Here is a 60948-nt window from a genome sequence, read left to right as displayed (position 1 = left end):
GGTGTTCTGGGTGGACCATAGGGAGAATCATCAATTGTAAGAATTGAACCTGAGTTATCCCAATATTCTTTTCCTATAAAAAGAATTTATTTGTCACTTGAGCTACACCATTAGATTACCATTAGAGATATATTTAATAATTTAAACATATCTATTCGTATATATTTATTATTGAACTTTCAAATATTGCTACTTAGCAGAATTTTTTAATTCATATAAAAAAAAAGTGACACATAAAATGTGATCAAATTAAAATTTTGAAATATAGAACAAACATGCATGGCTCAATAAACGTCGTCCTTTTAAGAGGACCGGTTAAATTTCGAAAGTTAAAGGATCATAGATGGTTAACTTGGACCAAGAATGGTTAAATTTGAAAGTCGAAGAATTACATATGGTCAATTTAAAAGTTTAAGATTAAACGTGGCAAAACCATTATATTCGGAGTATGCCATATGACATTAACTCTTTTGTTCTCATACCTCAAATTTTAGAATATTAAGCTAACTTGTAAAATGAATATCAATTAATTATCTAAAAAAATGTAGCCAACAAAATTATTGACACTTTATTAGATTTTTTTTTTTTAAAAAAAAAGTATAAGCACGATTAAAATAAATGCACATTCATTTTTATATATATTTTGTTTTATGTGAAATTATATAAAGTATCTATTGACATTGATACCCATCATATATGTACAATTATGTAGTTTATACATGATTGCATAAAAGCATCATTAAAAATCATTATGGATAATATAATATCAAACTAACATAAGCAGCATTGATATTGAGTAGCTTGTAAATTTATGCGATAATTTTAATCCCTCGAACATAATTTTTCTAGCTCCGCCCTGGATTCACTCCAATATAAACGTGATATATAAAAGTTGAAATACACCTATAAACATATAAAAGCTAAATAGATAATCGTAATAAAAGTCTTGACATATAGTAATGTGGATTTATTTAGAACAATAATATGAATATGAATATTGGGAAAATAAAGGAAGGGGTAAAAGAGTAAAAGCAGAAGATCGAGATGCTGCAATCTTCTTCTACCTGAATCTAACTGAAAAGCTGAGTAGTGAGCGTAACAGCATAAACCCGAAGAAGCGTGCAGTCCAAGCGAAAGAGTCGCCTGAACCCCCACCCACTCCACCGGCCCGCCCACACTTTGCCGGCCAACGCAGATTACCCCCTAAACCTAAATATCCCTTCTTTCTCTCATTAATACTAACCTCCACGCCCCATCCCTCCCTCCAATATACGCCCGCACGTATGTACTATGCCCATTTCTATGGCTCTACGCTTAGGACTCACAGGTTGCTTGTATAGGAAAAAGATCAAAATTTGAGGATTCCTTTTTGGCCTAGGGTTTAATTTATTGTCCGGGAACTTGCTACTTTTAAGCGTGAGTGAGTTTGAAGGTGGTGTGGTTGAGTGAATGGGCGGCGATGAGGAAGTCTTTTAAAGATTCACTCAAAGCGCTGGAAGCTGATATTCAGCATGCCAATACTTTGTATGCATCCTTCTTTTCTGCGCCGAAATTTGATTTGTTTATTGTTTTCTTCCTCTGGGTTTATGCGCTAAATTCTTAGGCCTCGATGTTTTCTCTTTTGATTTTCTTTTTGTTTTGTTTTGTTTTGTTTTTCCATAACAGCATTAGTAGTTCTTTGGAAGTATCATGAATAAGTGATTTTGTTGAGATGCAGGGCTTCTGATTATCCAAGGGCATATGGAGGTGCTTGCCTTCAAATGAGGCTGTCATACAGCCCCTGTGCACATATCTTTCTGTTTCTTGTTCAGTGGGCAGATTACAACCTTGCTGGTGCTCTGGGATTGCTCAGGATCCTTATATACAAGGTAATTAATTGTGCCACTCTATGTATTTAATCATTTCCCATAATTTTTCGCCCCGGACCCACATCCCGGCCAGACAGGATAGGATTGTGTAGCCCGTTGAGAAGACCAGTGTTTGGTGCTCACAAGAGCCATGACATGAGAATGAAACTCTCATATTCATGTTGGCAGGACTTAATCATGCGTCCTGCCACCCAAGAACCAACTGAGTTACCGGTGTGAATTTATTCTATTGCTTGTGTTTGTGGTCTTGAAATTTGATTGTTGATTGCAGGCTTATGAGAATGGTAAGACAAGTATGTATGTTCATGAAAGAAAAGCCAGCATAAGAGAGTTTTATGGTGAGTAGACTAGGATTGCCAACACATTCTCTTGTCAATTTCTTTGTGTTTTGTGTACAACTGAATTCACTTATATCCTTAATTGTGCAAGTTGTTTTGTGGGATTTCATTTGAAAATCGAAGTGAGTTTTGAATTTTGTTTGTTTGGATGTTGGCTTCGATCTGATGACATTGAACAGGGGTGATATTCCCTTCTCTCTTGCAACTTCAGAGGGGAATTACTGATGTGGAAGAGCGGAAACAAAGAGAGACATGTGAGAGTAAATACAGCAAGAGAGATGAGACGAACAAGGGAAAGTTTTCCGAAATCGAATTGGAGAGGGAGGAGGAATGTGGGATTTGCTTGGAGTTGGAGTCCAAGGTTGTTTTGCCTGACTGCAGCCATGCTTTATGCATGAAGTGTTATAGAGACTGGTAAGTATTCATACTGCATTATCATCCAATAACTTAGAAATGCCAAGAACTCGTCGATCTTAAAACCCACAATAGTAACGGTTTATTGCTGAATTGGTTGATTTGGTTATAGCTATTTATTGCTTAGACTAATAAGTATCTTTACACAATACAAGTGAAACATCTCATAGTTTACACAATCTGCTGCAAACGGATCCGAATGCCATCAAGATTCTCGGTGTTTAAAGATGTCTAGTTCCTTAAAATCCCAATGACATGATTGTTTGACTACTTCTTGTTGTCTAGCCTTTCCCCGGGGACTCAGAACTAAACGACAATTTCAATTCTAGTATCTCTGTAAAAGTTAGACTACTAGATGATACTATACATGCATTGTTGCTGTGATTCTTCAAGATTACATAGATTTCTGCAGCATTGTTTATGTTCATTCCAAGTATTCGCGTCTACCATATGCATATATATGATATCGCCTTTTTTTTTTGCTGTTTTAGGCGTACTCGATCGCAGTCATGCCCTTTCTGTCGAGATAGTCTGAAAAGAGTGAATTCTGGGGACCTTTGGATCTACACCAACACTAGCGAAGTCATAGATTTGGGCGCCATAGCAACGGAGAACTTGAAGAGACTTCTGTTATTCATTGAAAAGTTGCCTCTCCTGCTCCCAAATTCAACACTTGTGTCCTACTATCCCCATTATCGGTGAATGCCTACGATGATTCTTTTTAGTTTTTTTTTTTTTTCATTAATTTTGTTCTTCCCCTTGATTCTTCATTTCATCAAAGTTGTTAGCTGATGGATGTGTTGGGTGGTTGGCGGTAAAGATTCAGAAATGAGCAGAAGGTGTGAGCATTGTACGGACTACGGAGTATTTCTTTATCTGTTTTAGTTATAGTTATTAGATATAGGAAGGAGGGAGTAAGGTAGAAACAGTCCAAACAGATTTCTACGGACTATTTTTTGATACTCCGTATGACATTTGAAGATGCCATTCGCAGGTTGAGGATAAGAGCATCTCTATTTGTAGTAAGAGCAACTTCATTAGTAGCAAATTTTATGTGGTTTTTATCGGTACAACTAAGAAAAAAAATTTAAGAAATACATACAGATTAACGCACTAGGCTGGGCGTGGGCGTGAGATGTGCGTCAAACGTGCAGAAATGTCGTAACTTTGCATTCCTTTTTGTCTCCTCAGAGGCTCACAAAAAATTATAATTTGTAGTAGAAAAAATTACTTAAAAACTACTCTCGTTTGTCAAAAAATCAAACCTAAATTTTTATTTCTACAAGAAATCACCCAAAATTTTCTAATGAAGTTGCTCTAAAGCAAATTAAAAAAATACATATAGATTAACGCGCCAAGCTGAGCGTGAGATATGCGTCAAATGTGCATAAATGCCGTAGCTTAGCATTCCTTTTTGTTGTGTTTTTTTTTTCCCTCATTTCTCCCTATTTTTTCCTTATTGGTTAAAAAGTCTAAAGAGATTTTGGTAAATATTTATTAGCTGATTGGGTTAGTGAGTTTGATTAGTTGATAGCGGTTTAAGCAATAAACTGTTACAAAAAGTTAATTAATTAAACACTCATATTAACCGTTCAACCAAGTCAAACAAGCCTAATTAATTGATAAACTAATTATGTTACCAAATAGGGCGTAACAAAAAACCTAGACGGATGGATTTGCTTTTAGCGGATGTTCACCTATAGTCATGGCTATCTCCACATTCTTTCTCAGAGTAGGCATAATTTTTTTAAAAAATTATCTTTGTGATAAATTTTTTTTAGCTAAATCATCTCAAAATCTCAAATATCAGTTGGCATGCCAAATGCCCCAATCATCAATTATTAAAAATAAGAGAGAGAGTAAGTTTACTACACATTTTTACTTGCTTGATAATTTAGTTGTACACTTTTTAAATTTAGTGATAAAGACATAGAGTTATATAAAGGTGCTAAATTTAATGACTTGTTTGATACTTATTTTATAATTTAAAAATGATGTTGGGTAGAAATCTTGGGAGGTGTTTGGTTGGTAAATTAAAATCGGAGTCATATATTTGATAATTGACACGAGCTCTAGTAAAAGTATACTTTTATTTAATAATAGATGAGAATCAAAACTGGAATTAAAATATATATACGTGTGTGTGTGTGAAAGAGACTTGAAGAAATGGAAGCAGAATTTTTTCTTTTATCATTTTTTATTTGTAAAAGTAATATTTCATAAGAAAATGATTTTTTAAAATTCATTAATGATTTGAATCTCATTTTAAGATGCAAAAAATAGTAAAACAAATAAGATAATTGAATTTAATTATGATAGTATAGTTTTAAAAAAGCCCATGAATGATTTTTTTTTTTTTTTTTGGGAAAAAAAAAAAAAAAAAAAAACAATGAATGAAAAGCTCCTTTGGTGTAATAGTAAAGCAAATAAGTGAGGAAATGTATTATTATGGAGTTGCAATCAGCCAATAGGAAGAAAGAGTGATCTATCCTCTGTAGATATTCAAATCCGAATGCAATCAACTATCAGCCATTAATGTCATCCTACGTGTCCTTCACAGCTCTCAGGTTGTCCACTTAGATCATCCCTTTCCCACAACCAGATAAGATACTAGATAAGGCAGATGCTCCCACAACCGTTAGATGGATTCACTCCCAAAATCCAACGGCCGTGGATCTTCACCATAGGTGATCCACACAACCTTCAAAAAATCAGTAGAAAAAGTACCCATTCTCCATCTCTATAGCCCAGTGAACTAAAACTTCATTCCAAACATCTTATTCTCATCGCATCCATGGCCACCGCCACGTCCACATTCATCGGAACCCGCCTCCCGGAGATCCACTCCGGCCCGGCGAGATTCCAGGCCCGGTTCGGGTTCAAGAAGGCTCCTCCCAAGAAAGCGCCATCCAAGTCCACCTTCACATCAGACAGGCCCTTGTGGTACCCGGGAGCCAAGGCGCCGGAATATCTCGACGGCTCCCTCGTCGGCGACTATGGGTTCGACCCGTTCGGGCTGGGAAAGCCCGCCGAGTACTTGCAGTTCGAGTTGGACTCGTTGGACCAGAATCTGGCTAAGAACCTCGCCGGAGACATCATTGGGACAAGGACTGAAGCCGCCGACGTGAAGTCCACGCCGTTCCAGCCCTACAGTGAAGTCTTCGGGCTACAGAGGTTCAGAGAGTGTGAGCTGATCCATGGCCGGTGGGCCATGTTGGCCACTCTCGGCGCCTTGACCGTCGAGTGGCTCACCGGCGTTACATGGCAAGACGCCGGAAAGGTACGTACACCTCGTCATTCCTTACAGTTTTCCTTTCCATCTCTCCATAATTGAAGCATGTGCCCCATATCAATTAAAAGTTTAAATTGATAGTTGGATTGGCGGAACCCAACACGTTGCTTATGGGGTAGCGCTGAGATTTGAATCATGACATTTGGTCTGGTTCTAATATCAAATTAAAGTATATGCTCCATCTCAATTAAAATCTAAGCTGATAGTTAGATTGCACATTAATAGCTACATAGATGACTAACAACTTCTAATTATTAAATCCAACAAACTACTTAATAAAAAGAGATTATTGTCCATGAATTTAGTATTAAACTGGAAATGCACGCAGGTTGAACTGATCGAAGGATCATCGTATCTGGGACAACCACTTCCGTTCTCCATTACAACGTTGATCTGGATCGAGGTTCTGGTGATCGGGTACATCGAGTTCCAAAGAAACGCAGAGCTTGACCCGGAGAAGAGGCTGTACCCGGGAGGAAGTTTCTTCGACCCGTTGGGTCTGGCTGCTGACCCGGAGAAGAAGGCTACCCTGCAACTTGCAGAGATCAAGCACGCCAGGCTCGCCATGGTTGCTTTCTTGGGTTTTGCCGTCCAAGCTGCCGCCACCGGCAAAGGTCCGCTTAACAACTGGGCGACCCACTTGAGTGACCCGCTCCACACCACTATTTTTGACACCTTCGGTTTCTTCTCTTAAGCCTCCTCGATCTCTCATTATCATCATCATCATCTTGTATTATCCCTCCACTTACTTATTGACAATATGATTATGCCTATATGAATATTTGTTATCTTTGCTCTCCATGCTCTATAATTGTAGCATTTGACTATCTAAGGGCACTAATTGTAATATCAACAGATGATTATAAGGGCAAATCCATAAATCTTATTTAGTGGGGGCGAAATATTAAAAATAAATACATTAGGATCCGAATTGCAAACAACTCCATATAGAAATAGGTGGCCTTACAATCTAATTAAGTCAAATTAACATTTACTTAAATTTTGATATATTTAATGTATATAAGGACATATACACACAATATATATCTATATGAGGATGGGATAGGGGAAGGGGGAGTGGTATGGATCCGCCACTGGATGATTACTACTATCATTAGTTATTATTATCACCATATATAGGAATCTATCTTAATTAGAAGGAATCCATATACATGAGCAGTTTAGGGGGTGTTTAGTTCCAACATGGAAATTAGAATGAGAATGGGAATCAAATATTTGGTAATCGGTTTTGGTGAAAGTATTTTGCATTTTTAATAGTAGGGTGGAATTGAAATGATTACTAATATTGTTGTTTGGTTATGTATGATGCTATAATGGGGATAAATGTTTTAAAAGTACAAGTACAAAAAATCAAGACAATTTATTCTAATATAAAGATACACAAAGCACCAATATGAAAAAAAAAAAAAAATTTAAAAGCACGGTTCCAAACTTAAAATTCAAATTACTAATTAGGATGGGAATAAATGAAATAAAAGTGAAGTACATAATGATAATAATGGTTATAAATGAAATTATAACAATTTCCATTTCTGCTTTAAAAGTTAGTAGATAATGATAATAATGGTTATGTTTACTTCGTGTGCTTCATTAATTAAGTTGAGAAATTATGTTGAGCAGATACTAGAGTCAGAACATTAAGAAAAAAAACTCAACTTTTTTTTTTTTGAAAACTTAACTCAATTTTTTAATTCGCTATAAAACCTGAATAGACATACATAGCAAGTTAGCAACCATCCCATTTCACTAACCACTAGCAGAGAAATATATTAGACAAGACATTAACCCCTTATTTCATGGATCCCTTGCTCAATATATTCTCAAATGAAAATTCTATGACCTTCGCCTCTTCGTACAACAAATTTACTATTTTATTATCAAAGTTGCTTCTATAAACTACGGCTACACTTAGTATTGGGACAAACTGTATCTTATGCACCCAGGTGTTTACAGCATAACACAAATGACAAACCATACATTTTGTACATATCTATATAATAGTGTGTACATTTTGACTCTATCTAGAATATTGAGGATAAGGATATTCCATTTGGAGCTCAATTAATACTAAATATATAGAAAACTTATAAAACGATAAAGGTGAAAAAAAAAAGATGAAAAACTTTGTAAGATTGTATAAATGAACTTTAATTTTGATTGAAAAGATTAAAGAATGATTAATTAAATTATAGCTTCATGCATAAAGGAAGAAAGCTTTTTTTTTTTTTTTTTTTTTTTTTTTGGATATGTAAAAGTGAAGAGTATGGTTTTCTTAACTCAAAACTTTTAAGATGTGTTAAAAATAGAGTTTGTTAGGTTTGAGAGTGGGAGGGGATGGCTTCTCATAATATTTATTATCCATGGGAGAAGAGGTATATATATCTCACTTATAATATTGGGAGTTGTTTTGCCCCTAAAAATGGCATCCTTTAATAACTATTGATCTCAAATTATGTGGTTGAAATTTTTTTATCTAATATTTTTTTTAATGTAATTTAAACATATTTGTTGGTGGAGGACAAAAACGGTCATGTCACAATAATGCTAGGACCAACGAGATTGTTTAAAAAAAAAAAGAATAAGAGTAAACGGAGATCAAAATGCTAGAACTGAATAGATCAAAATGCCTTATATTTAACACTATTTAAATGGTTTTTGTTGACGGAAAACTAAAATAGTCATGCCACAATAATACTAGGACTAAACGAAAATATTTTTAAAAAATAACTAAAATGAACTGATATATATATATATATATATATATATATATATATATATATATATATATATATATAAATCTAAGATAAAAAATAAAATTTCATATTCAATTGAGTTACCATGATTTACATCCTCCCATATGCTCTGTCGGGCCGGAGGGTGGGGGCCCTTAAGGTTGAGGTTCAACCTTTTGGAAAGATATAAAAAATGAAATTAACTCTTGAATAAAATTATTATATTGTTTTTAAACGTGTATAAAAATTGAAGTAAATATAATCATTTTATTTCAAAAAGAAAAAAAGAAAAAAAAGAAGTAGATATATCTGTTAGGGCATTAGGGGTCTACGCTCTTATTATTATTAGGTTTGTAAATGTAGATGTGTATAAAAATTTATGCCATTATCCAAATTCATGTGCTAATATAGTACCGTAATATTAACATAACTGTAATAAATAACGGAGTATTTAATTATTTATTGATTATTGATGAATAGCCAATAAACATAAAAATGTCAAAATCACAGAAATTCACACAAAAAGAAATTTCCTTTTTGGAATTCATCTTCTTTTTTTTTTTTTTCCTGGATTTTTGAAATGTAATTCGTAATTCATATCGAGATTGCGTTCTCTGCTTTGTTATAAATTCGAGAGGACAACATGCCTGAATTGCCGATTAATCCTTTTTGCCTCTTCGCTCAACTGGTTGTAAGGTGAGGTGATCATCTATCTTTCCTTCTCCTTCACACTTTTCATTCTGCAACTCATTTGTTTTACGATCGATGTCGTTCGTTCATGTTCTACATTTGTTGTCCCTATCTGAATTTCGTCAATCTTTTCGTCGTTCGTTTGCGTTTTCGGGTCTTTTAAGGGTTCGTTTGATTGCTTGAAGGAGAAGTAGAAGAGACTATGGGCAGGCTTTTCCTCACCTACTTGGATGGCAAAGTTTATAGTTGCAAGTTCTGTAAGACGCAACTGTCTGTCGCGGAAGACATTATCTCTAAGGTATCTCTGTAACTTTCAATGGTGTGTGCGTGTTTGTGGTGTAACTGTAGGTGTGTGAAATTTGCCAAAGTAATCGCTTTTTGTTTTTAGTTGTACTTTTTTTTTTTTTTTTTTTTTGGGGGGGGGGGGGGGGGGGGGGGGGGAAATGTTGGTGTGTTTTGCTGTCTAGTTGTTGAGCCTTCATGTTTTGTGATCCTTAAATTGTTTAGTTTATGTAATGGTGATTGAAATTCATGTGCTTATGCTATGCTGTTGTGAAATGGAAAATTTCATGTTTCTGTTCAAATGTACAAAATCCTTCTTGAAAAGGTCAGAACTCAGTTAAGAAAGCATTTGCAGAGGTTTTGAGAGGAATTAATGAAGGAAAGGTAATCTTGAACTGTAGGGATAGAGTGATGTGACATGGTAGGAGTGCTTTGATCTGTGGTTGGGCTAACCGAGTATATGCTTCAGTTTGTCCTTTTTAGTCTTTCATCTGTTAGTCACTGGTCTGGCTGTTTTAGGAACCAATTAAGAATGTATAATAACATTGGATACCTGGTATGCTTTAGGGAAGTATAAGACTCAAATTTCAATGTCTGGTTTCTTTACATGCATACTGTGGTGTGTGAATTTGTTGCTTTGTGTGTTGGTTTGTATCTATGCTATGGGTATGTCAAATCTTTTCCTGGAAGTGCTTATTCTTCCGTTTGATTCATATACTTGTATGCCGCTACTTATCTGGTTGTCCCCTCTAATATTTGGGATTTCATCTGCAATATGATAACCCGAATTCATGTGTGTTTCCAGGCTTTCCACTGCAGGCATGGGGAGGCTTATCTCTTTGATAAAGTGTAAGTGTTCTTTGCTTTTCCAGTGCTCAAATTTTATGAGTTAGATTATGGAACTGTTTGTTTGATACTGTCCAAAAGGCGCCTCATTTGTTACCTGTCATCCCACTCTAGGCTTTCAACTTGCCCGGCTTGAATGTTACGTGTTTTCTAGATCATTTTAAGTTGAATACACAGGGATTGACTGAAAATATGATCCTATCGTACTTTTTAAATTTGCCTACTTTTTTCCACCACTTGTTACAAACAAAAGATAAAACATAGTTCCAGTGAAAGAAACAATTTGGCCTGTTGGATAATGACATCTCAATGACTAGTCACATTTACTGTTGTGAAATGCTTTCTTGTGGTAGTGTAAACAACATGTATAAAGAACAACCTCATTTCTGGTTTATCTCACAATTTGGCCTTCTTGGTTTGAGTCAGTCAGCTATGGGCAACCTAGACTGGTTTACCTCCTTGTGGTCCTTTACCGGCTAGGGTTACAAGGCGGGGTTTATACCGCACACACCCTCAGATAGTGGCTACGGGTTTCCATTGTTACCCAAAAAAAAAAACCTCATGTATTTTGCCCTGATGGTCTACTACTAAATGGTATAAATAATGTTGGCTCCTCTCATGCCACAGTGTGAATGTTACTCTTGGTGCGAAAGAAGAGAGGATGATGATAACTGGAATGCACACTGTTGTTGACACATACTGCGTGGCATGTGGCTCACTTGTTGGCTGGAAATATGTATATTCTTCCACATTACACACACACATTGTCTTTTGTTACATATATGACTGAGTTATCCCGCTGCTCTTGACTGATATGCCTGTGTTGATTTCAGGAAACTGCACATGAAAAGTCACAGAAGTACAAGGAAGGGAAGTTCATCCTCGAGAGGTATCAAGATATTGCTCGCTTTTGCAGTTCACCCCACACTTATTACGAAATATGAACTTATGGTTTTTACTTTTCTGCTGCAACAAATTAGCAGGTTCATGATATTGGGTCCGGATGGAAGCAACTATTCTGTGAACCAAGATGTTGAGCTTGATGGGAGCGATGACGATGAAGCATGAGTAACAACTCCCAGGAATCAAATATCTATCTTCTCAGACTCACCCTGCCATTTTCATTCAGACTTTATCTTTCAGTTTAGAACTACAGAACAGATGCATGTAGGCAGACATATTTAAGATTTGCAGGATAGTCTTTATGGCCATTGATTTAGAATTTAAACCAAAACCATTCTCTTTTCAGCTCTTCTCCTGTCGCTTGTTACTTTAATTTCTTTTTTGAATGACAAGGGAAACTGACACTAGCCTTGTGACCCTAGCCAACAAAAGATCACAAAAAGGGAGGTAAAATATCTGAAGTTGCTCATAACTGGCTAACTGGCTCAAACCAAGTCAATAGGTTGTTCATGTTGGGAGTCGAACTTGTAATTCTTTGATTATCAAATTAACAGGGTGATCAATTTGTTGGGGTTGTTATTTTTATTTTGTATGCACTTTCAAGTTCTATTAATGATTTTTAATAGTGTTAAGTAATTATTTTTGAATGAATTATTTATTTGCTCTAAGCATAAAGCATTTGTGTAAACATGCAAAACATACTACTATAGTTTATCATATTGTAGGCCTATAGGGTGGTTTACATGGCGTTGATATTTAATTTAATTTGAAACTTAAAAAGTATTTTACTTTAATGGTGGGGCTTGTTAACTTTTGTTAGATGTTATTTATGCTTTGATAACGACATTTTAGATAACTTTAACTAAATCATTAGGAAGTCATTAATATTTTTTAAAAAAGTTCTAAGCTATTGATTCTACTTCGAGTCTTGATCAGCGTGTGGGTCACGTTAATGATGTAAAGTTTGTTTCCTTCCTCCGTTTTCTCCGACAATTTCAGCGGCGCCATTCTTCCCTGTTCTCTGACATTTCTTGACGCCCATTTCGTCTACCATCTTTCTGAGAAAGTGAGAAGCTCTCAAGTGTCTGCTACTATTTAAACATTCAGCTCAGAAATGGCAGTAAGTATCCAATACGGAGTACTATATATATTCATATTTACACCTACAGACATGAATGTATGCTATACGGAGTGTATATAGTTCTTTATTATGTGTAAAAGCGCACGATGATTGTATGGATTATGGAGGTCATTATAAGTTTATACTCTTTCGTTATCTTTGTGGGGACAGGTTTGTCAGTTGTGTCAGTGTGTTGTCAACACTCAAGAGTTGCTTAATGGCTGTTTTCTTTGTAAAAATAGATTCTTTAATAATTCTTGAATTCAGCAGCAGACATAGTCTAGATCCATTGAAATCTTCTTTGTTTATCCCCTTCCTTGGTGGAAGAAAACGTATTTGATTGGATGAGAATCATGAGATGAGTGGTTTCTTTGATTTGGAGTTAAATTTTCTGGGATTTGGTCTGTTGTGAATGTGTTGTAGATAGGGGATTCTGTGCCAATTTGCTAATTTTCTTGCTAAAGTTTGGATTTTGGAATTGGAATTGGAATTGGAATTGGAATGGGATTGAATTAACTTGTGTGGGGATATAATGGATTTGCAAAAGCAGGCTTCAGTACAGTGCAGGGCTGAGGAGAGGACTCTTGGGATGGTGATGAAAGAGGTAGATGAAGATCTTGCTATCTTCCTTCAAAGGCGGCGCAATGATTTGATTGGTATTCATATATGTTAGCTTTTATTCTCTGTGTCCTAACTTTTAAACTTGTTGTATCATCCAATTCACGAGATTGGTTTGGTGTTTTGTAGTCGAAGAATCACGAGATGATCAGAGGTATTTGGTATCAAATGAGACATTGACAAGGCCTGCTACACAGATGGCAATGGAAAAGTTTCTGAGTTCTGAGAATGAAGGAGACTATGAATGGTAGTTATTATCAGTTCAGTTCTATGCCAGGCCTATAACCATAAACCATCTCTTAATCTTTTATCGTTCGTTAATATTCTAGATTCTCTGATGTAGGCTTCTTTCACCCCCGCGTGTGCCTTCATATAGTTCATCGGACACCGAGGAGCAGAAAGCTATAGCAAATCCAACGAGGACGAGTTCAGATTCAACTCCTTTGAAATATACGGTGAGCCACGTAAAATTGGCATGGTTTAGCAGTGCAATAATGAATTAACTCTTGCTATGCTTCTATGATGTGTCCAGTTGTTCAATGATAAACTTGCTAATACAGTTGATCTTCTGCATTTGATGATTTCTAATCTCTAGTAGTTTGTAAAAGAAATGTATGTTTCATTGATTACTTGATGTTGCAGAACACAGATTCTGGGGAGGATAAAACCTCACAAAATATGTCATCTGTACATCCTTCTACCAGAAAATGTGCTTCTTTGCCTAACAAGAACGCTTCTCGTGCTGGGAGTGGAAGGCCATTAATGGAGGCAAGAAAACCGACTTCTTCTAGGTCTGCAACGCCCACTAGACAACAACGTGTGCCTTCGAGAGCTTCCACACCTTCTTCACGTGCATCGTTTGTTTCTGCTAAGCCTGTTGCTGTTCCAGCAAGGTCTTCAACTCCAGTTAGAGCTAATTCGCGTTCTTCCACCCCAACTGCTAGAGCCACGGTTTCAGCCACTTCAAAGTCTGCCTCAAGGTCTTCAACACCAACTCATAGACCATCAACTACATCTAGTTCTAGCTCGTCTGCAGTTTCTGCTAGATCTTCATCGGTGCCAAAAAGAGCTCCCACTACTATGTCAAGAAATCTGTCATCTTCTAGTGGGACTTCTCCAACCGTGACATCCAGGCCAAGTTTGTCCCGTGATGATTCCACTAAAAGGCCTTCTTCTGCATCCAGGGCGAGGCCAAGTTCTCCTATTCTTCGACCATCTACTACTAACAATGCCACTGGTGAAATTTCGCGGTGTAAATCACACTCTTCTTCAAGAAGTAAAACCCCTACTACTATTACAGCTCCTGGCAGTGGGAGCACTTTGGTTTCCAGGAGTAGAGGACACAGCGATAATAAAGATGATGTGAATCCCGTAGTGGTGGGTACAAAGATGGTTGAAAGAGTTGTAAACATGAGAAAACTAGGTCCAGCCAAGCCAGACGCCTCCAAAAAGTCCTCGTATTCTCAGGAGAGTTCAGGCTTTGGGACATCCTTCTCCAAGAAGGCTCTCGACATGGCTCTGAGGCATATGGTAAATACCCACAACCTCCTTATGTTTAGTATGGTCTTGAACTTCATAAAAGTGGCAAATATTGACATTACAATTCAGTCTAAGATGATCTGATTCCAAGAAAAGTAACCATATCACCTGAGTCCAATGCATTGGCCCTCTTTTCACAGTACTCCTATTGTTTGCCAAATCTATCTATTCGTATTTGATCATCTTTGTTTTTGTTTTACAACTCTTCTATAGGATATAAAACGCAGAACTCCTGGTAATTTGCGCCCAGTATCAACTGGGGCTCCACCTGCCCCAATGAATGGCTCTAGTAAGAGTGAACCAGCATGTAGTGTCTCTGACCATCTTCTTGAATTGCCATGATCGAAAAATAGGCAGTTAGTTATAAATGTGGCTGCAAGGGAGAAGAGAGTCCCCACCCTCGGATCCAATAGATGAAGCGCGTTGTCTCAGGTAATTGCTGAGAACCCGAGCTACATAGTTTAGGTGTAAGGAGAATGAACACATTGCGTTTGGATTTATTTTTCAAAGATCCTTTTGCAATAGCAGTGGCAGTCCCTGTGCTACTGTGTGATGCTGCTTGGCTTGAGTAGCAAGAACTAGTTACATCTTGTATAACTTGGCATGTCGATTCAGAGTAGCTGTGCATGCTGATATGCTATGATTCATGAAATCAACAAATTCAAACTAGATTTTTCACCAACTCTATCGTATGATTGCATCACTATAAGTTTCTTTCATCCGTTTCTTTATTGGGTGACTAGGCAGCCACTAAAGGTTTGCACGGGGTAACCCTAGCCAGCAAAGGATCACATGGAGGTAAACCAACCTAGTTTGCCCATAGCTGATCGGCAACCATTACTCGTGGGTGACCCTAGAGGTAAATCAGCCTAAGTTGCCCATAGTTGATCAACTTAAATCAAGAGCGCCAATAGACTATTCTTATTGGGAGTCGAATTTGTAACTTTCTAGTTATAAGTTAATAGTCTGATCAACCTGGATGGTTCCCTCATTCATCCATTTCTTGCTTTTATGTTTTCGAAATGGAAACCATGATTAGTTAATTGAGCTAGCATAGGTGTTCTTGTATGAATTGAACAAAGTTTCCTCAAACAAGAAACTTTTTTCATCTCCAAGTCGGTAGCCGGTAGGTGCAGTATTACAAGTAGCCAAGTTCTGGGGTTAACAGTGTTGAAAATCTAAACACGACAAATGTGGGATGGTAAGTATGATTACCAGAGAATTAGCGGCGGCGGCGGTGCTTTAGTGCGTGGTTGACCGCCGACAGTTGCCTAACATACAGCCAATTACTTTACCAGCAAACCTTAAAGTCTGCTACTTAATTTAAGTGCGTGCGGAGTATTTCCTTAAAAAGAGGGGCGGGGGAGATATTGAGTCGGCAACGCGGTTACTTGTTTATGGCATGAAATTGGACATATTCCTCAGGTTGTCTTCATTTCAACATGTGTATGTGTATGGTGAGTCCACTCGGAGTCGTCGGAACGCCGGCCGGAAGTGCAAACATTCTGAAATATGCTAACGCGTTTTCTTACACTATGTATATTGTTGTATCAAAATTTGTTCACATGGTAATGCCAAATCAATTTAATAATAAATAAGTAATGAACCTTCAAATGGTGTTTGAAGGTTCATTACTTCATTATTTAATGTATTATAGAAAATGAATTTTCAATATATTAATAATGAACATTCAATATATGAAAATGAATATTTATCAATAATCTGCATTGCAGTTTGGATCATGATCAATAATATAATTTGTTTGATTTTTAAGGAAAGTTGGCTATGTAAGTCTAAATTTACCTAATTTGCAAGGAACAAACTATGCATGCCTTGTAAATATAAATTCTTTAAGGGAAGAAAAAAGATAAACAATTTAACATTTTTACAACAATACACACATTTTCTTCCCTCAATCTCTTCGTTACATTTTTACCTTGCATTATGGGTTTATGTTAATCCGGCCTTGGTCTATTGAGTAAAAACCCAACAAAAGGAGAACAAAAAATTAAAATTAAAATTAAAGTTTTGCCCTTTGTATATCCCCCAATGACATCAAAGAGATTATATATATATATATATATATATATATATATATATATATATATATATAGGGACGCACTCAGGTGCGAATAAATGCCCAGGAATGAAATGCGAATGAATCAGCGCGCGACACGTGTCCAGATCTAATAACTTAAAAAAAAACGCGGTGGCATTTTCGTAAATAATTGAATATTGAAGTGCAAGTAAAATCTCTTATAAGTGCACCTATTTTCACCTATAAGTGCATGTAATTTTGCCTTGTTAGCATTCACTTTCCGCAACCATTCATGCACCTGGGTGTGCTTATAACTATATGTGCAACCATTTATCACTATAGGTGCAATTACTTATAACTATAGGTGCACCTACTTTCACCTATAAGTGCATGTAATTTTGTCTTGTTAACATTCATTGATCTGAGTTCAGCGGGTAGTAATACTCCTGAAAACCACTCGCAAACATTCATACGCCTAGATGCAACTACTTATACCTATGTGTGCAACTACTTAGAACTATAGGTGCAACTAAGTATTGATCCTCAGTGTAAATTTTTACTTGCACCTATAATACATTTTACATGCACTTGTAATACATTTTACTTGCACTTCGATGTTCAATTATTTACGAAAATGCCACCGCGTTTTTTTTAAAAATCAGTGTTTCTCATCCATTAGATCTGGACACGTGGACGAACAGAATTCATTCTTATTTCGCGCATGGGCGAGCCGTTCGCACCCGAGTGCAAGTATATATATATATATATATATATATATATATATATATATATATATATATATATATATATATATATATATATATATATATATATATATAGAATTAGGTTCTGATGCGGTTAAGGTGTCCAGGTGCGGTTTAATCTGGGCCATTCATCTCACTTAAATCAACGTTCAGGATTACCAAATTTTTTAAAAAAAAAAACGCGGTGGCAAATTTGTAATTTTTGCATCTAGGTCAAAATTAAGGTGAGCGGATCTGTGATTAATATGCGTGAGTTTTGTATATAAGATGCGTGAGTTTTGTGCGTAAGGTGCGTGAGATTTGTGCTTAATGTGTGTGGGGTTGTGCTTAATGTGAGTAGTTGTTAAAACTTAAAGTCTGTGAGTTATAATTAAAGTGCGTGGATTTTGTACTTAATGTGCGCGAGTTTGTACTTAATGTTCGTAGTTGTTGAAACTTAAAGTCTGTGAGTTAATATTTAAAGTGCGTGGGTTTTGTGCTTAATATGCATAAGGTTGTGCTTAATGTGTGTGGATTTTGTACTTAATGTGCGTGAGTTTGTGCTTAAGATCTAATACTTAAGGTGTGCCTTTTTTAGCTTATTCTTCTTTCTTCTAGACACGCGTTTTTTTTTTTTTTTTTTAATTTTCATTGATTTGAGCCGTTGATCTAAATTTGATCAACGGATCAGATCTAACCGCACAATCGCACGGGAAGCTATACTCGCACCTGAACCCTTCCATATATATATATATATATATATATATATATATATATATATATATATATATATATATATATATATTAATAATAAACTTATAAGGCATTTAGAAGGTATCTCAAATCATCTTTAAAATGTAAATATTATAATATATATATTCGTATTTGGTTTGAGGGGAAAGTGAGATTCTTAAATTTTATTTTTAATTATTTTTATAACATTAATGGAATTTACAGCCCTCATATTCTTAGAAAATTTTCGGTACTTTAAAATATTTCTTAAACCAAACACCTTTTAAGGCTTTCAAACAATTGTTCTAAATTAGTCCTCCTTATTCTGTTCTAAGTTTGATTATTGCTAACATTATTATTCTGGTCAAATCTATTGCTCATGATCTTTCAAGTTTAGTTTATCTCACCTATGTGATTTGTAAGCTATTACATATAATTAAAATTTGTTCAATACACATTTCTGAATAATGACTATAAAATTCTCACATAAAAAAAAATATATAAAATAAAATAAAGGGGAAAAAGTCAGCGTAATTAGTTTACTTGCTAATATAAGATTCCGTTAAGTACACTTCATTTCAAAGTGGATCACCCACTTACCATTTTATATTTATATACATACGAGCATACCTTATTCTCTGCCTTGATTGCCCTGTCATTCAATTGTATATTTGTATCAATATGACATATTTAAATTGATTTTTTATTTTCTTATCACTTTTCAAATGTACCAATTCATGTATAAGAGCCGTCATAATAGGTTTTGTCTGCTGGGCCGGCCTATCTTGCCCCTACTTAGGTGGGGTGTATTTCAAAAATAGCAGTCAGCTAAGGAATGAACTTTTTTGACCCGTCTTGTGTAGGTCTGCGAACTGGTTGACTTTGTCCTGTCCTGCCAGTCCGTATTGACAGCTCTACTCCTAAGCTAGCTACCACTTTTGGGCTTCTCATTTGAACTCTTGCATGCCTAAGCCAGTATCCCCAGAGGCGGAGCCACAATGAGCGCAATTGGCCCCACTCCCCCACCCCATCCTATTTATATATATTGTATGTATAGATCTCTTTTATATACATAGTTAACTTATAAATATTTAAATTACATAAATATAAACGAAAAATGAGTTAGTTTAAGTGGTAAGATATTTTGTTTTTTCCTAAATAATGTTATGGACTTATGGGGTCGAATCCTACAAGCATGAATTTATATTCAGATTAATTTGAATTGAATTTTTTATTTGTAATATTGTGTTTTTTAAATCTCATTTTGTAATATTAATAGTGATATGAGTGTTTTATAATATGTTTTCTATTCAAATTATTTTATCTAATTAACTATATTTCATATTTTGTTTTGAATATTTTTATTATCTCATTTTGATATATTTTAATTTTTCATCCTAACTAACAATATTTATGACTCGTCTTCTAAATATATTTTTTCAAAATATATCTTATTAGTTTTTAATTTTCGCCTGCACTTACGAAGATTTCTGAATCCGTCTCTGAGTATCCCGAACCAACCTACTCCATGCTAGGGATGGTAACATTGCATGTTGGTGGTTGGATACATGTATGTCCATTTAACATTTTAACATTACTCAAACCTCAACTTGATTACTAATATCACTATCCCATACCTGCCCTGGATCTATCATCTATTAGCAGTTAGCACACTACCTTTCAAGTACTCCAACCAGTCCCAAAATCCGTTTCAAATATTTAAACAAAAATAAATAAATAAAAACACTTTCAAGTTTATAAAATAATTATTTTATATTTATAACTTTTACATTGCTAAATCATTATTATACATAACTAAATATCCACAAAAACAAATTTATTTTAACTTATCACAATTATACACTATAATAATAATAATAATAATAATAATAATAATAATAATAATAATATATTTATAAAATAATAATGCCAAGTATCTGTAACTCTCCTTAAGAGAAAGTATATTGAACAGATACTGCATACTCAAAAAAAAAAAAAGAAAAAAATTAAATAATGAAGGGAAATTTAGTCATTTTTCTTGTTTTTTCCTTTCCCAGTTGCGCCGAATTAGAATTTTTAAGCAGATATATGAATTCCAATTCCACAAAAGGAGGAAATTACAATTCTCTTAAACCAAACACCGTAATTTAGCATGTCAAAGAAAGAATTATGTTGGAAATGAAATGTAATTACACTCTACCAAACAACTTATAAAAAGTTTTGGAAAAGAATTTTAAATTTGTACAAAATACCATAAGAACAATGTCCCCACATACTGGTAAGAAGAAACTTTATATTTAATTTATATAGGATATTATGAGGACAATATCTCCACATACAAACTTGAAGAAGCTTTAAGATTGTACCGAACATGGTCCCAAATTAAAGTACCTAATACAAACTTAAAACATTTCTCATTTACTTTTAAATAATTGTACTTTATATAATAAATTCAGCACCTTAGTAAATTTTGATTTGGTAAATTGGAATTATCCCATCTGTCATCTGTGCTATAATACGAAAAGTAGGCAGTTAATTTTCCTGACATCCAGGACATAACAAGTACAACCAAAACATACCATTGTTGAAAATATTTGAAGCTAAGGGACGTAATAGTCCACCACCCTAATAACGTCTTTATTGCGGATTACCAAAATATGGGTAAATTTAAGGAAAGATTGTAATTTATACTCCTTCATAATATGTCAATTATCAATGTCACTTTTGAATTATTAGTGGTGTAAATGTTGCTCTTCATTTTTCGAAACGGTACATATAGTGCCTTCCCGTAGTGTAAATGTTGCCCCTCAATTTTTAAAACGGTACATATATTACCCTTCACGGCCTCACATACCATATGGAAGGGGCAATATATGTACCGTTTTGAAAATTGAGGAACAACATTTACACCACTAATAATTTAGGGGTGATATTGATAATTAACATATTATGCAGGGGCATAAATTACCATTTTTCCAAAATTTAATTTACCTTGCTAGACATGATGTGCTATTGTCTATTCTACCATATAGGTAATAGGTTGACAAATTATATTAAAGCTAAGCAAGGTAATTGGAATTTTTTTTTTTTATAAAAAAATAAAAAGATTTTTTTTGTGACACGGAGAAGAGAGGATAGCAGAGATTTTGATTTTTTTTGTTCTGTTAATAAAAATAAAAAAACAAGACAAGTCAAGTATGAGTGTGACTTGCGTATCTAGTGGGCTGGTGCGTCTCACGTTGGGCGCATCAGGGTAATTGCTAGTTGATTTTCTTTTTCTTTATTTTGTTTTTATCTACAATATACATATACAATTCTAATAAGGGCCAATAATGTTAGATCCTTAACTGGAATAAAAAAAATGTCGGTACTACTTATTTCTTAAAATGAATGATTCATAGTATTTTGATTTTAAAATTTTTAATGATTTTTCTTATTTACCCTTTATTATATTATTTTCTTTCCTTAAATAACCTTAAATTCCGTTAGTATAAACTTTATTAATGGAACTAGTTTTTTACGCGCATTGCGCGTTTGGGATAATGCCCAATATTTTTTTTTAATTCTAATAAGGGCCAATAATGTTAGATCCTTAACTGGAATAAAAAAAATGTCGGTACTACTTGTTTCTTAAAATGAATGATTCATAGTATTTTGATTTTAAAATTTTTAATGATTTTCCTTATTTACCCTTTATTATATTATTTTCTTTCCTTAAATAACCTTAAATTCCGTTACTATAAACTTTATTAATGGAACTAGTTTTTTACGCGCATTGCGCGATTGTGATAATGCCCAATGTTTTTTTTTAATAAGTACTTTAAAGTATATCAAGGCAGGATTACATTAGAATTGTTCATGCATAAATAATTGAATGTTGAATTTGCGTATTTAAATAGGTAATTCTAAGTTTACAAATGCAAGATAATATAGTCAAGATTGATTATAATTGTCAATAAAATAATTGTATAGGTATGGTTGAAACTAAATACGGGACATAAGGGAGAGCAAATAAAAATTAAGGCATAAAATTTTAAATATATACTAATATTGAAGAGCTAATTGTTGATTGTCAAACAAGGACATTGCGAGGTAGTTTTTCACTTCAATTTGTTGTGTAATTTGAATACTCTTTTTGTAAATAAATCCTCCAAGTAGTTAATATGATTGGCTTAATTATATTTTTTTATTTTTTTAAACAATTATTATTATTATTATTATTATTATTATTATTATTATTATTATTATTATTATTATTATTATTAAATATATGTATACCCTTAGGTCATTTTACATGTTAATCTAAAAAGTTAATTTTTTCAAATATCTTTTTACCAACCGTTGATATAATTCGCTGGTCAAACCAGCTAATATAATCCGCTAACGCTAACTGCTAACTACTGATTGTCAAACAAGGACATTACGAGATAGTTCTCACTTCAATTTACTGTGTGATTTGAATACTCTCTTTGTCAACAAATTCCTCAAGTAGTTAATATGATTGGCTTTATTAATTATTTTTTTCTTAATTTTTTCATGGTATTAATAAAATACTTGGTAAATAAATATATAACATTATTTTATATTATAACTTTGATATTTAATTAAAAAAATAGTGCAAATAAAAAAGATAATAGACAATGTAGTGAATATAATCAATTGATGAATTTGAATGTAAAGAATTTTTACATTGGAGAAAAATAAAGATAATATAATATAATAAAATTATTTCTCTTAATTAATTTATTGATAATAAATAATTTTTTTTAATAAAGACATTGTAGGGACAATGTAGCGAATATAATCAATTGATGAATTTGAATGTAAAGAATTTTTATATTGGAGAAAAATAAAGACAATATAACTAATGAAATTATTTCTCTTATTTAATTTATTGATAATGAATAATTTTTTTTGAATAAAAACATTGTAGATGCATATGTATTATTTTTTTTTTTTTTTATATAGAAAGGAAGGGGGATACCCGGGGGGGACATAGGCAGTTCTAATTATTACAGGAATTACGCCATATAGGCAAACCAGCTGCATCTTCTTCAAGCAAGCCATAAATTTCTTGAGGAGCATCGGGGAGGATCTGCAGTCTACTTGATTGGCTTAGAGATTTTTTCGCCAAGAAGTCAGCAATACGATTTTGTTCGCGGGCTACAGCTGAAACCTGCCACTGCTCTATCTTGCCTAATTCATGCTTGCAGGCAGCGAGAATGTTGTGTGCTGCAATCGTCGGGGAATTTGAGGCATTTATAAACTTTGCTACTGCTTCTGAATCTGTTTCAAAGAGGACTTTATTATATCTGCCCGCAACTGCTAATTGGACTCCTTTCAAAAGAGCCCAGGCTTCACTTTCCATGGGTGTACACATACCAATTATGTACGTAAAGCCATTGATCCATGCTCCATCCGAGTTCCTGATGACTCCACCAGTGCCTGCAGAAAGTGATGAGGGCAAAACTGATCCGTCAACATTAATTTTCACATAGCCCTCCGGAGGTTTTGACCAGCATAGGTTCTTCCACACCAGTCGATCGTCCGGGATCTGGACTCCTCTGGATCTCGAAAAAGCTCTGTTGACCTCTTCTATCTGAGTCTTCAAAATCATTATTTTCATGGACAGGGGTGAGATTTTATTGTTGAAGATAGCTTCGTTCCTCCACTTCCATAACCACCATAGAGTGATTGCGAAAGCGGATGCCTTGGAGTGAGGTCTTCTGCTACTTGTATTCTCCACGATCCCTTCATCTAGCCAATTGATTAGGGGTAGATGTCTTAGCTTCTCATGTGTCTCGGGTAATATTGAGTCCCAAATTGCTTCGGCTGCCGGGCAGAAACGAAGTACGTGGTCACAATCTTCCGAAGTGTTCCTGCATAACCAGCATTTATCACATGTGGTGAATCCCCGTTTGAAACGGTTCAGGTTGGTCATTATCTTGTTATGCCTGGTTAACCATAGGAATATGCGAATCTTGTTGGGCAGCTTCAACTTCCAGATTTTGTTCCATTTAGCAGAGTCTGGGTGGTCTTCGGGGCCCAACGCAATGTCATAGGCCGATTTTATAGAGAATTCTCCGTTAAGCTCTCCAGGCCAGCTTCTAATATCATTCATATCAGGTTCGTTGGTGAGGATCAGAGCTGAAAGTTTATTGCTAGTTTGGTCTGGGAGTAGATGTATCAGTTGGTCCCAACGCCAGCCGTGTTCGTGGTTCCAATAACTACTGACTGGTCTATCCTGTTCAGATGGGGGGACTTCACCAGCGATTAGTTCCAGTAGTGGTCTGTCTTCGATCCAAATATCTTTCCAAAATAGTGTGTTAATTCCGTTTCTAACATGCCATCTGGACCCATTTTGGATGATAGGGATGGCTTTGTAAATGCCTCTCCATGCGTTCGAACAGTTACTTTTTAGTCTCCAAGAAGAGAGGTCACGAGGATCAGCTCCATACTTGGCTCTACATATTTCAGACCATAAGCTTCTTGGATCCTTCAACAGGTTCCAGCCTAGCTTTGCTAGGAACGCTTGATTCATCTCCTTCAGTCTGCGGATACCAAGTCCTCCATTAGACTTGTTCTTGGTAATAGTTTCCCAGTTAACCAGATGACAACGTTTAGATCCCTGATTGCCTCCCCAGATGAAACCTCTGATTATCTTTTCGATTGATGTGATAACTCCGGCCGGTAGTTGGGTTGTTTGCATGGTAAAGTATGGTATTGCCGACAGAACTGATTTGGCCAAAATCTGTCTTCCGGCCAGTGAGAGGGAGTTGGATTTCCATCCCGCTAGACGCGACTGAATCCTTCCAATGATGCCCGAATATGAGTCACTGCTGAGCCTACCATGAATAGAAGGGGTACCTAGGTATTTTCCCAGATTTGTTACACTTTGAATTCCCATAGAGCTGGTTATGCTCTGTTGAAGTTGAGGGGGCACGTTCTTCGAGAAGAACAAGGAAGATTTCTGTGAGTTGACTGCTTGTCCTGATGCTGCACAGAAAAGGTCTAAACATCTCTTCATCTCTATCGCCTGCTGGATCGATGCTTCTCCAAAAAGTATTAGATCATCTGCAAAAAAGAGGTGGGACAAATTAGGTGCATTTCGGGCTAGCTTAATACCTTTCCAATCTCCATTACTAATAGAACGATGTATTATATGACTCAGTCTTTCGATACAAAGCACAAATAGTAAAGGGGAGATCGGATCTCCTTGTCTAATCCCTCTTCCCGGCTTAAACCAATCCGTCTGCTGTCCATTCCAAAGGATTGCCAATCTGGAAGTTGTAACACATTCTAGGATATTTCTGCTCCATGCTTGGTTGAATCCTATATCTAAGAGAGTGTCTTTGATAAACTCCCATGATAAGCGGTCATACGCTTTCTCCAGGTCTACTTTCAACATCATCCATCCTGTTCTTCCTTTTTTGGTTCTCATTGAATTTAGGATTTCTTGGTATAAAAGTATGTTTTCTGAAATCTGCCTTCCGGGGATAAAGCTAGACTGATGTAGACCTACTAGTTTTCCGGAGATATCTTTGAGTCGGATGGTCATGATCTTAGTTATCAGCTTGTATGTGACATTGCACAAACCGATTGGTCGAAACTGCTTCACATTCTCTGGTGAGGAAATCTTGGGTATTAAAGAGATGAGTGTATCATTGTAGCCAGATGGGAGGTGTCCGTCAGTAAAGAACTTCTTAACAGTGTCCACGATGGTAGCTCCCACCGTATTCCAGGTTTTTTGGTAGAAACTAGCAGTGAAACCATCTGGTCCGGGGGCTTTGCAGGGAGCCATTTCGAAAAGAGCAAACTTTACTTCTTCGGGAGTAATGGGTTTGTTTAAATCCAGCCAGTCTGAAGGGGAGATCCTCGGGAAACTACCATGTTGGAGGTTTGATGGGGTGGAGTTACTATCTTCTTTAAACAGATTCTTGAAGTAGGATAGGACGATGTTCCTCAATTCAGTATCATCCCGGATTTCTCTGCCAGTCTCATCTTTAAGACAAAGGATTTTCTGCCTGTTACTCTTAACTAATGTTGCCGTATGATAAAAACGTGTGTTCCGGTCTCCAGATGTGATCCACTCTTCCCTTGAGCGTTGAAACCACAACAGTTCCTCTTGATAGAGGGATTCCTCTAGTTCTTTCTGCAACCTACGCTGTAACCTGAATAGATCAGAACGTGGATTATTCCCTAATCTTACTTGAATTCCTTTCAATCTTGCCAGCAGTCTGTTTTTTCTTTGAATAATGTTGCCGAAAGTACTTCTGTTCCATGATGTTAGGGCAGCTGCTACAGAGTTCTTGTTGTTTTCCAGATTTTTTGAGTTGTCCCAAGAAGCTTTGACTAACGATTGAAAGCCTTCATGGGTTGCCCAGGCTAGGTTGTATCTAAACTTTTTAGGGTGAGCTGCACTGGGCTGTTGATCTGTAGTCAGGAGTAAGGGCGAATGATCCGAATTGACTATGGGTAAGTGTTGAACTTCGGCATTCGGGAAGCGGATCTTCCAATCTGCGTTGCATAGGGCGCGGTCTAAGCGAGCTGCTTTATAGGTTGGTGTTTCTATTCCTCTCATCCAAGTGAATCTAGACCCCGTGTAGCCTAGATCTATGAGACTTTCACTATGGATCCAGTTGTTGAATTGTGAACATCTGGTGAGGGAGAAAGACTCTGGGTTACTGACTTCTTCTTTGCAAGTGACCGAATTGAAATCTCCTATTGTCAGCCATGGGCCATGAGGGTCAAAACGATCACCAGAGAGATCTTCAAACAATTTCTTCCTTAGGCTATGTTCTGGACTTCCATATACCACCGTCAACAACCAGTGATTCTGCTCAGTTTCTGTTACCTGCAGACAGATGAATTGTGGGTGAGTATAGATAATTTCAATCTTCAGATTGTTTTTCCATAGGACCCAGATACCCCCAGAAAATCCTACTGACTCTACTCTAATCCACTCATCAAATCCTAATTTAGAACAGATGGTGTTTGCTTGATGTCCAGAAACTTTGGGTTCCAAGAGACAAACAAGCGATGGGTTGTGCAAGGAAAGAAAATACTTCAGGGTACGCCTAAACGAATTGGAGGCCGCCCCTTGACAATTCCAAGTGAGACTAATCATTAAAAAAACAGCGGTAAGGGAAGAGATAGGCTTAATAGCCTTGGCGCAAGTCCGCCACAACACCCATCTGGTCAAAGCGACCGGCATCATCCTGCATAACAATGTCAGGGGGCTCGCCCAGCACGGGTTCTGCCGGATTAATGTCCGGTGGTACATGCTTCGGGTTGACTTCAGGGTCGCTAGGCACAGGGGCTTCCGTGTGTAGATCTTCATGGTAGACTGTGGTAGTTGAGATCATTCCTTCTCTGTTGCCCCTCACAACTGTGTGTTCAATCTCGGCTGCCGCACGGTTAGGAAGTCCCCCCCTTCCCCCACGGCCTCTCACCGTGTTGCGAGTAGGTGGCGGTGCTTGAGGAGGGGGTGGAGGGTGAATTGCTAGTTGATTTTCTTTTTTCTTTATTTTGTTTTTATCTACAATATACATATACAATACAATTCTAATAAGAGCCAATAATGTTAGATCCTTAACTAGAATAAAAAAAATGTCGGTACTACTCGTTTCTTAAAATGAATGATTCATAGTATTTTGATTTTAAAATTTTTAATGATTTTCCTTATTTACCCTTTATTATATTATTTTCTTTCCTTAAATAACCTTAAATTCCGTTAGTATAAACTTTATTAATGGAATATTCCGTTAACTATTTATTATTATTAACTTACTCATTAATTTCTATAAGAAAGGTCTTAGGTTCGAACCTCATTCCAATTAAAGTTAGCATAATTGTTAAACATATACTACGAATATGTTAGAATGTATTAAAAAATAAAATTTAAAATTAAACATAAACTTTGGTTAAATAATTAGCCGACAAAATACATAGCATTCAATGATTATAAATCAAGAACTTTGATAATCATTTGATTTTCTTTCATTAAAAAATAATAAATTTAAGTTCAGTTTTTTTTTTTTTTTCCATTTAATTAATCTTCTTTTGATTATTGAGAACAAAACTTAATATTTCAATTATGCTTTTACCAATGCATGAAAACTTCATACACCATAATCTCATTGCATGATGAATCCCTCTATGATACTACCAATAACCCAATTGCACAAGACACGCTACCAATAAAAAAAAAAAAAAAAAAAAAAAAAAGACATGGACTGAAGATTAAACAATAACAATGCTACTTAAAAGAGAATTGGAAAAATTTAAACCAAAAATAGTATTTATTTAGACTATCGCTTTTGGACTTAGTACTTAGATTAGCGTTATTACAAAGTTGCAAACATTTATTTTTGTGACAGTTATATATAATCAATCTCTCATATATTATCTTGCAGTTATATACTTTAAATTACCGATTTGAATAAACAAATTTAACATTTATTTACCTATGCATGAACATTTGGAATCTTCTATATAATATTGCATTGATATATTTTGAAATATTTATTTAAAAATAAGTATTGGACATTATCCTATTCGCGTAGAAAACTAGTAATTGTATAAGTGATAATATAGAAATACAAATTGAATTGAGTCGATATCCTCCTCACTCGAATGTGAATTGACCTAATACGATTTAATTCACCCATTATTACAAAAATTATCCTCTAAATAGTAAATTATACTAATGGTGGAATGGTTGCCTGCACGCTTCCGAAACCATATCATCTAAGAGCCTTTTTACATTGCTCGCTATTTGCATGGTTGGCTGCTTCCAAAACCCAGATTCCTAAAATATGGATCACGGGAAGATGGTGCCCACTGCCCAGGGTGGGAATTGACAAAAAAAAAAAAAAAAAAACTCTTTTTTTTTTTTTTTCTGGGTAATCTTTAATGTTTTCTTTCCAACAGTGATGGTGCCATGGTGTTCTATTCCTGCCTACATTTATGTGCGGGTCATAAAAGTGAGGTAAATATTTACTCCGTAAAACCTAGGAGTAGCCATTACCCAGAAAGAAATGCAGAAAAACAGTCGCTATCATCTGTTGCTGTTGGCTCCGCTGTCTACTTTCTTGCCCAATCTTCAAATATCAAAATCGCAAACTACCCGTTTCAGAAGAAACCAATATAATCACTCTTTCCTGTCCTCTTCCGATTCATCATTTACTAGCCAACACCTTCTCCCCCTCAACGTGGCCGCCTCTCTCCCAGGCCATAATGTTTTTCTCTCAGTTTTAGTTACACACGATTGCCCATGCTTGAATGTAAGGTTTATTTGTATTGATAACTATTTTTTTTTTTCTTTTTTCTATTCTTGGGTTCTTATGAGCTGGGTCCTGTGTTTGATTTGCAGCTATATGATCAAAGGATCAGCTTTTCTTGGATGATTATAAGATCAAATGGCTTTTAGTTGCTTTAGAGCTTTTGAATCCTGTAAAGATCATACAGAGGAACATGCACAAGGTGAGAAGCTTTTTAATTTTATGATTTTCTTTTCTGCCATAGCCCATATTTAATCTGTATAAAATTCTTTCTCCATCATTGGTTCATCAAAAAATTTAGTTCTGGTCGGCAATTTTTTACTCAAAATTTGAGTGCCCTGGCCAAATTCGTACTGGGCACTCTAGGCAGTGATAAAAAGAGTGGAAACTTTATATTGGAGTGCATAATTTCTAATTTCTTCTTCTGTCGGTATTGTGTTGAAGCATTAGAGGTTGCAGCCATCAACGTGAAGCTATTCTCCTATAACTCTATTAGGTCAGCAACCCAGCATTTTCATCCATCAAACAAGATAGGAGGAGGTGGTTTTGGAGTTGTCTACAAGGTAAAGAACTAACTTTTGTACTAACAATCTTGAAAGAAAGGAAAATTTTATATGAGCTGATGTCTAGCCGACAAAGGCGAAATTCCCTAGCCCCAGACCACCACAGACCCGACAGGATAGTGGATGAGTAAATCACGCGTTTCATTAGGTGGGAGGACCAGTACCTGGTGCCCACCACATTGAGTGCTTGTGTTCTTGCTAGTCTTCAACCTTCTTGTTGTGTTTTTTGTTTTCCTTGAATGTTTTTTATTCTGTTTTGATAGTTAGTAAACTATGGCATTGTATGTCTGCAGGGGATTTTAAGGAATGGAACTCCTGTTGCTATCAAATGCCTGTCTGCCGAGTCGAAGCAAGGGACCAATGAATTCTTGACTGAAATTAATATGATTTCTAATATCCAACATCCCAATCTTGTTCAGCTGGTTGGGTGTTGCGTCGAGGGCAGTGATAGAATGTTGATCTATGAATATATGGAGAACAATAGCATTGCCAGTGCTTTGCTTAGTACGTTCTGAAAACTCGAGTTCTTTAATCATTATATGTTTGCAAGTAGTAGTCTAATCTGTGGAAGATCTGCAATATGTTCATATCATTTATAATTTAGACAGGCAATTTTGTGATGCAAAGAATTCGGCTTCCTTTTGGATCTTTGTCTTGTTCTTATTTGTTCGATGAAGAGAATGATGCTTAGCTAATGGTCTGACAATCTTTATATGTAAATTGTCATTTTAGGTTCTAAAGGAAAACGCATTGTTTTGGATTGGTCGAAGAGGGCTGCTATATGTTTGGGAACAGCGTCTGGTCTAGCGTTTCTTCACGAAGAAGCTGAACCCAACATTGTCCATAGAGATATAAAGGCTAGTAATGTTCTTCTTGACGGTAATCTTCATCCAAAAATTGGAGATTTTGGTCTGGCAAAACTTTTCCCCGACAATGTCACCCATGTCAGCACTCGAGTGGCAGGAACAGTGTGAGTGTTCATTGCATATGGAATTCGTTTTTCATTACTTCAATACCTTAAACAAATATTCGTTATATTATAGTATGTTTAAAAGGAACTTCTTGGCCAGGTTTCGTGATTTCTTCTTAGTTGTTGTTTCTCATTTCACTCGGTTATTTGGTATTGTGTGCAATGCAGAGGATATCTTGCTCCCGAGTATGCCATGCAAGGAAAACTTACAAAGAAGGCCGATGTGTATAGTTTTGGAGTGCTTTTACTAGAAATCATTAGCGGGAGAAGTAGTAGCAAGGCGGCTTTTGGCGTGGATTTACTGATTCTGGTGGAATGGGTATGTTTCCAACTGCAAAGATTTTATCTTTTTGGTTCTTTAGATGCAATTTCTGAAAGATAAGCCTTTTCACAGACATGGAAGCTCAATGAAGAAGGCAGGGTTCTGGAAATTGTTGACCCAGAATTGACAGATTATCCAGAGGCCGAAGTAATGCGCTTCATTAAAGTTGCACTCTTTTGCACCCAAGCAGCTTACCAGCAAAGGCCAAGCATGAAACAAGTGGTTGAGATGCTCTCTAAAGAGGTTCGTCTCAACGAGAAAATATTGACAAAACCGGGAGTGTATAGACTGCATAACTCTCGAAAGGCAGGTTTTGGGAGTCTGCAGACTTCGTCTTCCCATCTGAAGAAGGGCAATCAGTCTGTCAATCCTTTCGCAACATCAGCCCAGTTCGATAGTTTTCAGAGCGCAACACAAATGCTTCCAAGATAATGCTTCTTTTGTCTCTTCCTCTTCTTGGTGCTTTCTATTCTTTCTCCATGTAAATTTCCCTTTTACTAACCCAGAATGTAAAAAATAGTGGGAATCTCTTGTATTAGGAGACCCGTTATCAATCTTAAACGAAAATAGTCATACTTGTAGTAGTTGGGAAGAAAAGAAGTTCCCCTTCTCTTGTAGAATTGCCATGTTTCACTGTATCAATGGCAACTGTATACTTGCTAACCCAGAATTCGAATAATATGCTTACGAATTACGATTGTGTAGACTCCACATTTTCCACTTTGTTTATATTCGATTTTACAGAAAACCAATGCTACATATATAGAAACATATGCATATACAATTTACATCTGCCAGGGTATAGGATGGCTACATTTTCTTGATATACACTGGCAAAATGTCAAGAAAGCAGAAGATTTTACAGACAAGAAGATGGTCTTTTCACTCTTTTTTGCACATATTGCTTCATCATATACAAAGTTTACCATCCTGCAGACTTAGCGGGAGGAGGTGCTGCACCAGTCCTTTTCCCGTTTCCAGTTTCGGGTTTGAACTGTAAAGACTTCATATGTGAAGGCGGGTTTTGTTTGAGCTTCACGAGTACATGGCGCATCCTAGAAAGCTCGGTTGGCTTCCCGGGCTTTGGCCCTTGGACTACAACAATGGAGGGCTGTTTCTTGTCCCGCCCCTTCTTCCCTTTCTTCTCTATAGCCGGAACTTCACCAGGTATGAGCTCTGCAATTGCCTTCCAATAATTCTTACTAGCTTCATCATGGAACTTCGCTCTGCTGTTGAGGAACAACTGTAGAACCAAACAGATACTACATTATACAAAACAAACAATGGTCTTGTTTAATAAAGCTCATGATCAAACGATAATCTAACTAAACAAGTTTGGTTTTTTACCAAACAGGCAGAGAATTATAGTTGCAGGTCCCTCACCTTCTCCTTGTCCCTGTTGGCAGCTCTGTTGTTCTCACACCTAAGTATCCATTTCCTATTATACTCTGCTTTGTACTCCTCAGCTTCTTCCTTTATTTTCTTCACCATTTCCTTCTCCATCTTCTCCTTCTCCTCGAGCCGAATGGCATTCTGTCTGCATAGTTTACCAACTGTACATCAAACTAAGATGACAAAAGAACACGTAACTTCATCTTCAACCTCAAAATTACCCACTTTTCATCAAACTAACAAGACAAAAGAAGGGGCATATTGGCCTCATAGAAAGGGCACCCAGACAAATTAGTCAGAATGTTAACTTAGTAACAACAAGGTAATAAATTTGATTCTCGATCAAAGCAGCATATTAGCCGTCTTAGTTTGAGCAGTGCTGGTCATAGACAACCTAGACTGGTTTACTTCATTTTCGGCTAAGGTTGCAAGGCTTAGTAACCATAAGGTTACAAGTTCAATTTTCAGCCGGAGCCATTTATTGACCTTATTGGTTTGAATCGTGTTAGTTATAGATAACCTGGTTTACTTCATTTGTAAGCTAGATCCTAAGGTGAAGTTTACCCAATAATGAATGTAGGTTTTCCTCGTCGTCCAAAAAAACAAGACAATAGAATCATTAAACTATGTTAGTGTATAGATTGGTTGTATTATTATTGTATTAAAAGAAAAGAAAACTATATGAATATAATCAAATACATGGTTTGCATGCATAGTGGGAGTGAAAATTGTATCTCACCGACGCCATTCCACCAAGGCAGATCCCTGCATAGCTTCCGGGGAAGGCAGAATCGGGCCGTTAAGGTTCCTCTCCGGCCAGAACGCATCGGAATCCGACGCCGGAGGCTGAGTTTCGGCAGTCAGCTTCACCCGCGGCTCGCTATTAGCGTAGGCAGAGAAGGGATCGAAGTGGCGGTCACACAACGGGTGATCCTCCGGTCGGAAATGGTGGCTTAGCCAGGCGGTGATCGGCGATGAAGTTCGCCACATGGTGCTCGGCGGCTCCTCGGACAACGGTCCGCGGTTTTAGTGCAGGAATCTCTGTTCGCTTTGTACTAGGAGAGCAAAGATACCAAATTTAGTCTTCTAAGCATAATATAGTGGTTTTTCCAAAAAAAAAAAAAAAAAAAGCATAATATAGTGGTAATAATAAGGTGGAAAGTGGAAACGCCTCTGTAACGTGTAACATGTTATTACGTGTCATGTTTTGGGGGGTAAATCTTCAAAAATCAAACGTTAATTGCATTTAAGTATTATAATGCTATTGGGAAGACAAAGAATAATAAATAGTTTGACACTGAAATTATAGCTAATGCCTGTTCAAGATATTCGTGATCTAATAAATAATAATAATAATTTAACACTAGGGGTGGATGCATGAAGTTGGAGTGAATAGATCGACTTCCTTATCAATTTTGCTTTTCAAGTTAAGAAAACTTACCAAAAAATTTGTCTATGAACTACTAAGTCGAGGCGGGTTATTGTAAGCAAACACTAAATCTTTTTGGTGTTCCTCTCTCGGATTCTAAAAAAATAAAATTGACAACTTGTGACTATCGGGATTTTATGGCTGCCATTAATAATTCCATAAACTCAACTCAATTGGGAAGAATGAAACTCAACTCAACTTTAGGGTACAATTTAACTGGCTAATTAATTTAAAATAAGTTGTAAAGTTTTACATGATTAGCCATGGCAAGAGTGCAAGGTTTGAATTTCTACCTAGAATAAAAAGGAATCTATGAAACAATCATGTGAGATTGTAAGGCGCTTGATACATGGTTAAAGTTGTGCTTCAATGGTGAGGCGAAGATACTTTTTAGAGAATTTTGATTATATGTTATAATGTTGGCACTCAAAAACAAATGTTATAATGTTGGGGTTATGAGAAATGGGTTAAACCCAACATCTCAACAACAAAGTGGATCAGTGTCCATTTCTCATCAGCTCAATGAAGGGCCCAACTTGGAATCAAAATGGGTCAAAACAAGATTATTGCACTAGGCACGTGGCAAGCCTTCAAAGCAAATTATGCTGTGAAAACGCGTTCATAATGCGTATGGTGAACACATGAATAAATTCATAATTTTTATGCTGTAGAAATTATGAATTTACAGTACGGTATATAAATTATGAATATACAGTATAGATATTATGAATCTATAATATAGAAATTATGGATGTACAGCTTTAGAAATGATGGATCTACAGTACGATACAGAAATTATGAATCTACAGTATACATGTTATGAATCTACAGTATAGAAGTTATGGATCTACAGTACGGTATAGAAATTATGAATCTACAGTATAGAAGTTATGGATTTACAGTACGGTATAGAAATTATGAATCTACAGTATAGATGTTATGAATCTACAGTATAGAAATTATGGATCTACAGCTTAGAAATTATGGATCTATAGTACGGTATAAAAATTATGAATCTACAGTATAGATGTTATGAATCTACATTATAAAAATTATGGATCTACAGCTTAGAAATTATGAATTTATCACGTGTTCACCATGCGCATGGTGAATACGGTTCCACAGCATAACTATTGAGCATTCAAGGCACCACCTTAGTGGGAATTTTGGTATAGAAATTAGAAAGTGTGTCATATTCATTTCAGGATGTACCATTCAGCTTAGAACACTATTGTAAAAATCGGTCTAGGCGCTAAGCTCATAAATCGAGGTAAATTATCTCCTACATAGTCATTTAAGTGACACACCGTCTAGCCGCCCAACTTGACCGATTCAGTTGAGTTGGCGGCAAACTCGGCTGAATTCGGTTGAGTTAACCCGTCCAATTTCGTTGAGTTTGCCGAGTTAATTTGATCGAGTTAGTCTTGCTAATTTTTTTAATTTTATGTATGTATGTATGCATATATAAAATATGACATACACCCACACGCTTGCACTATTTTTTATTTTTTATTTATTGTTAGCCGCCTAGCTAGTATAGGGGCATCTAGGCCGCCTAGGTGCTAGGCTACTCTACCATTCGACTAGCACCTACTCCAACCACGTATTAGACTATATATGTTATTTTGAAAATACTATATGGACTCTCACTTCTTATTTCTAACTTGTACTCTTAACTTTTCACAAATCTTTGATGCATACACTTTTATTGGGCCTCACATGATTATCATATATTTAATTGTCACATTATAAAATAAAAGTGAGTGGGTAAAATTTAGGAGTACATGTAGTAAAATTCACATTATTTACTCTCATAAGATGTTATACGAGGATTTGAACCATTGAACAGGGAAAAATGTCTTGTGTAGTTGTGTACGACTTAGCTATAAGCTAATGTAAGCTAGGTATGGTTGAATAACAGTTTTTCTTTAGATGAAAAAGAAAACTCGTAATCACTGTATATTTTAGGGTGTGAATTGGATTAATCCAGTTTTGTGATCTTAGTTTGTAAAGAATTACAGGGAGGTAAATTAGTTTAGGTTGTTTATCATTACTTATTGATTTAAATTAAGAAGACTAGTAATCTGCTTTATCGAGCAATCAAACTTGAAATATTTTCGAATAGCATATTTTGATGTAATAGATTATTGAATAATCATTTCATAAGTTCTTTAGCATAAAATTAAGAGTCTTGTGGATGAGAACTGATTGTATTATATTTTCTGAACTTAATTACAATGAGATCAGATGATGTGAATATATAGAATAGAGAGTCACAGTGTGACAATGATAAGAAGTAGAGAGTCACAGTGTGACAAGGATAAGAAGTTCTAAACAGACTCATATACATAGAGTCCTAATACTCCCCCTCAAGCACAGTGTATACTAGTAACCTGTAGCTTGTCCCTTAAGGAAGAAAATCTAGGTCCAGGCAGAGCTTTGGTGAAGATATCAGGAAGTTGATCCTTTGTGGAGATGAAGTTGACTTGGATATCGCCCGAAGCTACTCGATCACGAACAAAATGATAATCAATCTCCACATGCTTGGTGCGCGCATGAAAGATTGGATTGGCACTCATATATGTAGCTCCTAGATTATCACACCATAATTTTGGAATGGAAATACCCGGAATCTGTATCTCACGCAATAATGACATAATCCATAGAACCTCAGCACAAACATCTGCAAGAGCTTTGTATTCAGCCTCAGTGGATGACCTGGCAACAGTTCTCTGTTTCTTGCAAACCCATGATATAAGATTACTCCCCAAGAAAACAGCAAAACCACTCGTGGATTTTCGATCGTCAGGATAACCAGCCCAATCAGAATCAGAGAAAGCATGAATGTCTCTAGATGAGCACCGTCGTATGCGTAAACCATGATCAACTGTTCCCTTAACATACCTGAGTACCCGTTTGAGCTGCTCCCACTGTGATATGGTGGGGGCATGCATATGCTGGCATAACTGATTAAGTGCAAAGGATAGGTCAGGTCGTGTGACAGTGAGATATTGCAGTGCTCCAACTAGACTCCTGTACTGTGTGGGATCATCATATACATCTGAATTGAAGGGGACAGTTTTCGAGACAGAGATAGGTGTAGAAAGGGGTTTGCATTCAGACATTCCAGCCCGTTTTAAAATATCATTCATATACCGTTGTTGAGATAAAATAATCCCATTGTCACTCTTAACTGTTTCAATACCCAGAAAAAAATTTGGTTCACCAAGATCTCTGATTTTGAATGTAGCAGACAGTTTGGACAAGAGCTGAGACATAATACCTTGATCACTTCCCATTACAAGAATGTCATCCACGTACACCAATAGATAAACCAAAGCAGAGTCTTTAGAGTAATAGAACAGAGAGACATCTGTCTTGGATGCTTGAAAGCCAACCGATAGTAAGAACGTATGTAGTCGATTAAACCAAGCTCTGGGAGCTTGTTTTAATCCATACAGAGATCTTTTTAACAAACAAACATGATTCGGGAAGTTAGCATCAATATAACCAGGGGGTTGCTTCATATAAACTGTTTCAGCCAGATTACCATTCAGAAAAACATTATGAATATCTAGCTGTTTGATAGACCACCCAGATGATAAAGCTAGAGATAGAAGGAGTCTTACCGTCGTAGGCTTTACCACTGGACTAAAAGTGTCGAAGAAGTCCTGACCTGGAACCTGATTAAAACCTTTCGCAACCAGCCTGGCTTTATGCCTTTCAATAGCACCATCAGCCTTTCTTTTCGTACGAAACACCCATTTACAGCCAATAATATTCATACCTGCAGTGGGTGGAACTAGAGACCATGTGTGGTTATTCGTTCAACACGACCATTCTGTTCATGTGTATAGGCACAGGATTGTCTATGTTGAATTCCTAATTGAACAAACAAAGAATGCAACTTTTTGTACTCAGCACCTAAATCAGACTGAATGGCCTTTATTTTGCAATTAAAGGACCGTTCAACAAGAGTACGAAATTTATCAAAGATGACATAAAGATCAGACTTTAATTTTATAGGAAAGCACCATGTATAACGGGAATAGTCATCCACAAAGATCACAAAATAACAAAAGCCAGAAGTAGATAAAGTGGGCGCAGGACCCCAAAGGTCTGTGTAAATAAGATCTAGGACTTGAGAACTAGAGGAAGCAACACGGGGGAGGGGAAAACGGGCAGATTTGCCTAATTGACACGCATTGCATAAAGAATTATGACAACGAATATTATCACGAGACCCACTAACCAAACAAGAACGAAGTATATGGCTAAGAACACGGTTATGAGGATGACCTAGACGATTGTGCCAAGTGGAAGCCGAGGCACGAGCGGAAATAAACGCTGACGGAGACGAACTAGGTAATGAAAGTGTGTATAGTCCCCCCGAACTATTGCCCCGAAGAAGTATTTCCTTGGTATTGATATCTTTTACAACAAAAAATGAGGAGTGAAACTCAAAAAAGACTTTATTATCGGATGCAAACTTCTGAACAGATAATAAAGAATTAGACAAACGCGGAACGTGAAGTATATCAGACAATGTAAATGATCTAGAAGGGGTATTAAAAGAGGCATGGCCAACATGACTAATAGATAAACTCATACCGTCACCGACACGTAAAGTGTCATTACCAGTGTACTTCTCCGATGTAGAAAGGGCAACGATGTTCGGAGTTGCATGATTTGTGGCTCCAGTGTCCAGAACCCAAGTATGAGAATTTGACGAGGTTTTAGCAACTAAACCATTCTGAAACACCAAATTAGCCTGAGAACCCGGAGCCCCTGAATATCGCCGAAAACAATTGACTCCCGTGTGACCGAAACTTTTGCAAATTTGACACGGATCATTATAGCGCCAAAAACAATTGGCTCCCGTGTGACCAAAACGTTTACAAATTTGACACGGATCATCATAGCGCCAAAAACAATTGGCTCCCGTGTGACCAAAACGTTTACAGATTTGACACGGATCATCGAAGCCACGTTGCTGACCTCCATGGTAATTAAGGTTGCCATCGCAGCGCTGCATCTTCTTAATTTTATGAATCACAAAACCCTAGCTAACTGATACCAGATGAGAACTGATTGTATTATATTTTCTGAACTTAATTACAATGAGATCATATGATGTGAATATATAGAATAGAGAGTCACAGTGTGACAATAATAAGAAGTAGAGAGTCACAGTGTGACAAGGATAAGAAGTTCTAAACAGACTCATATACATAGAGTCCTAATATTGTGGATTATTTATTTATTTTTTTTTTTGGAAAACAGTCTTGTAGATTACTTATGAACCCAAAGTTGGCAATATTATAGAGAATTTATTCGATCCCCTTCATTATACTTTTCATTCTATAATCTTATTCTATGGCTTTATGCTATATTATGGTATTAACTTTTCAGACTACGTATTAAATAATGTTTAGATGGATTAAATTTGAAGATTAAAGATTGATGCATACTCAATGTTGGGGATATGGGCCCGGCCAGAATAAAGTCAATGTGGACTTTTCACTAATTCGAAATTAAAAATTTCTCAACAAAAAAAAAGAATTTGAAATAGACTAATTCAAAATTTGTGAATCACACTTTTATTAAAATTAATTCATTTTTTTTTAAGGTATTACGAGCATTGAAGCGTTAAATTCTCATGGTATGTTAAGACAACTCTGATTAAATTGGTTGGGTAATTAACTTAGTAATTATTACGGTGCAAGTTTGACTCCTGGTAGAAATCGTGTATTGACCTTTTTAGTATGAGTCATGACACAATTTTATTTCACTTGTGATGTATTCGATAAATTACTAATAATTAATATATAAGACTCACGTTAAATTTACAATTCTTTTGTGATGTAGTTAGGGCATGAATTCTTATCAATTTGTAATAACTTGAGCAATTTTAATTCGTACTTCATTACATATTTGTTATTTGTTTTTTTTTTTTTCAAATCTCCAAGGAAAAAAATCTTATAATATATAATTTTACAATTCTAAATTATAATTTTAATTTGTAACTAATAATATAGAATGTAGTCATGAACCCAGAAGGGAGGAATGGTCATGGAGGATGATACCCACTTGCACCTATATATACTAAGCAAAGCTATATAATATGTCTAATTTTTGTGGACCGTAAAGACCTAAACGCCATAAGTGTACGGAAAAAGGAATTAATTAATTAAATAAAAAGGGTGATAGGTTGGTGGGCCACTCGAATGGGAAAAGGCATATAGACATTAGACAACATGCACTCTTGCTCATTTAGTTGTCTGCTCATATTTGCACTTGTTCATCGTAACCACAAGAAAATATGATTTAAAATAATAATAATAATAACAATAATAATTATTAATATTGTGGAGTTACGGAATCACCTTATGATATTATAATTTAATATTATAAATTAGTATCACTCAGTTACAAATTGTCAATAAAAAATTACTCGCTCATATCTAAGTAAGAGAAAAAAAATGTGTTAACTACGTGCATTAATTATTGTAACTGCTTTTTTTTTTTTATTACCCATTTTTCATTTTTCTCTTATTTTTTATTCTTTGATTTAAAAAATCCCCTGGAAATGATAATTCATGATGTGTTTTGGTCCTACAAGGTAAAAAGGACATATATAATATTAAGGGAAGACTTTGATATTTTATATGTCGATTTTATTACACAAAAAGCATAGTTGGTAGAGGTATCAAGGTGGATCAAGTCCACGGACCAATTCTAAACCGTCCTACAGTTGGACAAGTTAGGACCTAAAAATTTTGGCCCGCGCATGTTGTCGGGTTACGTGGCCTTCTCAAGAGAAAAAAACAATATATATATATCTACTATACTAATAAGAGCCCAAGAGAGTTAGGCCTATAATGGGTAGAAAAAATGGCAGTCATGTTTTTTAATCAAATGAATGGCTTAGATTGATCAGATTTTATTTTTTTTCTTAAAATTTCTTAATTTATCCTTAATGAATATGATTTTCCGTTAACTTTTCCGTTAAATATTATCTTTTCTGTTAATTTCTGTTAGTTCACCGTTAACTTACTCATTGATTTCGATAAGAAAGGTCTTAGGTTCGAACCTCATCCCTATCAAAGTTGGCATAATTAGTACTCTATTTTACTCTTATTAAATTATAAATAATAATTTAGTAGCTATAACAAAAAATAATACATATGCATTTCTTTAATTTAGAATTATGTGTCTACAATGTCTTTATTCAAAACAAATTATTATTATCAATAAATTAAATAAGAGAAATAATTCCATTAGTTATATTGTATTTATTTTTCTCCAATATAAAAATTCTTTACATTCAAATTCATCAATTGATTATATTTGCTACATTGTCCCTACAATGCCTTTATTAAAAAAAATTATTCACATTATCAATAAATTAATTAAGAGAAATAATTTTATTAGTTATATTGTCTTTATATTTCTCCAATGTAAAAAATTCTATACATTCAAATTCATCAATTGATTATATTAACTACATTGTCTATTATCTTTTTTGTGCACTATTTTTTAATTAAATATCAAAGTTATATACAAAATAATGCTATATATTTATTTACCAAGTATTTTATTAATACCATGAAAAAATTTAAAAAATATAATTAATAAAGTCAATCATATTAACTACTTGAGTGATTTGTTGACAAAGAGAATATTCAAATCACACAACAATTTGAAATGAGAACTACCTCGCAATGTCCTTGTTTGACAATCAGCAGTTAGCGATTAGCGTTAGCAGATTATATTAGCGAATTTGACCAGCGAATTATATCAACGGTTGGTAAAAAGATATTTGAAAAAAAAAACTGTTTATATTAACATGTAAAATGACCTAAGGGTATACATAATAATAATAATAATAATAATAATAATAATAATAATAATAATAATAATAATAATAATAATAATAATAATAATAATAATAATAATTTTAAAAAAAATTAAAAAAATTAAGCCAATCATATTAACTATTTGGGAATTTATTGAGAAAAAGAGTATTCAAATCACATAGCAAATTGAAGTGAGAAAATATCTCGCAATGTCCTTGTTTGGCAATCAGCAGTTAGCTATTCAATATTAGTATATATTTAATATTTTATGCCCTAATTTTTATTTGCTCTCCCTTATGTCCCGTATTTGGTTTCAAGTATACCTATACAATTATTTTATGAGTTAATACCCAAAATCGTCCTCGACTATAGTGGTTTTTCTCAATTTCGTCCTAAACGACTTTGGTGACCTAATATCGTCCCAGACTTTTGTGTTTCGCTCAATTTAGTCCTCCATTTGTTATTCCGTCAAATTGGTGTTAAATAAAGGGACAATTCAATAATGTCAATATTGATCTCTCTTTACTTTCAACTTGTGAAGTGCGAAATTTCTCTTTCTTGTACGAATTACACCCAGAATTACTCCCGGACCTGCAAATCAAATTTTATATTCGCAGTTTTAGGAGTAATTCTTGGAGTAATTCGTAAAAAAAAAGGGACTTCGCAGTTCACATGTCTATGAGTAAAGAGATGCCAATATTAAAATTACTGAATTGTCTATTTATATAACACAAAATGAACAGAATAACAAATGAGGGACTAAATTGAGCAAAAACATAAAAGTCTGGGACTAAATTGAGCGAAACACAAAAGTCTGGGACGATGTTAGGTCACCAAAGTCGTTTAGGACGAAATTGAGAAAAACCACGATAGTCGAGGACGATTTTGGGTATTAATTCATTATTTTATTGACAATTATAATCAATCTTGACTATATTAACTTGCATTTGTAAACTTAGAATTGCCTATTTAAATATTTAAATTTAATATTCAATTATCTATGCATGAACAATCCAATATAATTTTGCCTTAATATACTTTAAAGTACTTATTTAAAAAAAATATATTGGGCATTATCCCAATCGCGCAATGTGCGTAAAAAACTAGTATATATATATATATATATATATATATATATATATATATATATATATATATATATATATTCTAAACATTAAAAACATAAAATAATTAAAATATTTTAATTCAATATTATTTATGTTAAATTATTAGAATATAGAATAATAACATAATTTTAAAAAAATAACAAAAATTGGAGGTTGGTCCATGGACTGACCTGCGGGGCCTGTGAGCCCACTGAGGCGGGTTAGGGTTGCATAATCCTAGCCCACGAACTTCGCGGCCGCCCACAAAAGCATGTGAATAAAAAGTCTGCAATAAATCAGTCCGGCCTGCATTGACACTCCTAATAATTGGTGGATAATTTTAAAAGAAATTATTTTTAAAAATTATTTGATATAATCAAAATATCCTCCTCCTTTCTTTTTCTTTTTTTTTTTTTTTTTTTTTTTTAGTAAAAAATACCATAATATAAAGTATCTGAATAGGAAGTCGATACCCAAAGAATTTGTCATAATGGTGTTATATAAAGCCATTATTGAGAGGGAAATTTAACATGCACAGGACTTCAAAGTGCGGGGCAGCTGTGAGAGATAAAATACCAATCGTTATGCGTTGGACCCGTGTCCAGCATGCTTGCTGGACACTGTTAACTCCTACTTTTTTTTTTTTTTTTTTTTTTTTTTAAATTTCAGACCGCTTCGTTATAGGTATATATGTTTATAATTGTATTACTATATGTTAATAACTGTACATTCATAACTCCATAATTGTACGTTCATAACTCTATAATTGTACATTCATAACTCCATAATTGTACATTCATAACTCCATAACTGTACATTCATAACTCCATAATTGTACATTCATAATTTTCGAAGCTCTATGTTCACAATTTTAGAGCTCTATGTTCATAATTTTATCACTATATGTTTATAATTGTAAGTTCATAATGTTAGAGCTCTTTGTTCATAATTTGATCAATAACTGTACATTCATAATTCCATACTGTAGATTCATAATCTCATAACTGTAGATTCATAACTCCATAACTGTACATTCATAACTCTATAACTGTACATTCATAACTCCATAACTGTACATTCATAATCTTCGAAGCTCTATATTCACAATTTTAAAGCTCTATGGTCATAATTTTATCACTATATATGTTCATAATTGTAAGTTCATAATGTTAGAGCTCTGTGTTCATAATTTCATAATTGCATAACTGTATATTCATAATGGCATAACTGTACATTCATAACGGCATAACTGTACATTCATAATCCAAAAAAAATAACGCTGTTAACGCCGTTAACAGCAAAACGCGCGCGAATATTTTTTTTTAAAACTAAATGACGCGTTTTTTTTTGAAAAACGACGTCGTTTGACACGGGTCCAGGGCATAATTTGCCATAAAATACTCTAATTATTGTAGAATAGTCAATTGTTCTATTCCCCCAACCAACACGAAACATACTTTTTTATTTAGATATATAAAGAAAGAAATATATATGATTCTAAGAGGATATTCGGTAATTAGGATTGGTCAAACTTTCTTAAAAATTTAAAATGTAAACAAATTATTTTTACATAAGGTATAATTTTTGACTTAATAAAATTTGGATCAATAAATATTTAATTCTTATTTTCTAGGATAACACCCCTCATTCAGAGTTATTCTCATCAAATACATTTCTTAGGAATATTTCTCAATAATTTGATTGATGAAAAATTATTCAATACTCTCTAATTATCACAAGAGAAATATATAAGCACAATTTCTTGATTTCTTTGGGTCCCTCTATAAATTAAACCTAAATTGCAAAAAAAAAAAAAAAAAAAAAAAAAGAAGTTTATATATAAATATTAAAAAGTTGACCAAGAAAAATAGTTGTGGTCGTAAAAAGAAACCTTCAAGTAACTTCACATATAAACAATTTTAGTTAGAAACTGCACAAGTTATGCTCATCTTTTGAAGTTTTCAACATTAAATCCCGTGTGGTCCGTTTGGAACATTATTATAGATATTTAATTTGATTATTTGAATTGAGACATTAAATACATTGCAATCTTACAGATTTAAAATAAGCGTTCACTTATTAGTTATTATTAAATTATATAAATTACTCCGTACGTCTAAAATTAGGCGTTAAATTAACTAATATCATATATATCAATAATTTTATGATTTAGTGACATGAAGTGACTCTTCCAAATAAAAAGTCATAGGTTCGAGCTGTTACATTGTGACAAGACAAAATTTTATTACTCAAATGTAACAGCACAAAATTTTATTACTCATGCTATAATGGATCGATTCGAATCTAAGCTTATGGTAAAATTTTTTTTTTTAAAAAAAAAACAAAAAGAAAACTAAAAGAATGATGGCAATTACTCATGTAGGGTAGGCAACGTGTACGTATATACTGCATTTCTGTTCAATCATAATAGCATCTTCAATAGTGGTAGGATTTTGAGAAGATTTTACAAATGTGATTAGAAAAGCGAAATGGGTGAAAAGGAAAAATAAAAAATAAAATCAAAAACTGAAAAAACCTTCAAAAATCTCCAAAATTCTGACAAAATCTCTTAAAAAATATCAACTTTTTCTTAAAATATATGCAAAATCCCCCTAATAAAGAGTTGATGTTAAGAATTAGCAGAAAATAAATTAGGAAAAGAAAAATCAGCAGCCAAAGTTGGCCTCAAAAGCGCTTTACCAAAACTCCCATCCTACAAAGTCAACATTTCTCATCGCTATCATATGTTCTTGTCTTACATCTTCTGGGAATTGCTACCATGTTTCCAAGAATATGTTTTTTTGCGCTAGAATTTCAATGAAGATGTTTCACAGCTTTAGAATCAACCGCACAAAGTTCCACATCTTCTCCACTACCATTCTTGCAGCCATTGTTTTTGTTATCATCTTCTCTGATAATGCCTTCATAAATCGCTCCTCAATCCGTTCCACACCTTTCCGCAGCCAAAAGCATCCCAGATTGAAGCCGCTGAATTCGATCAAGGAAGATGTTATCGAACAAGTTCACGTTCATGAAGATGGCGCCAGCCTGGTGCCCCCTTTCAATCTCACAGCAGAAGAAAGAACAGAATGGTTGAAGAGAAAGTTCCCAGAGATTGGGATTTTCAAGTCAGATGAAGTGTCAAGAAGATTTGATGGGAGGGTTAGGGAGTTTTACAGGAGCAGAAAGTGTAAAGTTAAGTTCTTTATGACATGGATTGCCTCTGCAAATTCGTTTGGAAGAAGGGAGTTTCTGTCACTAGAGAGTCTGTTCAAAGTTCATAAAGATGGGTGCTTAATCATACTTTCCCAGACTTTGGATTCAGAATATGGAAAAAGACTTCTGGAGCCTCTAACTGGGTTTGGGGTTGTTGCAGTAAAGCCTGATTTGCCATTTCTGTTCAAGAAAACCCCTGCAGAAGATTGGTATGATGATCTGAGAAGTGGGAAAAAAGACCCTGGTGAAATACCCTTAGCCCAGAACCTATCAAACCTGATCAGGCTAGCTGTTCTGTACAAATATGGAGGGGTATATCTTGACACAGACTTCATAGTCATGAAGGACTTCTCTGGGTTAAGAAACTCCATTGGAGCACAAAGCATTAACCTCTCTGGGAACTGGTCAAGACTGAACAATGCAGTGCTGGTTTTCGACAAAGGGCATCCACTGCTCCTCAAGTTCTTGGAGGAATTTGCTGCAAAATTTGATGGGAACAAGTGGGGGCACAATGGACCATACTTGGTTTCAAGAGTGGTGAAGAAAGTCCCTTCTTCTGCTTCTTTCAACTTCACTGTGTTGCCTCCAATGGCGTTTTACCCTGCAGATTGGACTCGAATTGCAGGGTTTTTTAGGCATCCCAGGGACAGAAAGCATGGAAGGTGGATAGAAGCCAAGCTGGTTCAGCTAAGGGGGGAGAGTTATGGGGTGCATCTGTGGAATAGGGAAAGTGGGAGAATCAGAATTGAGGAGGGTAGTATTATAGGTAGTATTTTTTCTGGGCATTGTATCATCTGCAAAGGGATTTATGATTCTTGAACAGAAAATTTCTACTGCAACTTGTGAATTCATTCAAACACAGATTCAATCTTTTTCCTAGTACAATGTAAGAAACATGGGATTTTGCCTTGCATTCATGTTCCATGTCAAGTCATAAATTAATAATCTCATCCCACCAAACACCAACTCCTTATTTATTTTCCTGCTCAGCTTCGTATCGTGTTTACCAACTATGTATGTTAAATCTTTTTGAATGACCCAACTTAAGTTAAGTTATTTATAGCTGACCAACTCAAAGTAGCCTAAATTATTACTCAAACAAAAAAAAAAAAAAATAGACCGTTCCTGTTAGGAGTCAAATGATAGTTAAGTCAATCGTGATTAACTTGACGGGATTGGCGAGCTATGTTAAATCTTCACCATGCAAATGTTGGATAAGTTTTAGGACTTTTTTGGTCAATTTTAGGAGTTTGTAGTGGGTCGGTCTGTCTGTCCTTTGACAAATTCTCCATCTAGAAAGCCTGTGTTTGGAAGCAAACCACCCTTTTTTACTGCATTCATCAATTGTGCCCCTTTTTATATGATAATGATGATGAGCCCTTGTGGGAGTCCAATGATCATGATGAAATCCATAGTCATTAGCCAGTGGTCTATAAGGCAAATTATTGATGTGTTGTGTGAACCATAATAAAAAGTACATTTTTAATATATTAAAAGTATATTATTGTGTATTGAATGTACAATACTCAAAATAATATACTTTCAGTACTCAAATAATATTTGCTTTGAATACAATGTATATTTTTAATATACTAAAAATACATTATTTGATAGTATGGTCCACACAGCTCATAGTTCGCACAATAATGATTGGTCCACAAGGGAATGGGCTTATGATGGGATATTTTTGCAGTCCTAATATACCAAGGCCCAAATTTATTTTGTTGTGAATGCATTTGCACTTAAATCCCATGACATGTACCACGGCAATTTATATCCTACATCACGGCGCGCATTGCACTATGCGCCCAGATGCAAAACGACGTCGTTTTAATTATTTTTTTTTTTGAAATTTCCCGCCCCAGTGAATGGCAGTAGTTTTTTCTTTAAAAAAAAACCCGCTGTTCAAGAATGTACATAATGTTATACTAGAATACACATAATGTTATACATGAATGTACATAATTATATAACAAAATATACATACTCTTTTTAAAAGATAATACACATAATCTAACATAATACATAATAAACATAATACACATCAACTCTTAACATAATACACACAAATTTTCTGATTCGGATGTACATAATTGTATAAAAAGAATGTACATAATTGTATAAAAAATACACATAACTGTATGAACCAATACACATAACGTTGTGAACAAATACACATAACGTTGTGAACAAATACACATAATATCAGCAACTTCTTATCGCGCCTCCCAACACTACTCCAAAACGACGTCATTTTGGGAGGCGCGCGGCGCACAGTGCTATGTGCGCCGTAGTGTAGGATATAACGATTGATGTACCACAGTAGGGATCTCAATTCTCAAGAAGTGAGATAGTTTGTGAAGACTTGAGCATCTGAGCCATGGGCCCAATTGAATACCAAATGGGTGAGGCCCAAAATGTACACGATAAAATTTAGACTCCTATATAAAGCTCAAGGCCTTCTTTCATATATATATATAAAAGAACAAATTATATTGTGCACCCATGATCCTTCTTATAAAATGGACCATGATACATGTTTATTTTAGTATACTTTAAAACGTAAACGTAGATTGTTTTATATGACAAATTATATTGTAAACTATGGTCTTTTCAAAAAAAAAAAAAAATATATTGTAAACTATGGTCTACATTACATGATTGACTACTGATAAATGTTTATTTTTAGTATACTGAATATTATGTTCATTTTTAGGTAGTACATCGAAAAATAAATTTTTAATATACTTAAAAATGAATTTGTATGTTAGTGGTTTAACTTGCAATATGGATCATGATCCATGATATAATAATTGATTATGACAAATTATATCATGCACTCCATGATCCATATTGTAAGCTGAACTCTGATATATGTTCATTTTTAATATATTCATTATATTTTGATTTTTGATACAAATTTCATTATATAGTGTATTACAAGTCAAAATGAACTTGTAGTATACTAAAAATTAACATGTATTAGAGGTTCATCTTGTTACGTAATCCCTAGTCCACAATATAAGTATTGTCCTATTACGGTACTTCCTTCCTAAAATAAAAAGAGCAGTTATATTTTAATCATATCAACTGGTTGAAAAAAGAAAAAAAAAAGTTATTTCTTTCAAAATTATCCTTTCTTTATTTCTTTTTGACACAATTTATATCATAGACCAAGATCCAAATAACATTATGGATCCTAGATCGAAATGACGAGGTCCAGTATGAACCATCATCCATTGTATAAAGATTGGAGAACACTTGTGGGGGCCCTTAGGGTTGAGGTTCAGACTTTGGAAGAAGGATGGGAGGACACCCAAGTCATTACCTCTTTTGTGATCATTAAGCCAAGAGATTGTAGGGCAAGGATAAAGTGGGAAGCTTGGCGTTTGCGGACTGAAATGGTCATCAATTAAGAAAATTAGTCAAAACGCAAAGCAAAAGGTTTGCTAAATATCTAACCTTTAGGTCTAAGATTAGATTTGATTGATTGATTAATTAATTAATTAAAGCCCATAATAAGATCTGAGTGGGCATGGTACGTTCCCTTAACGAACAATCCATGCTGGCAGAAGCATATGCCAAACTGAATTTTGAAGCTCCTCTTTTTCCCACATCCATGTTACCATACCCTACTCACTTCTGCTAAATTCCCTGTTTTTTTATTAATTAATATAATATTAAGTCTCGAACCATAACAACTGATTAATTAACTCAAAATAAGTTCATAAGTTTTGTTTTGCACTTACCAAAGACCACAAAAAAAAAAAGGTACAAATTTGATTTTGTTGTGGACTTAGGAGCACTACTGTAAAAGCATTTGATGATTTTTTGTCAGTCAGTTGAGACTTGAGACACATTTCACAATTTACCTCCTCTACAGATTAGATTTTCAGGATATGAGCCTTTGGTTTGGGGTTCTGAGAAGAAATATAATAGTACAGTACAGAAGATCAGTTTATTGCTTTACAATGTGCTTTTAATATTTGCTTGGGAAATTGTATCGTTAACTCCCCACTTTAAAAATGACATTATCAAAAACAAAAATTTGTGAGTTTGGCAGTGGAAATAATAGCACGTGACGACATAGCAAACAAACGTGCGAGCATGTGAGATACTTGGCTCCACGGCCCACCTTTGAAGAGAATCTACCTGGGTCAAAAAAGCTGGTTACCAAATGTCTTCATACATCTTTCAATAATCCGGCCCGTTTTGCACTCATTCACTTTAAATCTGCCCCAAATTGTTACAATAGTTGGAGTGAGATAAGTTTTAATAAGAGTTAATACTCAAAATAGTCCATCGACTATGTCGTAATTACCAATTTGGTCCTCGACTATTATTCTTACCCAATTAAGTCCTCAACTATACAATTTTTATCTAATTTAGTCCTTTGTCAATTTGACTGTTTATTGACTGTCAAAAGTGGAAATAAAGTTGTAATTTTACAAGTTTTCTCCTTCTTCCTCATTTAGCAGCGCCAAACCATGTAGCAATAAGCTCCTGTTGGGTTCTAGACCTGTCAGTATCGAAGTAGTGGTTACGCATCGGATAGCCCATGAATTTGATTTCCAACGAATTTTTGACGATCGAAATCTGATCGGAGTGTATTGCTGCATGGTTTGGCGCTGCTAAATGGAGATGAAGGAGAAATCTTGTAAAATTATAATTTTATCCCAACTTTTGACAGTCAACAAACAGTCAAATTAATGCATGGGACTAAATTGGATAAGAATTGTATAGTTGAGGACTAAATTGGGTAAGAATTGTATAGTTGAGGACTTAATTGAGTAAAAATTACATAGTTGAGGACTTAATTGGGTAAGATTGGTAGTTGAGGACCAAATTGGTAATTATGGCATAGTCGAGGGACCATTTTGGGTATTAACTCTTTTAATAATGTATTTGATAGTCATATTTGATTCTTGTCAGTAATATAATTTGGAGTTAAATTTCTAGGTGATTTGGTGTAATAAACTTAATGTGCTTATGTGCATGACTCATTGAAACATATTTAACATGTAAAGGATTTAAAAAAAAAAAAATTTACTCAAAGCAATTAACACACTTTTTCATTGTGATTCTTTAAATTTTTCTCAACATTTTTTATTTTTTTTTATTTTTTTAACATCTGGCTGACTATCAATTGCGTAGGTTGTAAAAATTGAAACATGCAAGCAACACGTGAACCGTAGTCGCTTATGGTCTGACTCTGATACCAAATTGAAGCATGTGTTCCATCTCAACTAAAAACCTAAGCTGATAATTGGATTGCACGTTAATGGTTATATGCTCATAATTATATATTGTATATTTATTATTTTTTTTAAAAAAGAATTAAATAAAATAATATACTACTATTCATTGGAAACATGACAAGTAATAATGTCATTGCTGTGATGCAAACTATGATATTCATTTCATTAGCCTATGATTTGGTACCAAGGGAATCATCGCAGATCAACACACTATCTTATCTAATATTAATAATAATAATAATACAAAAAAAAAAAACAAAATATTCAAACAAAAAAAAAAAAAGTGGGAGAAAATTAAGCAAACATCACGTGTAGGGGGAAGCAATATATAATACAAAATATAGTTTGTGTGAGTGATCTCAGTGGTGGGCGGTGGCGTTAGGCGGCGCATGCGGCGGAAGCGCCACCGGTTTGGGTGGCTTGCATTGGTAGCACTTGGCGAAAAGCCCGAACGTATTTACTTGTCTGATGAAATTGGTGACGCTGGCCCATCCCCCGAACCCGAACCCGACCACCAAAACCCAGCCCACTATGAAGATGTTAATGGCGTACATTCCGGTCCAGCTCGGCAGAAAGAACGGAGGCTTCTCCGCCGCATTCTGCACTCACAATTAATTAATCCACTTTAATTAAGACATAACCTCAATTCTCACCATTAATTAATTTCACACACACAAAAAAAAAAAAAAAACCCCAAGAGGTCCATTTATGAAGCACATATAACTAAATGAAAATGACGTTTCGCCTATATCTTCTTGTCTACCAATATTTCCAAATCCAAGCCTTTAATGCCTTTGTACCTTTCCCCTCTCTCTCATCCACCCACCCACATTTATTTTCCTTTTCAAAATAAAAAATTAATTTTTAATAGATACCAAATTATTGTCATTTTTTTTAAACCTTGGAGAGAACTGAACTATTTTCGTTCAAAATTATGTAATTTAAGTTGATGTTACCTGTCGAGCAGAGGCTTTACGATAAGTGAGCATATGAGCGAGAGCTGGGATGATGTAGACGGTAAAACTAACGAGAAGTGCCCCGACGGCTGAGTTAATAGGGCCAAAGAACGGAAAAATAATGGCCAAGAACCATATAGGTATCACCACGGGTAATCTCGCGAGTGCCCTTAGGCAAATACTCGTGGTGTCGTGCATCCCTATCACCTTCTCCCACACGAAGTACAATGGCGTGCAGGCAAAACCAAACGTGATAAACTGCACATTATGTACATTAAATTTTAGAATTTATATAGTAAATTGTTGATTTTATGTGTAGGGTAAAAAAGAGTGACCTGGTGAATGAGCATAAGGATGACGGCGGCGTCACGCCAGCCGGATTTTGGGAGGAGGGAGAAGGCGTTAGAGTGGTCTAGGAGCTGGTCGCCGAACGCCCAGTAGACGGCGGTGGCGGAGGGGATGGTGAGGGTGTAGACGTAGAGGGTGGCGAATAAGTAAATGTATTTGAACTTCTGGGGCTTCCACATTGCATGCATGATTTCCCTGAAATTTTTTTAGGTAAACAAAATCAGATAATGGTAAATTAAAGTATAATAATATTACCCAGAATAAATAGTAACAATCAAAGATGGATAATTTAATGTTTAAAACTAATCTACACTCGATCCAGATTGCATAAGTTAGATGAACTTAATTGTTAATTTTTTTTTTTATTTTTATTTGTTGGGTTCACATGCACCAATCATGGGGTATATATACACAAATCATTATAGAAAGAACTTTCAAGTACTATTCTTTTTAAGAGTGAAAAGAGGATTGGAATGATTGAGATTCATGATTCATATAAGCTGATGGGTAAAATATTAAGATGTACATATATAGTTCAAAAGGTTTTGTCTCCACCCGAGATCATATCATCATATTAGCTCAAGAATATTGAAGTACTATTTTATTTTATTGGATCACTTTTTTGATATTTTGGGCAAAATTTGTTGTATCCGCTAATCACGTTTAGATCCAAATAGTCAAAAGTGAAGTAATTATTGAGTTATATTCCACAAAAAAAGAATGTTTAATGTATGCTATTTTAGTCCAAAGAGTGGTTGGTAAACTTGTACTCTATTGCTTTGATTTATGGACAAATTCACCGTCACACATTTAAAAATGCGTTCGGGATAAAGCTTGACTTGTAACCCTAACTAATAAATAATCACAAAGAGATAAACCAGCTTAAATTGTTTATAGTTAATCTGTACGTTCTAACCAAGAAGACCAATAGGCTTCTCAAGCGAGGAATTGAACTTGAAATCTTATAATTACTAAGTTAATTAGTTGACCAACTCGATTAGATTTAGCTCGTAGTCTAATGCTATAGATATGAGAATGTGGGCATTGAATTCTTGATTCTAAGATGGTCTAGGTGTTAGGTAGAATTATTCCTAATGCAATTCATGTAAAGACAGAAATGACCCTAAGCTAGCACACACTTCTTAATTTTTCAAAGTACTAATCTAGTCTAGATCTTAATTACCATGTAAAATTAGTCCTAAAATCAGTATTATTGTGAAAGCAATTTGCATGGAATACGAGAAGGCAAACGTAGTTTTCAACTCTCGATCGGCAAAAACAAAGGAAAAAAGGTAATCGCATGATTGTGTCGGAGTTGGTTAAAATCTCAAACCCCAAAACCTCCGGCAAAAGCTGCCAAGAGAAGCCGTGTGGTACCACCCCAACAGGCGGTGGAGGACTCCAAACTGGACGTTTAATTTAACACCTTCAATTCGCCTTAATATTATATATATATAAGATATATTCTGGTTCATTAAAAATCGTATAAAATTAGTTCTGGGAACTTACACAGTGACGGCATGACCACCGAAGGTGTATAGAATATTGGTGGCGCCGGTAAAATACAGCACAAGCTTTTGTGGGCCAGAGTGCTGCACACCTTCCACCTAGTAAAAATGGTTTTAAATTAAGGTTAATAATATAAAGAAATTTGTCTAAAATAGATTTTAAAAGTAGATAAATTTATATATATATATTTTTCACATTAAATTTTGTAACTTAACCTAAACTAATCTTAAATCTTCAGAATTCTAAACTGCTGGAGTACAGATTTAAGATGATTGATCAAACTAACTCCTAATCCTATCAGAGAAATTTAGATGTTTTTTACCTGTCCATGAGCGATGGCCGCAATAGCAAGGTACCAAGCTGTGTAGGTTGTCATCCCAAGGCCTAAGAATGACCAAATCCGGTAATTGTGGAACGAGGGAATGAAAACAGTGGTTGCACAACAAGCTCCAAATATGTATGTCCATGTCCTCTTATCCAACCGATCATTTATGTAGTATATGTTACTGTTTCATTCGACAAACAAACAAAAAAAATGTTTGAAAACATGTTATCAAAAAACTTGAGAATTGAAGTAAAAGGTAAGTACCTTGCGCAGGCTATGAGTTGAATGACAGATCCAAAGAGGAGAAAGGTGCAGTTGAAGGCTAGCCCGGCGGCTTTCCAGTAAGGGCCCAGTAAACCGTCAAGAACCTCGAACCACTGCGAGTAATAAAACCCAGAGATTTTAAGGTTATCTGTCTGAGGAAGAAGAAGAAGAATGGGGGCTAGGTGGGTGACCTGAATGACATGGTTCTTGAAGCTGACGCCTTCTTTCTCCTTTCGGCTTCTGTATTCTATGTAGAGGACACTGATGAGGTACGCCGTCCAGCTTCCGACGATGCCGTAGAAGATTTGGAACACTATGCCCGACACCATGCCCAGCTGGGAAAATGAGTATGGGAGTGTCAAGAGAACCTGCGCCACCTGGGAAAAACAACATGGGATTATGGGATTAGAGATTGATTGTTTAATCAAGTGTTTCAAATTTGGGGGAATTACTTACTTGATTGGAAGCGCAACTGAACCAAGCATCCCAGGAAGAGCCGCCATGCCAGAGGAAGTTCTTCACACTGAAAAGCGACTGATCTTCTTCTTCTCCTCCTCCTCTCTCAGTTCCTTCTTCTTTGCTGCCTCCTTCTTGCTCTGCTTCACTGAAGTTTGGGACAATTGCTTCTTCTGCTTGCTTCTGAGACAACATTGTGGGAAATTCTGTGTTCGGGCAGATCTGGAAATGCACAAATTTAGAACCCAAAAGGGAGAGTATCAGAATTTCCCAGATCCATAAAAACCACCCAACAAAATCCCAAAAATAAAGCAATGCCCACTTATCCACATACAAACCTTGTTTCTGAGTTCAACCCAGATCTCTGATTGATTCAGGACTCTGTTTCTTCTTTTTATTTCTTTTCAGGAAAGAATCAATATATCATAGAAACAAGATATATATCTCTGTAAAAAAGCGATTCAAGAGTTGTTTCCAGGGTTTTGACGAGTGTTAAGTGAAAGAAATCTTTGAAACCACAACTCAGCTTAAATGCGGGAATTTGATTATATATTTGTATATACAGAGGATAAAGAAATTAAATTAGCATAGAGAGAGATATGATAAAGTGTTTTTCTTCTTCTTCTTCTTTATGTAGCAAAGAGAGACAGAGAAAGAGCAAAACCCAAGTTCTCTGTTCTGTTCTTGGTACCTAGTACTAACGCTACAGAAGAAAAGAACTCATTTTTATCTGTAAAGATTCAGTTACATATATATACACACACATGCAGGCTTCCTAGTCGGTAGTTTGTGTATCTATTCCCTCTTGGGGGTGGGGGGAGGTAGAAAGAACACTTTTGGTTTGGCCCTAATACTTATTTTTATTTTATTCTGTATCTACACATATACGGAGTATATAAATAATTTATCCATTTTGTTTTGTACTCATAATCTCAGTTTTGTAGGATTAATCTTAAATTATAGGACATTACATCTAAAATTACTGCAGAGGTAAATCGCGACAAAATTAAGGAGAAGTTTAAAGTCTTTACCAATACTATGCTTGCATGTGTTGAGTACAATCATCCATAACATACCTAATTACACGAAATTTTATGAGGACATTGTTCTATAGTATACAATATAACTTAAATAGCATATAGGGCTCTAGTGCAAATCTACAAATTGTTGATTAACATTTTAAAATTTTCTTATAGCAATTGATAGGCTTATATGGCTCATAAATGTACTTTACAATCTCAAGAGAATTCACAAGTGCACTTTTTGGTCTTAGAATGGTTCACAAGTACACCTCCCTATTTCAAGAAGGTTCATCATAAGTACGCTTCCCGCTCTCAAGAGCCTCACAAGTGCACTTCGCAGTTCAAAGAGTCCACATGACTACTTACCAACCTCTATGATCATAGACTTACCAATCAATCATTGCTAGATAGGTCAATTTTGCCATCACCTCAACAATTTACACGTGTCATGACCGACCTGAGTGTCCAATCAAGGGATGCTACATCGTCCACATCACTATTGGCCATAATTATATCCTCTTGCCACTCACTATAAATTGAGCACTCTACCTAATGTGGAAGGGGCGTGAGCTTTTCTTCCAACCTACACCACTCCAATCGGAGCTTCCCGGCCTTGTATGGTTAGACCCCTAATGGGTTTTGCGAACACATCACTCACCTTGTAGTCGTCTTCCCAACCGTGTTGCCCACCCTCAATTAGCTTCCCGGACTTATTTCTCCCTCTTATATTTAATTCGTATTTTGCTAGTACTAAATAGCATAGATCAATTATGTACTATTCGACAATCATAGTGAATTTTGGCGTAACCCAATCTAAAAAGGCTCGTAAATTTTCTCCTTTCAGATTTAATTTCCACGTAAAATGTCTTCTCTCAACTGGTTATTTCTTTTTTCGCTATTATTTTTGTTATGTAAGTTGATTCGAGTCAATTTGCACTATCAACACTGAAAAATCGGTCTTGTTGACGATGATTAATAAATCATGTGTTTATCAAGATTCATGGTAGCTTATAGTGATAAATAAGCTGTTCAAACACTTGAGGCGAATTGAGGGTGGTTGTTAATGACTTGTTTGGTAAAATTTTTGGAGTCAAGCAAGTGCCAAACTTATCATTTTCATGTTGAACGTCCATTTTTTTTTTTTAATTTTTTTTAACTGCTGGTAACATCATTAAATGTCAAGACAGATCGATGGAATTAAATATGAGTTTCATTTTGTCAACACTTTATTGATCAAGTTCGTTACATAATCTTTCTAGTGTAATTTATGATTTGTAGGTTATTATGCGAGCATAATTTATTAATGTAAAAAAAAATGTAACAGACATCATACATGTGCTTAACTTGTTAACGAATGTAGTTAACTACCAAGTCTAAAATTTATCATGCAATTAAACTAACCATGTATTATGTACTTTAATTTGTTATGCGATTGTCGATATCAGCATTCAGTTTCATTTAGACTACATTATATGTTCATATGTTAAGTCAAATAATACAAGAACGGACTAAAATTATATATTGATTTTTTTGTCCGTCAAAATAGTTCAAATGATCAATCAATTAACGTTTAATCTTTCCTTCAGCAGTCATGATTTATTTAAAAAAGGTGTTGATTTGATTAATTTCAAACTGAATTACTTGAATTAAAGTTCACTGATATTTCAAATTTCTCTAACGACTATCAAAATTAAAATTTATAATTTCTTCTTTCACTGAGTCAAAATTTGCCATTAACTTGATTAGTTAACCAAAAATTTGTAATTTCGTCTTTCACGTTTTGAGTTATATACATACATGTTCATGTAATAAAATTGATTAATTTTGTGAACCAAAATTTTGAACTGAATTAACTAAAAATTGAAAATTTATAAACTATTAAAATTGATAGTGTAATTGGTTTGGGAAGTAAGGACATTGTTATACGCTATGGAGCAATTCTAGTCAACAATGCATATTTTACAGGGGATTTATAGTTTGTATTGATGAACAATTAGTAGATTTGTTTAACAAAAAATAGTTGGTTACAAATATGACGAAAAGTTTAGAACTCCCGTTGGTAGAAAGTCCAAGTGAAAATATAATAGATTTTGGATCATCAACACATAACATAACCTTATTTATAGTAGAGGTTTTAGAGAATATCACGAATTCATGATGATTAGTTATTAACAGAGTTAACACGATAAGTCGGTAACCTTTAGCTAGTCACTCAAGTTAGTCATACCATGTGTGGGTGGTTAATGTAATGACTAGTAATCGTGATCCTGGTACTCAGAATTATTGGGATAATAAGACTGTCTTATAACACCATAAAATGTCAATTATTGAACTAAAATAATTGAATTATTTTAATTTAATTAATTGATTAACAAATTTTAATTGATTTATGCACACTCCTAGTCAAAATAGGAAGGAAAATTTTAAAATGTCGTGGATTATAATTTTGTGGATGTCCTATTTGTTTTGTAAAATTGTATTTTCTTATAGTGTTTTTATACTAAAACACAAAATACAACCTTATAAAACACATGACATCATTCACTTTTTCTCAAAATTACTTGAGAGTAGACAATACGATCCCAGTCATCTCATGTAGCCTCCTCACATTATTGTGAAGTGATAGTTAAGTTAGGACTAAACTTTTACTCTTAGACTGGCATAGTTGAAATGGCTATCTAGGCCTGATTCTAAATAAAATTTAAAGGGAACTAAAAAGTTTTTTTTTTTTTAGGTCAAGTAGCTTTTAACTCAATACACCTCAATGACTCTCTCGAATGTGAGGTCATAAGTTCAAACCTCAGTAAGAGTATTGACTCTTTGTGTTTTAATAAGTAGATAAGAGAAAATATATATAAATATATACTACATTGTAATACCAGGACTATGTGGTCTAATGGTATCCGGGTTGGACTTCCATTTGGAAGGTTGTGAGTATATGAACAGATACTACAATGTAATAGGGCCAGTAACATTCAAAAAAAAAAATATATATATATACTACATTGTAATAGTTTCAGTATCTATGGAGAGTATCAAAAATCAAATGTTGTAAATTTTTTTGAATGCTACTAGCTCTATTACAATATAGTATCTGTTCATATACTTTATCAACCTACTGAAACTCAAAGAGCTAATACGTAATCTTACATCATATCAATGCAGAGTGTCTCTAAATATTTAATAATTTAAGTTATAATGATTATCACAACGCTATAATTAAGAATTATAATGTCATCAAAATGTTCTGATAAATAATATGTTCACAATAATTGTGAATAATGTTTAATGCTAATTGTATTTGAATTAATTATCACCATTGCAACAGTAAGGCCCTATTTGGTAAATAGTTAGTCTATTAGTCAATTTTGACTTATTATTTGACCACGCTGTTTGACTTGTTAAATAATCAATATGGATGTTTGATTAGTTAGCTTTTGTAACAACTTATTGCTCTAAAATGCTAAAATTCAAAAAAGTGTTCAAAGTAGTTTTTTCGATTAACTTTTTGAGAAAGTCATTTTGTATGTAATCAGCTAACAGCTAACCGCTAATTTACCAAACACTTTTCTACAGTCAACTAATGCATGCTATCAACTAATCAAATTTACTAACCCAATCAACTAACAACTATCAGCTAGCAGCCATTTACCAAACACCCCTAAGTATAATTGTACCTAAGTCCTACTTAAGCAAAATTATTCACCGTTATGAGAGTAGTGCACCGGACTTAGCATGATTACTTCACATTATACCAAATGTTAGCAATCCCCATTGCCAATTTTTGGTTGGTACGTATAATTTTAACAAAATTCCATCATTGCACTTTGATCAATTTAGTAACACATTTGATAACCACGATTTTACTCCAAGCATAATGTCATGTACTATAACTACTCATTAATGCAACTACTTGGTTGAATACATTATGTATAGTATATAAGAAGTTTTGTACCGCAATAAAATTATTGTAAACACTTGAAACACATTCCTACAATAATGCTAGAAAACTTAATACTTTTAACAATTGAAAAGCGAATGAAAAATTAGGATTTGTGGTTGGAAATTGAAGTTTTTATCAATTTTTTTACTATTTTGAAGATGTAAAAAAACACTCATTGTTATTACCACTCACCAGCCAAAAAGTTATTTGAAAACATTGACCACCAAGAAAGATTATTAAAAAATTTGGACCGATGGACTGACCAAGACATATGGCTAGTGATTGGTAACAAATTTTGACAATTCGGTTGTTAGAATTTCAAACTTAAGATCTCTTTATACGATAAAAGCTTGCTACATTATTCTTATAAAATTAATTGCTAATGTTTATTTAATTATGATGCAGTATTATTTTGTAGATTTTTTCTTATGGTGCGAGTTAATGTATGCATGTGTTCCTAGCTAGCAAAGCTTGGGAGTGGGAATTGAAGCAGCAGTACTTTTGTCATCATGAATTGGCTGAGAGTTTGTGATTAATACTAATCACAACAAT

At 34.8% G+C, this 60948-nt stretch overlaps 8 protein-coding genes across 17 annotated transcripts; 6 read left to right on the top strand and 2 right to left on the bottom strand.

Annotated features, from left to right (window-relative positions):
- Window positions 1-1078: 1078 nt before the first annotated feature.
- Window positions 1079-3664, top strand: LOC109159026. The gene is made up of 5 exons (XM_019307005.1): window positions 1079-1524; window positions 1718-1868; window positions 2140-2206; window positions 2386-2620; window positions 3112-3664. The coding sequence occupies exons 1-5, from the start codon at window positions 1460-1462 to the stop codon at window positions 3320-3322; spliced, it is 729 nt and encodes a 242-aa protein (XP_019162550.1). The 5' UTR covers window positions 1079-1459; the 3' UTR covers window positions 3323-3664.
- A 1681-nt stretch (window positions 3665-5345) lies between these two features.
- LOC109159025 (chlorophyll a-b binding protein CP29.1, chloroplastic-like) lies at window positions 5346-6718 on the top strand. The gene is made up of 2 exons (XM_019307004.1): window positions 5346-5900; window positions 6241-6718. The coding sequence occupies exons 1-2, from the start codon at window positions 5415-5417 to the stop codon at window positions 6604-6606; spliced, it is 852 nt and encodes a 283-aa protein (XP_019162549.1). The 5' UTR covers window positions 5346-5414; the 3' UTR covers window positions 6607-6718.
- Window positions 6719-9125: 2407 nt separating this feature from the next.
- On the top strand, window positions 9126-11731 carry LOC109159028 (protein yippee-like At3g08990). Of its 7 annotated transcripts, none has more exons than XM_019307013.1 (6): window positions 9126-9361; window positions 9550-9653; window positions 10443-10486; window positions 11111-11219; window positions 11317-11372; window positions 11464-11731. In XM_019307013.1, exons 2-6 carry the CDS (start codon window positions 9558-9560, stop codon window positions 11549-11551), a joined length of 393 nt encoding a protein of 130 aa, XP_019162558.1. In that variant the 5' UTR covers window positions 9126-9361; window positions 9550-9557; the 3' UTR covers window positions 11552-11731. The 7 variants fall into 7 exon arrangements, with proteins under 7 accessions (XP_019162558.1, XP_019162556.1, XP_019162557.1 ...); XM_019307011.1 differs by having other exon boundaries at window positions 9541-9653; XM_019307012.1 differs by having other exon boundaries at window positions 9126-9366; window positions 9541-9653.
- A 579-nt stretch (window positions 11732-12310) lies between these two features.
- On the top strand, window positions 12311-15005 carry LOC109158756 (putative protein TPRXL). Its single transcript, XM_019306653.1, has 6 exons — window positions 12311-12506; window positions 13057-13162; window positions 13254-13371; window positions 13468-13579; window positions 13767-14654; window positions 14877-15005. The coding sequence occupies exons 1-6, from the start codon at window positions 12501-12503 to the stop codon at window positions 15003-15005; spliced, it is 1359 nt and encodes a 452-aa protein (XP_019162198.1). The 5' UTR covers window positions 12311-12500.
- A 14246-nt stretch (window positions 15006-29251) lies between these two features.
- Window positions 29252-31983, top strand: LOC109159023 (putative serine/threonine-protein kinase). 3 transcript variants are annotated; one of them, XM_019307002.1, is made up of 7 exons: window positions 29252-29453; window positions 29550-29660; window positions 29903-30021; window positions 30315-30525; window positions 30754-30991; window positions 31160-31310; window positions 31386-31983. In XM_019307002.1, the coding sequence occupies exons 2-7, from the start codon at window positions 29597-29599 to the stop codon at window positions 31743-31745; spliced, it is 1143 nt and encodes a 380-aa protein (XP_019162547.1). In that variant the 5' UTR covers window positions 29252-29453; window positions 29550-29596; the 3' UTR covers window positions 31746-31983. The 3 variants fall into 3 exon arrangements, with proteins under 3 accessions (XP_019162547.1, XP_019162546.1, XP_019162548.1); XM_019307001.1 differs by having other exon boundaries at window positions 29253-29461; window positions 29551-29660; XM_019307003.1 differs by having other exon boundaries at window positions 29254-29461; window positions 29551-29660; window positions 29909-30021.
- Window positions 31984-32026: 43 nt separating this feature from the next.
- On the bottom strand, window positions 32027-33784 carry LOC109159027 (clathrin light chain 2-like). 2 transcript variants are annotated; one of them, XM_019307008.1, is made up of 4 exons: window positions 33445-33783; window positions 32697-32850; window positions 32323-32556; window positions 32027-32289 (listed from the first exon to the last, which is right to left on the bottom strand). In XM_019307008.1, the coding sequence occupies exons 1-4, from the start codon at window positions 33693-33695 to the stop codon at window positions 32236-32238; spliced, it is 693 nt and encodes a 230-aa protein (XP_019162553.1). In that variant the 5' UTR covers window positions 33696-33783; the 3' UTR covers window positions 32027-32235. The 2 variants fall into 2 exon arrangements, with proteins under 2 accessions (XP_019162553.1, XP_019162551.1); XM_019307006.1 differs by having other exon boundaries at window positions 32027-32556; window positions 33445-33784.
- An 11979-nt stretch (window positions 33785-45763) lies between these two features.
- Window positions 45764-47281, top strand: LOC109159022 (lactosylceramide 4-alpha-galactosyltransferase-like). Its single transcript, XM_019307000.1, has one exon. The coding sequence runs from the start codon at window positions 45893-45895 to the stop codon at window positions 47132-47134; it is 1242 nt and encodes a 413-aa protein (XP_019162545.1). The 5' UTR covers window positions 45764-45892; the 3' UTR covers window positions 47135-47281.
- Window positions 47282-51710: 4429 nt separating this feature from the next.
- LOC109159304 (auxin transporter-like protein 4) lies at window positions 51711-56251 on the bottom strand. The gene is made up of 9 exons (XM_019307415.1): window positions 55770-56251; window positions 55432-55653; window positions 55167-55352; window positions 54976-55088; window positions 54709-54892; window positions 54387-54484; window positions 52865-53072; window positions 52530-52787; window positions 51711-52172 (listed from the first exon to the last, which is right to left on the bottom strand). The coding sequence occupies exons 2-9, from the start codon at window positions 55624-55626 to the stop codon at window positions 51933-51935; spliced, it is 1482 nt and encodes a 493-aa protein (XP_019162960.1). The 5' UTR covers window positions 55627-55653; window positions 55770-56251; the 3' UTR covers window positions 51711-51932.
- Window positions 56252-60948: the final 4697 nt, after the last annotated feature.

Source organism: Ipomoea nil, unplaced genomic scaffold (genome assembly GCF_001879475.1).
Source record: "Ipomoea nil cultivar Tokyo-kokei standard unplaced genomic scaffold, Asagao_1.1 scaffold2826, whole genome shotgun sequence".
Lineage (NCBI taxonomy): Eukaryota > Viridiplantae > Streptophyta > Magnoliopsida > Solanales > Convolvulaceae > Ipomoea > Ipomoea nil.
The sequence above is the reverse complement of the archived record's forward strand: the minus strand, read 5'-3'. Positions and strand labels throughout refer to the sequence as shown.

Bases quoted from the DNA above. Each gene is read 5' to 3' on its own strand.
- LOC109159026 (XM_019307005.1), top strand. From the start codon at position 1,460: ATGAGGAAGTCTTTTAAAGATTCACTCAAAGCGCTGGAAGCTGATATT. The intron at 1,869-2,139 runs GTAATTAATTGT...TGTTGATTGCAG, and splicing joins TCAGGATCCTTATATACAAG to GCTTATGAGAATGGTAAGAC. The intron at 2,621-3,111 runs GTAAGTATTCAT...TTGCTGTTTTAG, and splicing joins ATGAAGTGTTATAGAGACTG to GCGTACTCGATCGCAGTCAT.
- LOC109158756 (XM_019306653.1), top strand. The intron at 13,163-13,253 runs GTATTCATATAT...GGTGTTTTGTAG, and splicing joins GCGGCGCAATGATTTGATTG to TCGAAGAATCACGAGATGAT. The intron at 13,580-13,766 runs GTGAGCCACGTA...TTGATGTTGCAG, and splicing joins CAACTCCTTTGAAATATACG to AACACAGATTCTGGGGAGGA.
- LOC109159027 (XM_019307006.1), bottom strand. From the start codon at position 33,695: ATGTGGCGAACTTCATCGCCGATCACCGCCTGGCTAAGCCACCATTTC. The intron at 32,851-33,444 runs GTGAGATACAAT...TAAACTATGCAG, and splicing joins GCCTTGGTGGAATGGCGTCG to ACAGAATGCCATTCGGCTCG. The intron at 32,557-32,696 runs GTGAGGGACCTG...TTGGTTCTACAG, and splicing joins CCAACAGGGACAAGGAGAAG to TTGTTCCTCAACAGCAGAGC.
- LOC109159028 (XM_019307013.1), top strand. From the start codon at position 9,558: ATGGGCAGGCTTTTCCTCACCTACTTGGATGGCAAAGTTTATAGTTGC. The intron at 10,487-11,110 runs GTAAGTGTTCTT...CTCATGCCACAG, and splicing joins GCTTATCTCTTTGATAAAGT to TGTGAATGTTACTCTTGGTG. The intron at 11,220-11,316 runs GTATATTCTTCC...TGTTGATTTCAG, and splicing joins CACTTGTTGGCTGGAAATAT to GAAACTGCACATGAAAAGTC.
- LOC109159023 (XM_019307002.1), top strand. From the start codon at position 29,597: ATGGCTTTTAGTTGCTTTAGAGCTTTTGAATCCTGTAAAGATCATACA. The intron at 30,022-30,314 runs GTAAAGAACTAA...GTATGTCTGCAG, and splicing joins GTTTTGGAGTTGTCTACAAG to GGGATTTTAAGGAATGGAAC. The intron at 30,526-30,753 runs GTACGTTCTGAA...TTGTCATTTTAG, and splicing joins CATTGCCAGTGCTTTGCTTA to GTTCTAAAGGAAAACGCATT.
- LOC109159304 (XM_019307415.1), bottom strand. From the start codon at position 55,626: ATGTTGTCTCAGAAGCAAGCAGAAGAAGCAATTGTCCCAAACTTCAGT. The intron at 55,353-55,431 runs GTAAGTAATTCC...TGTTTTTCCCAG, and splicing joins TCAGTTGCGCTTCCAATCAA to GTGGCGCAGGTTCTCTTGAC. The intron at 52,788-52,864 runs GTCACTCTTTTT...CATAATGTGCAG, and splicing joins TCCTTATGCTCATTCACCAG to TTTATCACGTTTGGTTTTGC.
- LOC109159025 (XM_019307004.1), top strand. From the start codon at position 5,415: ATGGCCACCGCCACGTCCACATTCATCGGAACCCGCCTCCCGGAGATC. The intron at 5,901-6,240 runs GTACGTACACCT...AAATGCACGCAG, and splicing joins CATGGCAAGACGCCGGAAAG to GTTGAACTGATCGAAGGATC.
- LOC109159022 (XM_019307000.1), top strand. From the start codon at position 45,893: ATGTTTTTTTGCGCTAGAATTTCAATGAAGATGTTTCACAGCTTTAGA.